Source organism: Lithobates pipiens, unplaced genomic scaffold, assembly GCF_037356315.1.
Source record: "Lithobates pipiens isolate NorthernLeopardFrog02 unplaced genomic scaffold, aLitPip1_a1.2 Scaffold_11, whole genome shotgun sequence".
Classification (NCBI taxonomy): Eukaryota; Metazoa; Chordata; class Amphibia; order Anura; family Ranidae; genus Lithobates; species Lithobates pipiens.
In genome coordinates this window covers 1,474,515-1,526,016 of record NW_027507696.1, presented here as the reverse complement: position 1 = coordinate 1,526,016, position 51,502 = coordinate 1,474,515, and the positions used below count along the sequence as shown (strand labels likewise).

General features: G+C 46.8%; 2 protein-coding genes across 3 annotated transcripts in view; one reads left to right on the top strand and one right to left on the bottom strand.

Moving 5' to 3' along the window:
• UBAC1 (UBA domain containing 1) overlaps window positions 1-4,096 on the bottom strand; it is a 56,654-nt gene extending 52,558 nt beyond the window's left edge. Inside the window, exon 1 of the mRNA XM_077468052.1 lies at window positions 3,881-4,096. Within this exon, the coding sequence (XP_077324178.1) occupies window positions 3,881-4,018 (138 nt within the window). The 5' untranslated portion in view covers window positions 4,019-4,096. The remainder of the gene's footprint in view (window positions 1-3,880) is intronic.
• A 9,833-nt stretch (window positions 4,097-13,929) lies between these two features.
• Window positions 13,930-48,460, top strand: SURF4 (surfeit 4). 2 transcript variants are annotated; one of them, XM_077468035.1, is made up of 6 exons: window positions 13,930-14,075; window positions 33,232-33,418; window positions 37,797-37,873; window positions 42,566-42,609; window positions 46,451-46,637; window positions 47,524-48,460. In XM_077468035.1, exons 1-6 carry the CDS (start codon window positions 14,028-14,030, stop codon window positions 47,788-47,790), a joined length of 810 nt encoding a protein of 269 aa, XP_077324161.1. In that variant the 5' UTR covers window positions 13,930-14,027; the 3' UTR covers window positions 47,791-48,460. The 2 variants fall into 2 exon arrangements, with proteins under 2 accessions (XP_077324161.1, XP_077324168.1); XM_077468042.1 differs by lacking the exon at window positions 13,930-14,075 and adding an exon at window positions 32,573-32,718.
• Window positions 48,461-51,502: the final 3,042 nt, after the last annotated feature.

Genomic DNA, 51,502 nt, shown 5'->3' with positions numbered 1-51,502 from the left:
GACGAAACCAAGCGGGGAGCCCTGTACACGGAAGAGCCATTGGGGAGCCCCGTGCAAGGAAGAGGCTGAAGAGAGCATCGGGGAGCCCCCCCGTACACGGAAGAGCCATCGGGAGCCCCCCCGTACACGGAAGAGCCATCGGGGAGCCCCCCCGTACACGGAAGAGCCATCGGGGAGCCCCCCCGTACACGGAAGAGCCATTGGGGAGCCCCGTACACGGAAGAGCCATTGGGGAGCCCCATACACGGAAGAGCCATTGGGGAGCCCCGTACACGGAAGAGCCATTGGGGAGCCCCGTACACGGAAGAGCCATTGGGGAGCCCCGTACACGGAAGAGCCATTGGGGAGCCCCCGTACACGGAAGAGCCATTGGGGAGCCCCCCGTACACGGAAGAGCCATTGGGGAGCCCCCCGTACACGGAAGAGCCATTTGGGAGCCCCCCGTACACGGAAGAGCCATTGGGGAGCCCCCCGTACACGGAAGAGCCATTGGGGAGCCCCCCGTACACGGAAGAGCCATTGGGGAGCCCTGTACACGGAAGAGCCATTCGGGAGCCCCGTACACGGAAGAGGCATTCGGGAGCCCCGTACACGGAAGAGGCATTGGGGAGCCCCGTACACGGAAGAGGCATTGGGAGCCCCGTACACGGAAGAGGCATTGGGGAGCCCCCGTACACGGAAGAGGCATTGGGGAGCCCTGTACACGGAAGAGGCATTGGGGAGCCCCGTACACGGAAGAGGCATTGGGGAGCCCCGTACACGGAAGAGGCATTGGGGAGCCCCCCGTACACGGAAGAGGCATTGGAGAGCTCTGTACACGGAAGAGGAATTGTAAAGGAATACAACTCCACCGCAGCCAGTAGGATTCCCGGCCTGATATATATGAAGACCTGACAAAGATGGCGTCATCCACCGCAACCAATCATATGCCGCCTTCACCTTCTGGCCAGCTGATAGTTTACATACAGACTGCAGAGCACTATACATATAGAGACACACCCCCCCCACCCTTCACTGTCACATACATGTCTCAGTCCCCCCTCCCCCCATGTCGCATACATGTCTCAGTCCCCCCCTCCCCCCATGTCACATACACGTCTCAGCCCCCCAATGTCACATACAAGTCTCAGCCCCCCCCCCATGTCACATACACGTCTCAGCCCCCCCCCATGTCACATACATGTCTCAGCCCCCCCCCCCATGTCACATACACGTCTCAGCCCCCCCCCCATGTCACATACATGTCTCAGCCCCCCCCCCCCATGTCACATACATGTCTCAGCCCCCCCATGTCACATACACGTCTCAGTCCCCCCCCCATGTCACATACACGTCTCAGTCCCCCCCATGTCACATCCACGTCTCAGTCCCCCCCCCATGTCACATCCACGTCTCAGTCCCCCCCCATGTCACATCCACGTCTCAGTCCCCCCCCCCCCATGTCACATCCACGTCTCAGTCCCCCCCCCATGTCACATCCACGTCTCAGTCCCCCCCCATGTCACATCCACGTCTCAGTCCCCCCCATGTCACATCCACGTCTCAGTCCCCCCCCATGTCACGTCCACGTCTCAGTCCCCCCCCATGTCACATCCACGTCTCAGTCCCCCCCCATGTCACATCCACGTCTCAGTGCCCCCCCATGTCACATCCACGTCTCAGTCCCCCCCCCCCCATGTCACATCACGTCTCAGTCCCCCCCCCCCATGTCACATCCACGTCTCAGTCCCCCCCATGTCACATCCACGTCTCAGTCCCCCCCCCATGTCACATCCACGTCTCAGTCCCCCCCCCCATGTCACATCCACGTCTCAGTCCCCCCCCCCATGTCACATCCACGTCTCAGTCCCCCCCCCATGTCACATCCACGTCTCAGTCCCCCCCCGATGTCACATCCACGTCTCAGTCCCCCCCCCCGATGTCACATCCACGTCTCAGTCCCCCCCCATGTCACATCCACGTCTCAGTCCCCCCCCGATGTCACATCCACGTCTCAGTCCCCCCCCCATGTCACATCCATGTCTTAGTCCCCCCCCATGTCACATCCACGTCTCAGTCCCCCCCATGTCACATACACGTCTCAGTCCCCCCCCCCATGTCACATCCACGTCTCAGTCCCCCCCCATGTCACATCCACGTCTCAGTCCCCCCCCATGTCACATCCACGTCTCAGTCCCCCCATGTCACATCCACGTCTCAGTCCCCCCCCCATGTCACATCCACGTCTCAGTCCCCCCCCATGTCACATCCACGTCTCAGTCCCCCCCCATGTCACATCCATGTCTCAGTCCCCCCCCCATGTCACATCCACGTCTCAGTCCCCCCCCCCATGTCACATCCACGTCTCAGTCCCCCCCCCATGTCACATCCACGTCTCAGTCCCCCCCATGTCACATACATGTCTCAGTCCCCCCCATGTCACACACAATGGTCTCAGTCCCCCCCATGTCACACACATGTCTCAGTGTCACATACATGTCTCAGTCCCCCCCATGTCACATACATGTCTCGGTGTCACATACATGTCACACACATGTCTCGGTGTCACACACATGTCTCGGTGTCACACACATGTCTCGGTCCCCCCATGTCACATACATGTCTCGGTGTCACACACATGTCTCGGTGTCACATACATGTCTCGGTGTCACACACATGTCTCGGTGTCACATACATGTCTCGGTGTCACACACATGTCTCGGTGTCACACACATGTCTCGGTGTCACACACATGTCTCGGTGTCACACACATGTCTCGGTCCCCCCATGTCACATACATGTCTCGGTGTCACACACATGTCTCGGTGTCACATACATGTCTCGGTGTCACACACATGTCTCGGTGTCACATACATGTCTCGGTGTCACACACATGTCTCGGTGTCACACACATGTCTCGGTGTCACACACATGTCTCGGTGTCACATACATGTCTCGGTGTCACACACATGTCTCGGTGTCACACACATGTCTCGGTCCCCCCATGTCACATACATGTCTCGGTGTCACACACATGTCTCGGTGTCACACACATGTCTCGGTGTCACACACATGTCTCGGTGTCACATACATGTCTCGGTGTCACACACATGTCTCGGTGTCACACACATGTCTCGGTGTCACACACATGTCTCGGTGTCACATACATGTCTCGGTGTCACATACATGTCTCGGTGTCACACACATGTCTCGGTGTCACACACATGTCTCGGTGTCACACACATGTCTCGGTGTCACATACATGTCTCGGTGTCACATACATGTCTCGGTGTCACACACATGTCTCGGTGTCACATACATGTCTCGGTGTCACACACGTCTCGGTGTCACATACATGTCTCGGTGTCACACACGTCTCGGTCCCCCCCATGTCACACACATGTCTCGGTGTCACATACATGTCTCGGTGTCACACACATGTCTCGGTGTCACACACATGTCTCGGTCCCCCCATGTCACATACACGTCTCGGTGTCACACACATGTCTCGGTGTCACACACATGTCTCGGTGTCACACACATGTCTCGGTGTCACACACATGTCTCGGTGTCACATACATGTCTCGGTGTCACACACATGTCTCGGTGTCACACACATGTCTCGGTGTCACACACATGTCTCGGTGTCACACACATGTCTCGGTCCCCCCCATGTCACACACATGTCTCGGTGTCACACACATGTCTCGGTGTCACACACATGTCTCGGTGTCACACACATGTCTCGGTGTCACACACATGTCTCGGTGTCACACACATGTCTCGGTGTCACATACATGTCTCGGTGTCACATACATGTCTCGGTGTCACACACATGTCTCGGTCCCCCCCATGTCACATACATGTCTCGGTGTCACACACATGTCTCGGTGTCACATACATGTCTCAGGCATTGCTCCTTCAGCCTCTCCAGGGTCAGCTCCTCGGTCACCTCCTCCAGCCACTCGGCCCCCTCCATGGTGCAGACATGGAGTCTGATCACCCGGCCGGGGAAGATCTTCTCCTCCTGCACGAACATGGAGCGGCCCAAGGACAGGGGAGCAGCAGCCTGTCACAGGATCCCCCTCTCCTCTGTCACCGGAACCCCGCCCGGGGCATGCCGGGAAATACAGCAGCCTACGAGCCACCGGTAGGCGGCGAGACACAAGAGCCATAAGAGTGCGATGCCCGCAGCCGCCGGCAGGTGGCGGACAAGAGCAGCACAAGTGCCTTGTCAAATAGCTTAGCCCTGCAGCAGGTGTTAAACGAGAGCGGCCAGTAGATGGCGAGGGAGAGCAGTATAGTGTAATGGATAGTATGTAATAATATGTAATAGACCAGTATAGACAATGTCAGAATGGAGGGTCCATATGATGTCTAGTGAGGGGCATGCCTACTTCATTCCAGAATATGATTATGGCACATCAGTACTTGGTTTTATAACACAAATTGAATAGTACAGTAATTCATCACAAAAAAGGGACAATACAACATTTCCAGAAGTATTTAGCTGCAAAATGATGTAAGGAAGAGTCATTTACTGACATAAGGCTCAATTATTTTCCCTAACTACGTGGAAGAATTTGTGTGCCTGCACCCCCCCCCCCCCTCCCCAAATATCTCCATGGATGTACACAGGGCATGATCAATACTGCCCCACCTTCTCCCCTGATGTGGTTCCCCGTATCCCTCACACTGCCCAGCAAGTCACTGCTGTCAAAACCAGATATGCCAACAACTACTGTCAAACATTAACCTCCGGACACAGTGTTTATAAACATTGTTCAGGCTAAGGCCATCTTCACACGACTTCTGATCCAACTTTACCCTGCGACTTCGGTTCTGACTTCCATGTGACTTTTATTAACAGGATCCAATTTTTTTCCGACTTAGAGTGTGACTTGTCCTCTGCCCAATCAAAACAATCAAACAATTCATTTGGCTCTAGAATGGATGAAACCTCATGCCAAATTTAAAAAAAATATATGTGCCCCCCCCAATGTGCCCAAAGGGCCTGGTATGGGTCTTAAGTGGGAACCCCACGCTAAAATGTAAACAAAAAAAAAATGGCGTGGGGTCCCCCCCCAAAATCCATACCATACCCTTCTCTGAGCATGCAGCCTGGCAAGTCAGGAAAAGGGGGGGCAAGCAAGTGCTTGCCCCCCCATGTTGAGGGCATGGGGGCGTACTTTGGGAAGGGGGGGGTCTGCCACCTTGCCCCAAAGCACCTTGTCTCCATGTTTCCCCGCAACCCTGGGCTGTAGGGGTCTGCAGGTGGGGGGGTTTATTGTAATCTGGAAGCCACTTAAACAATGGGGCCCCCAGATCTCGCCCCCCCCCATATGAATGAGTATGGGGTACCTCTAACCTTTCACCCAAAAAAATTATTAAATAATAAAAATATGTTTATTTAGCACATTGTTTTTGAGATCACGTAAATATTTGATACATATATATTGTAAAAGGTGTACCACAACTAGTGTGGATTGGTTGGTTTGATTGAGAAGGGGTGTTAAAGTACACTGATTTAGAGTAGAGGTGAGGAATATAATTTTCTTGTAAGGTTGGTGCAGTCCACATAGCCCATAAATAAAAATTGGATGCGGTTTTTGACAAGTCCTTTACTAAAAATGACTAATGTCCACTGTGGTAGCTCCAACGTCAATCGTGATGTCTTCCTCCACCACCGCCGCCCTGCTGCACTCCTCTTCCGAGGCCGGCTCCCGCCATACTGTCAGTGCCGGAGTCTGACAGTTCTTATATAACTTTGGGGTGTGGTCATGCGGTGACATAACTTGGAGCCCCTTGTGATGTCACAGACCCATTCAGCATCACAGAGGTGAGTCTTCTTCTGAGGTGCCTGCAAAACATGCTCCATAAAGCGTTCCTAGAACATAGACCAAGCTATGACCCACAGCTCCAGTCCTCATACTAACAATCAGGAGCTGGGAGGTTTGGCATTGAATCACATGATCACTGTGAAAGCCAACCACATCTCTCCGTGACCCTTTACTCTCCTTCTCCTCTGAATGGAGAAGAACTTGTATCTCTTATGCCGCGTACACAGGACCGGACTTTTCGAGGGACTAGGTCAGGCGGTCTTTCCGACTGACTTTCGGCGGAGTTCCGACGGTCTTTCCGAATGAACGGACTTGACCACACACAATCACACCAAAGTCCGACGGGTTCGAAGGTGATGACGTACGACCGGACTAGAATAAGGAAGTTCATAGCCAGTAGCCAATAGCTGCCCTAGCGTCGGTTTTTGTCCGTCGGACCAGCATACACACGGAACGGATTTCTTGGTCCGGCGGAGTTCCGGTGGAAAAATTTAAAACATGTTCTTTTTCTAAAGTCCGCCGGATTTTTGGCAAGCAAAGGTCCGATGGAACCCACACACGATCGAATTGTCCGACGGACTCGTTCCGTCGGACCTTTGCTGTCAAAAAGTCTGGTTGTGTGTTGCGGGATTACTCCTAGCCAGAGGAGAAAACAAAGTCTGCGTGTTTGACCTAGACTAGGTTTAGGGCCCATGTTAGCATCAAGGCCAGGGTCAAAGGTCAGGGTTAGTTTGTTTTCATTAGGATAAAAAAACAAAAACAAACACTTTCTTTTAAATTGGAGCTCCACCCAAAAGGGGTAAACCTTAGAGATTTTTCACCTTAATGCATTCTATACATTAAGGTGAAAAACCTTTTATAGTGCAACCCCCCCCCCTCCCTTTTACTCACCTGAACCCGGTCTTTCCAGCGCCGAGAACGAGCACACCAGCTCCGGCCGGTGTCTCAGGTCCTGATTGAACAGATTGATAGCAGCGCAGCCATTGGCTCCCACTGCTGTCAATCAAATCCAATAACACGGGAGCCAGGGGCCGAGTCCTGCTGTTTGTGTCAATAGACAAAGCAGCAGCAGGACACGGGAGCGCGTTCGCACGTGTGCCCGAGAGAGATCGCTTCTCCAGGAGTACCGCTGAGGGACTCCAGAAGAGGAGGATCGGGGGCCACTCTGTGCCGGGGGAAAAACCAACTCCACAGAGGAGGTAAGTGTGACTTGTTGTTATTTAAAAAAATAAAATAAAACAAAGGTTTCGTTATCCTGTAAGGCCTCCTCCCCGGGTCTCCTGTTTGGAAAACTGAGCTTTTTTGGGGAGGAGGGGGGAGCAGATACCTGATTTTGAAAGGTACCTGCTCCCACTTCCACTCCGATCACCTGAGACGATCAGAAGCTAAAGTTCTTCTCCCCCCCCCCCCCTCTCTCCCAAAGATTTTTGGGACACATGACGGGTCCTAGAAGACTTTAGGACCAGTCACAGAGCACAGCGCCACTCAAGCATGCGCAGTGAGCACCTGGCTGTGAAGCCGCAAGCTGTCACCGCCAGGTGCCCATAATGAAGATGCCGGCACTGGTGAGGGAGGACACAGAGAACATGACTGGGGTGAGTACACCGCTGGATCCTGGGACAGGTGAGAGCCTGTTTATTAAAATCCAGCAGCTACACTTTTTGGCAAAAGTGCACGGGTTGAGCTCCATTTTTGCTGTCTGCCAACCACCCCCCTTACAGCGGAGTTCCACCCATTTAAAGAAAAAAAAAGTGAAGCTGCTGATTTTTAATAATCAAACACTTACTTGTCCTATGGTCCAACGAAGCGGGTGCAGGAAGCCTCTCTCCTCTCCCCCTCCTCTCTGTGGTGCCAGCATTCTAAATGTGGGCGCCTCGCTGTGGCTTCACAGCCGGGTGCTCACTGCCCACGCGAGAGCCGCGCAGTGCACTGTGAATGACCGAGCAATCTTCTGGGTCCTGTGATGTGTCCCAGAAGATTGCAGAGAGGGAGGGTGGAGAAGTGAACTTCCTTCTTGCCCCACGGCGCCAGGGGAGGAAGTGGGAGCTGGGTCCATGTAAAAAGAGGGTACCCCCCCAAAATTACATGCCAAATGTGGCATGTCAGGGGGTCACCAACACTTAAAGTGGAAGTTCCATTTTTGGGTGAAACTCCGCTTTAAGCTGCAATAGGCAGTGGCAGGGATACTTGTCGCGGCTGCGATGCTTCACCCCTACGGAAAATTTTAACTGACAAGTAGTCTGCCTCCCACTGAACACTACACATTCACATCATTAGGGAAGCACCGCAAACGCCCCACAACTGCATGCAATGCACACAGCTATGGCGCGTTTGTCTGCCAAAATGGGGTTAAAACAGGCAGTGATGAGGCGACGCATTGCTTCCTCACTGCCTACCAGCAGCCTCTGGAGAGCGATCCAAATGCGGTTCAGGCTTCAGAGGCAGGAGAGATTTATCCGTATGTCCAAATCTACCCTTATGCCGCGTACACGCGATCGGAATTTCCGACAATAAATGTTCGATGTGAGCTTGTGGTCGGAAAAATTCCGACCGTGTGTAGGCTCCATCGGACATTTGCTGTCGGAATTTCTGACAACGGATGTTTGAGGACTGGATCTCCAATTTTACGACCACAAAATCCGTTGTCGTAAAATTTCCGACCGCGTGTAGACAATTCCGATGCACAAAATTCCAGGCGCGCTCGGAATCAAGCAGAAGAGCCGCACTGGCTATTGAACTTCATTTTTCTCGGCTCGTATGTGCTGTACCGTCACCGCGTTCTTGATGTTTGGAATTTCCGACAACATTTGTGTGACTGTGTGTATATGGAAGACAAGTTTGAGCCAACATCCGTCGGGAAAAAAATCCACGTTTTGGTTGTCAGAAATTCACCTCAAATTTCAGATGTAGACCAATTTTTATTTTGGCGTTATTTTAAGATAATGACAAGAGATACAAAACCAACGTTTATTTTAATTTTTTTTTCTTGGGCCAGTTTGATACAAAAAAAAAATCAGGAGATTTCTATTAACATCGAGGCATCATTCAAATAGGTGTACTACAGCATACACCCGTGCAAGGGCAGCGTTTGCCCACATGGGGATGCACAGGTGTTCTGTGCATCCCTGTGCAGGCAGTCCCATTCATGTCAATAGGAACGCAGCAGTATGGACACAGCCGCTGCTCCTAATTTGACCCCTCCAGCTCTGACAGGAGGGAGGAGCTGGAGGGGGGGAGAGCACAGTCTGCACCTCCTCCCGGCTCTCTTCCTCTCTGTTGCTGTCACTACTCTTGTGGGGAGTTCACTATCACTACTGCTGTAGTGACAAGCACTTACCATGCCTTCCAATACAGGAGGCAGATCATGGCTGGTGGGAGGAGCCAGCAGGGTCCTGTATACATCCCTGCAAGTACACTTGAAAGTAAAGTCGCTGTAGATCCGAGGGGGACATGCAAGGAAAATAAAAAACAGCATGTTAGCTTCCACATGATTGGATGATAAAATCAGCAGAGCTTCCACTCATTTTAGATCTACCCCTCAGATGTAGAGCGACTGCACTTCCAAGGGTTAGGATTAGGGTTAGGGTTAAGACTTAGGGTTAGGGTTGGGTTAGGGTTTCCCCTAGAAGAAAAAGGTTAGGACTCAGGGATTTGAATAGGAACCTCCCTCAAAGGTCAGGAGGCGTGTTCCCAGAGGTCAAAGGTCAAGTGTCGGGCTGACCCACCCCCACCAAAGTGTTCCGCCTAACCCCAACTAAGTCGGGGCATGAACAAGTCGGGGTAAGCGCTTTGTAAATAACCCCCAATGTGTCACAGAATACATGTAAGTAAATGTGTGGGAGCTTCACAAAGATCGTTTACAAACAGTGATTCCTGTGTAAATGACACTGGCAGTGAAGGGGTTAACCAGTGGGTGGCAGTGTAGGGGTTAAGTGTTCCTAGGGGTGTGTTACTAACTGTGGGGGGGTTGGGCTTTCATTTAGTGAACACTGATCTCTGCTCCAATCACATGGAGCAGAGATCAGCGTCACTAGTTGCTAGGCAGAATGGAGAAATGCTGTTTAGAACGGCATTTCTTCATTTGGCCGCTCCGTGAGACGATCGCGGGGATGCCCGCGACGATCGAGTCATCGGGTCCCGCGACCGGACTCACGGGGATCCCGATGGCACGGCGGCAAATTTAAAGGGACGTACATGTACGCCCATTTGCCTGCCCGTGCCATTCTGTCGACGTACATCAGCGTGCGCTGGTCGGCAAGTGGTTAAACTTCCCTCCTAAACTTGGGGTGCGTGTTATACGCCAATAAATACAGTAATGTATAGAAGGTAGGGCCCAAAAGTGACTCAAGCCCAGGGGCCCCCACCACCCTAAGTCCTGCCCTGTGCACAGCAAACAGGGCCCACTATACACTTGTGGTTCCAATCACATCTTTTTTGGACTAAGACACCACATAGGACAATTCATAAGTTATGATTTTTAGTCCAAAGTGACTTTCCAAATAAGCCGGATATTGTAATGTAACATCACTGCAGCTCATACTTTACATGGATGATCTGAATGTGTGTAGCGGGGACAAGGCTTCTTTACACAGATACCACTTCCTGCCCAAAATGCTGGGCTGCCATTTCATTTTATAGTTTACATCTCCAAGCCTGTTCATATTTTACTCCCCGTACCCTTGTATCTTATGCTGCACCCCCTAGTACCCCCTGTACTCATCCAGTACCCCCTGTACCACCCAGTACCCCCTGTATTCATCCAGTACCCCCTGTACCACCCAGTACCCCCTGTATTCATCCAGTACCCTCTATATTCATCCAGTACCCCCTGTACCACCCAGTACCCCCTGTACTTATCCAGTACCCCCTGTACCACCCAGTACCCCCTGTATTCATCCAGTACCCTCTATATTCATCCAGTACCCCCTGTACCACCCAGTACCCCCTGTACTTATCCAGTACCCCCTGTACCACCCAGTACCCCCTGTATTCATCCAGTACCCTCTATATTCATCCAGTACCCCCTGTACCACCCAGTACCCCCTGTACTTATCCAGTACCCCCTGTACCACCCAGTACCCCCTGTATTCATCCAGTACCCTCTATATTCATCCAGTACCCCCTGTACCACCCAGTACCCCCTGTACTCATCCAGTACCCCCTGTACCACCCAGTACCCCCTGTACTTATCCAGTACCCCCTGTATTCATCCAGTACCCTCTGTATTCATCCAGTACCCCTGTACCACCCAGTACCCCCTGTATTCATCCAGTACCCTCTGTATTCATCCAGTACCCCCTGTACCACCCAGTACCCCCTGTACTTATCCAGTACCCCCTGTATTCATCCAGTACCCTCTGTATTCATCCAGTACCCTCTGTATTCATCCAGTACTCCCTGTACCACCCAGTACCCCCTGTATTCATCCAGTACCCTCTGTATTCATCCAGTACCCCCTGTACCACCCAGTACCCCCTGTACTTATCCAGTACCCCCTGTATTCATCCAGTACCCTCTGTATTCATCCAGTACCCCCTGTACCACCCAGTACCCCCTGTACTCATCCAGTACCCCCTGTATTCATCCAGTACCCTCTGTATTCATCCAGTACCCCTGTACCACCCAGTACCCCCTGTATTCATCCAGTACCCTCTGTATTCATCCAGTACCCCCTGTACCACCCAGTACCCCCTGTACTTATCCAGTACCCCCTGTATTCATCCAGTACCCTCTGTATTCATCCAGTACCCCCTGTATTCATCCAGTACCCCCTGTACCACCCAGTACCCTCTGTATTCATCCAGTACCCCCTGTACCACCCAGTACCCCCTGTATTCATCCAGTACCCTCTGTATTCATCCAGTACCCCCTGTACCACCCAGTACCCTCTGTATTCATCCAGTACCCCCTGTACTTATCCAGTACCCCCTGTATTCATCCAGTACCCTCTGTATTCATCCAGTACCCTCTGTATTCATCCAGTACCCCCTGTACCACCCAGTACCCCCTGTACTTATCCAGTACCCCCTGTATTCATCCAGTACCCTCTGTATTCATCCAGTACCCTCTGTATTCATCCAGTACCCCCTGTACTACCCAGTACCCCCTGTATTCATCCAGTACCCCCTGTACCACCCAGTACCCTCTGTATTCATCCAGTACCCCCTGTACCACCCAGTACCCCCTTTACTTATCCAGTACCCCCTGTATTCATCCAGTACCCTCTGTATTCATCCAGTACCCCCTGTACCACCCAGTACCCCCTGTATTCATCCAGTACCCTCTGTATTCATCCAGTACCCCCTGTACCACCCAGTACCCCCTGTACTTATCCAGTACCCCCTGTATTCATCCAGTACCCTCTGTATTCATCCAGTACCCCCTGTATTCATCCAGTACCCCCTGTACCACCCAGTACCCTCTGTATTCATCCAGTACCCCCTGTACCACCCAGTACCCCCTTTACTTATCCAGTACCCCCTGTATTCATCCAGTACCCTCTGTATTCATCCAGTACCCCCTGTATTCATCCAGTACCCTCTGTATTCATCCAGTACCCCCTGTACCACCCAGTACCCCCTGTACTTATCCAGTACCCCCTGTACTTATCCAGTACCCCCTGTATTCATCCAGTACCCTCTGTATTCATCCAGTACCCCCTGTACCACCCAGTACCCCCTGTACTTATCCAGTACCCCCTGTATTCATCCAGTACCCTCTGTATTCATCCAGTACCCCCTGTACCACCCAGTACCCCCTGTACTTATCCAGTACCCCTTGTATTCATCCAGTACCCTCTGTATTCATCCAGTACCCCCTGTATTCATCCAGTACCCCCTGTACCACCCAGTACCCCCTGTATTCATCCAGTACCCCCTGTACTCATCCAGTACCCCCTGTATTCATCCAGTACCCTCTGTACTCATCCAGTACCCCCTGTACTCATCCAGTACCCCCTGTATTCATCCAGTACCCCCTGTACCACCCAGTACCCCCTGTACTTATCCAGTACCCCCTGTATTTATCCAGTACCCCCTGTATTCATCCAGTACCCCTGTATTCATCCAGTACCCCCTGTACCACCCAGTACCCCCTGTATTCATCCAGTACCCCCTGTACCACCCAGTACCCTCTGTATTCATCCAGTACCCCCTGTACCACCCAGTACCCCCTTTACTTATCCAGTACCCCCTGTATTCATCCAGTACCCTCTGTATTCATCCAGTACCCCTGTACCACCCAGTACCCCCTGTACCACCCAGTACCCCCTGTACTTATCCAGTACCCCCTATATTCATCCAGTACCCTCTGTATTCATCCAGTACCCCCTGTACCACCCAGTACCCCCTGTACTTATCCAGTACCCTCTGTATTCATCCAGTACCCCCTGTATTCATCCAGTACCCCCTGTACCACCCAGTACCCCCTGTATTCATCCAGTACCCCCTGTACTCATCCAGTACCCCCTGTACCACCCAGTACCCCCTGTATTCATCCAGTACCCTCTGTATTCATCCAGTACCCCCTGTACCACCCAGTACCCCCTGTATTCATCCAGTACCCTCTGTATTCATCCAGTACCCCCTGTACCACCCAGTACCCCCTGTATTCATCCAGTACCACCCAGTACCCCCTGTACTTATCCAGTACCCTCTGTATTCATCCAGTACCCCCTGTATTCATCCAGTACCCCCTGTACCACCCAGTACCCCCTGTATTCATCCAGTACCCCCTGTATTCATCCAGTACCCCCTGTATTCATCCAGTACCCCCTGTACCACCCAGTACCCCCTGTACTTATCCAGTACCCCCTGTACCACCCAGTACCCCCTGTATCTTATTCAGTACCCCATCCAATACCCCCTGTCCCTCATCCAATAGCCCCTGTATACTCTCCTCTGTCCTATACAAGGTATATACAGGGTATAAATAACACTTTGTATCCTATGCAAAGTAAGTACTCCTCCCCCTCAGTATATAGTCCCTCCTTTCAGAAGAAAGCCCCTCCCCTCAGTGTACGCCCCTCCTCTCCTATTCTCGTACTATCTCACGAGTAGAGGATCTCATATTCCCGGCCCCGCCCATTATCCATGCTACTCCGCCCCCGCTCCTCCCAGGTCCCGCCCTCGGTGGGTCTGATACGTGGCAGGCGGTGGAGCGGGTCGCTGTGCGGAGGGGGCGGGGCTGTGCCGCCACTCATCTCTCACCATGGGACAGAACGACATGATGGGCGCCGCCGAGGACTTCGCCGACCAGGTGAGACAGAAGGACCCGGGACCCCCCGGGGATCTCCCTACACGGTGCACGTGTCCCCGGCTCCGCCCCACACCCGCCACATCCCCGGGGCATTGATAGGGTGTGCTCCATCTCCAGCACTGTGGCCCCGGGCCCCATTGCATCCACATGCCGTGTATTTATATCTGTACACCGGGGGGCCTCTCACATGTCCTCTGTACACCGGGGGCCCCACTACATTCCGGGGGCCCTCCTGTCCTCTGTACACTGGGGGGGGGCCCCACTACATTCTGGGGGCCCTCCTATCATCTGTACACCGGGGGGCCTCTCACATGTCCTCTGTACACCGGGGGCCCCACTACATTCCGGGGGCCCTCCTGTCCTCTGTACACTGGGGGGGGGGCCCCACTACATTCTGGGGGCCCTCCTATCATCTGTACACCGGGGGGCCTCTCACATGTCCTCTGTACACCGGGAGCCCCACTACATTCCGGGGGCCCTCCTGTCCTCTGTACACCGGGGGGGGGGCCCCACTACATTCTGGGGGCCCTCCTATCATCTGTACACCGGGGGCCCCACTACATTCTGGGGGCCCTCCTATCATCTGTACACGGGGGCCCACTACATTCCAGGGGCCCTCCTATCATCTGTACACCGGGGGCCCCACTACATTCCAGGGGCCCTCCTATCATCTGTACACCGGGGGGCCCCACTACATTCCCTGGGCCCTCCTGTCCTCTGTACACCGGGGGCCCCACTACATTTCGGGGGCCCTCCTATCATCTGTACACCGGGGGCCCCACTACATTTCGGGGGCCCTCCTATCATCTGTACACCGGGGGCCCACTACATTCCGGGGGCCCTCCTGTCCTCTGTACACCGGGGGGGCCCCACTACATTCTGGGGGCCCTCCTATCATCTGTACACCGGGGGGCCCCACTACATTCCCTGGGCCCTCCTATCATCTGTACACTGGGGGGCCCCACTACATTCCCTGGGCCCTCCTATCATCTGTACACCGGGGGGGGCCCACTACATTCCCTGGGCCCTCATCATCTGTACACTGGGGGCCCCACTACATTCCCTGGGCCCTCCTATCATCTGTACACCGGGGGGGCCCCACTACATTCCGGGGGCACTCATCATCTGTACACCGGGGGCCCCACTACATTCCCTGGGCCCTCCTGTCCTCTGTACACTGGGGGCCCCACTGTCATCTGTACACCGGGGTCCCCACTACATTCCCTGGGCCCCACTGTCATCTGTACACCGGGGTCCCCACTACATTCCCTGGGCCCCACTGTCATCTGTACACTGGGGGCCCCACTACATTCCGGGGGCCCTCCTATCATCTGTACACCGGGGGGGCCCCACTACATTCCCTGGGCCCTCCTATCATCTGTACACTAAGACAGTAAAGGGGGTCCTCTTGAATTCCAGGGACCAGGCCTCTCTGTGGCCCCCCACCTCCAAGACATCCCTGTTGGTGAAATATAAATTGGAATGAACATGTGTGTGCAGATGCCAGATCTTTGTGTCGAGACGTGATTGGCTGGGTTCGTGGCATCCCCAGTTCTCCACCAATCCGACAGATCTGCGGTACACAAAGTCCCACTGATTGACATATCACAGAAAAGAGATTACCACAATGACCGCCCTCGTGCCCAGGTGCCGGCGTGGGGCCCTCGTGCCCAGGTGCCGGCGTGGGGCCCTCGTGCCCAGGTGCCGGCGTGGGGCCCTCGTGCCCAGGTGCCGGCGTGGGGCCCTCGGTGTTCTGTGCCATCAGCCCCCTGATAATGTAACTGTCCTGGGCCAGGCCCTCTGCTGTCCTGTCTATGGGGTGTGTGTTGGCAGTATGGGTCCCAGCATGGTGGCAACAACCGTTGTTCAGGGACTATTTGGTGCTGGTCTTTACCCTGGCACTATGGTGCCTCGTAATGCCAATCTGTAGTGATGGACTAATGAAGGAGAAGAGCTGAGTAGTATTGAGGACACTTGGAGGGAAAGTCCAAGTAATGTTCTGGAGAAATGGGTACACCCGGCAAAGGCAGGGTGAGGCTATAGGGTGACAGGCACACTTGAGAATGGCTTGGTGTGGTTAAAGGGTGGTGGGCACACTTGAGAACAGTGGGGTGAGGTTATAGGGTTATGGACACATGAAAACGGCGGGATGAGGTCATAGAAGGACATGCACACATGAGACTGGCTGGGTGACTGTATAGGGTGGTGGGCACACGTGAGACTGAGGGGAGAGTATAAGGGGGTGGGCACACGTGAGACTGAGGGGAGAGTATAAGGGGGTGGGCACACGTGAGACTGAGGGGAGAGTATAAGGGGGTGGGCACACGTGAGACTGAGGGGAGAGTATAAGGGGGTGGGCACACGTGAGACTGAGGGGGAGTATAAGGGGGTGGGCACACGTGAGACTGAGGGGGGAGTATAAGGGGGTGGGCACACGTGAGACTGAGGGGGGAGTATAAGGGGGTGGGCACACGTGAGACTGAGGGGGGAGCATAAGGGGGTGGGCACACGTGAGACTGAGGGGGGAGCATAAGGGGGTGGGCACACGTGAGACTGAGGGGGGAGCATAAGGGGGTGGGCACACGTGAGACTGAGGGGGGAGCATAAGGGGGTGGGCACACGTGAGACTGAGGGGGGAGTAGAAGGGGGGTGGGCACACGTGAGACTGAGGGGGGGAGTAGAAGGGGGGTGGGCACACGTGAGACTGAGGGGGGGAGTAGAAGGGGGTGGGCACACGTGAGACTGAGGGGGGGAGTAGAAGGGGGTGGGCACACGTGAGACTGAGGTGGGGAGAAGAAGGGGGTGGGCACACGTGAGACTGAGGGGGGGAGTAGAAGGGGGTGGGCACACGTGAGACTGAGGGGGGGAGTAGAAGGGGGTGGGCACACGTGAGACTGAGGGGGGGAGTAGAAGGGGGTGGGCACACGTGAGACTGAGGGGGGAGTAGAAGGGGGTGGGCACACGTGAGACTGAGGGGGGGAGTAGAAGGGGGTGGGCACACGTGAGACTGAGGGGGGGAGTAGAAGGGGGTGGGCACACGTGAGACTGAGGGGGGGAGTAGAAGGGGGTGGGCACACGTGAAAATGGATGGGTGAGGGCAAAGGGTGGTGGGCAACTGGGCACACATGAGAATGGCTGGGTGAGGGTATAGGACAGACACATGAAACTGGCTGGGTGAGGGTAAAGGGTGGTGGGCATACAGGAGTATGACTGGGGCAGGGCATAAGGTGGTGGGCACACATGAAACTGACTTGGCGAGGGTATAGGGTGGTTGACACATGAGTATCGCTGGGTGAGGGTATAGGGTGGTTGGCACACGAGTACTGCTGGGTGAGGGTATGGGGTGATGGGCACACGAGTACCGCTGGATGAGGGTATGGGGTGATGGGCACACATAAGTACTACTGGGTGAGGGTATAGGACAGGCACACATGAGAATGTTTAGATAATTTTAAGAAGGAAGGTAAAGTCATTTCGCAGTGGCACAGCACTATGAAGACTGGGCGAGGATAAAGAGTGATTATTATTATACAGGATTTATAGAGCGCCAACCATTTGCACAGTTCTTTCCAAAGTAAAGACACCCAGTACAATAGAAGAGAAATCGGAGGGACCTGCTTGGCAGAGGTTACAACCCTAAGAGGGGGAGGGTCAAGTGATACGATATGGGGGGAGGGGAGAGAATGAGAGGCTCAGAAGTCCTGGAGGCAAACGGGAGGTTTTGTGAGGACTGGCATGTCAATGATGTAGTTGGGGGCAGAGTTGTGGGTGGTTAGTATTTTGAATTGAATTTTTTGGGTGATTGGCAGAGAGGGGTAGCAGACGTGGAACGGTTTGTAAGGTGGGGGAGTCTGGTAGCAGAATTTATGATGGACTGAAGGGGGGGGGGGGGGTAGCCTTTGTAAAGGTAAGCCAATGAGGAAAGTTGCATTTGGGCATCATCCGCATATAAATGGTTATGAAACAAGTGTTGTGTGGCACTATTGTATATGCCACTCTCGGTGATGGTATGAAATGTAAAGTGTTTTTCTCTCGGGGTGGAGTTGCCCCAACGTGCCTGTGCCTGCTGTATGTTCTATGGCTCCTGTGTGAGCTGCTGGCAGAGATGCTGGGATTGATACCAACATAGGCCAATCCCTCTACATGGGTACCCCTATAGCAGCTGATGAGTGCCTCTCTTCAGGCTGCATTCACACTAATGCGTTTTTTGATGCTTTTTTGTCTCTGCGTTTTTGGAAAGGGGGGGGGTTTTGTATGTAATAGACTTCAATGGACCCGCATAATTTTTTATTTTTTTTTACCTTCACTGTATATAGCTGGTTGCTAAGGAGTGGGTCGGAAAGCCAGCCACCGGATCCCTAGCAACAAGTGAGTCATCAGCTGTTAGTGGGCTTCCCTGCTCACAGCAGAATGTAGTAATAAAAAAAAAAGTTGTCGGCTAAAAAAAATTCACAATAATGTCCTTTGGTCTGGTATGGATTTGGAGGGGACACCCCCACGCCAACATTTAAAGACATGAGGGGGCCCCCCATAATCCATGCCAGACCCTTATCCAAGCATGTAGCGTAAGGGAACCCCCCCCCCCCCCGAACCATACCAGACTGCATACCATTCACCAAAAAATAAGTGAAATGTAAAAAAAAGCTGTTTTTTGACAAGTCTTTTATTTTAAAAATAAAAATAAAATAGCCCTGTTTTCTCCCCGAAGCAGTCTTCTCCCGCCGCCGTCCTCTTCTTCGCTGCGGGTCACCCACTAAAAACAAAAGTCCGCTGCTGTCCTGATGCGGTCTTCCTCTGTTGTGATGTCCACCGCTGTCTGACAAGTCTTATGTAGCCATGGGACGTGGCCATTCAATGTCACCTAAAATCCCGCCCCTGACGTCATCCGATACCCATTCACGTGGGGGGGGGGTGGGATCTGGAGGCATCAATATGGGGACAAGGTGCTTTGAGGTGGAGGGCACAGAGCGCCTCCCCCTTCCCATGTTTAGTGCATGCGGTCTGGTATGGTTCACTCATCCCTTTCCTGACCTGCCCGGCTGTATGCTTGGATAATGGTCTGGTAAGGATTTTGGGGGGGGGGGGGGGGGGGGCTTGGGGGACCCACGCCATTTTTTTTTTTCTTTTAATTAACTTTTTATTTTTTTATTTTTACTAATGGTGTAGGGTTGTCCCCTCCAAATCCATAGCAGACTGAAGGGCCTGGTATGGATTGGAGGGGCTGGGGCCCATGCTGTTTGTGTTTTTTTTTTTTTTTTTTTTTTTTTTTTTTTATACATTTATTTTTGCTTTCACTGACAGCTGATGACTAATCTGTTGCTAAGGACGCGGTGTCTGGCTTCCGGACCCGCTCCTTAGCAACCAGCTATATACAGTTAATGTAAAAATACAAAAAAATCAATGTAAAAATGTGGTTGCATAAACACAGACCGCAAAGCAAAAAGCATTGCAGAAATGCTCAAAAGCAACATGCATAGATGGGAATTGAGCCTTTTGTTTCATACAGTGCTGGGAGAATCTGTATACGATGGTGTGGTGCAGCGCTGGAGATCATTCAGGTTGCTAGGACACCTAGAATGTACAGTTGGTATTTTTACTTTACAGTTGCAATAAGTGGCTCCCTACATGAGTATTAAGACTGGGTAAGCGGTCCTACTATCTGGCAACCATGTCCCAAGCCCATAAAGCATTTGAAACTCTCAATGCCTTTTGTAAAGTAGGTCAGAGATCGCTGTTATTTATAATCGAGTACGAAACTCCTAGGCTCCGCTCCGATGTATGTGAATTGGATTTATTTTAAACATCCAATTCACAAAATGTGAACCGGACCGGCTTGCAATGGAGCGGGTTCACACATGTCCAGGACGGCTGCGGTCCATTTTTAAAAGGAGTTCTGTGCGATTTTTAGGTCCAGGTCAGGTGGGAATTCTAGTAAAAATTCACACTCAAACCTGTCAACAAATTTGTTCTGGATTGCAAATTGCAGCCACACACGTGTGAACCGGATCTTGCTGCAAAATGTACACAGGCCATCATTGCTGCTGTCCTAAAATTACATTTTTTTTGGCTGTGTAGTGTTTTTTTTTTTTTTTTTTATTATTGTTATACAGTGACATTGATCATTTCATTATCAAGGCTAGGTTCCTTTTTAATCAGTCGGCCGATTTTTTTCGTTTAATTGATGGATCCTTTCTTTTGCACAATACTTCCTTTGGTTGTTCCTCCTTTTAATCGACCAATCCTTCCTGTGATTCCTGATCCTTTGGGTTTGATACATTGTTGCTCACTGGGAGCTGATATGTAGATCACAGATTCTGACTCGATAGGCATGTCGTCGGTCAGAGAAAGCCAGGCAACTAGAGTTTTCAGGAGGATTTATAAGCTTTCAATAAAGTTTTCCCTCCAATTGTACACAACTCTTGTTTAACTTTCTCCACCCTTAAAGGGCTCATTCACACTTGCTTGGACTTCAACACAAATGAAAGCGCCTACCACTTCAACATGCTTTAATGAAGCTTGGCAGATGCCGTGTGTGTGTGTATATCACATACCAGCAGTTTCTCCAAAACAAAGCTAAAGCTTAATTAAAGCCTTTCAAAAGCTTTAGGTGCTTCAAGCGTGCTTTGTCCTAGACTTCTATGGAGGCTTTGAATCACCACTAAAGCGACCTGGGGTATTTATTATTATTATTATTATTTATATATATATATATATATATATATATATATATATATATATATATATATATATATATATATATATATATATATATATATATATATATATATATATATATTTTTTTTTTTTTTTTTTTTAAACAAAGGCAAGGTGTAAATGGGACTGTAAGCTAACCATTTTATTTAGTGACAGGTCCTTTGGTGTTCAGAGAGCTTTAAAGAGGAAGTAAAGGCAAAAAAAATGCAAGGCAAAGGCAGAATGAGCTAGTATGCATAGCATACTAGCTCATTATGAATAACTTACATCAAAACGAAGCCCCCGAAGCAGTCCTCCATCTTCATCTTGGCCGCTGCCATGTATCCCGGAGTGACTTCCGGGTCTCGCTGCTCCGGTGCTGTGATTCGCCGGAGCCGCGATGACGTCACTCCCGCTCATGGGAGCCGACACGAGCGGCATATCGCAGTGATCTGTGGCCTGCACGCCGCTGTCTACACGCATGCGCCATAGACAGCGGTGACTGTCTTTTTGTAAATATCTCCTAAACCGTGTAGGTTTAGGAGATATTTCTTGGACCTACAGATAAGCCTTAATCTAGGCCTTACCTGTAGGTCAAAGGGGTTTGTGAGGGTTTACAACCACTTTAAAAAAGTGTGGTAGAAGCCATGTTTTGAAGCAAGTGTAAACGAGCCCTTAGTATGTTGATTGGATTTTGTGCTGCATTTGTCTTCCTTGAAGGAGTTTGGAGTCACCGAGTTTCCTCCACCACTACTAGGGAGAGGGGTCAGTTCACTTATGCAGAGTTGGGTATGCAATGCATCCTTTTATGCTTTATCTCCAGGGGTGGAAGGTATGGAGACCTTTAGCCTGACAGTGCAGACGAATGCTCTCTTGAGTTAAGGCAGGGGCCTCCAAACTTTCTAAACAAAGAGCCAGTTTACGGTCCTTTGGACTTTTAGGGGGGCCGCACTGAAAAGGTTCCCATTGTCAGTGGGGGGGAAAAAACAATACCCCAGTGTTGGTGTCAGTGGGAGGACTTGTGCTCCATTATTGGGGTCATTGGGAGGAATTGTGTCCCTCCTTTTGTGTCAGTAGGGGGAATTATGCCCCATAAGTATCAGTGGAAATAATTTCTATATAAAGGCAAGCAAAGGGCCGCAGTTTGGAGACCACTGAGTTAAAGGATGGCTTAAATATTTTGCTACTATTTTTGACCAGAAATTACCACCTTTTTTTAAAAAAAATGCAGTTTGCTTGGTTGTCATGCTGATCCCCTGTACTTAATACACTAAGATAAATTACTGCATGCATTTTTGAGTTAATTTATCTCAAAATAAATAAATTCATTAAAAACGTGCCATTTACTAAATGCAGCAAATGATTGTTTTGTGATATTTATCGCGCATATATATATATAATGTGTGTATGTGTTTTTTTTTTTTTTTTTTTTCTTCGATTAATTGACTCTTCTAATCTTGTGATAATTTTTAAAACGCACCATTCTGAGTCGTGACCAGGAACAGTTATGCAGTGAACGGGTGACATCAGGACTGGACATGATGGTTATTGGAAGACATCTGCATGTTTTTTTTTTTTTTTTTAATTATAAACAAAAAGTATGAGTCCCCACAGACGGGTAACCCCGAGAAAAGTGAGGAACAAAAAGCCACTGGTACATAACTATTTAGAAAATGTAATTCATGAATTGATTGCTCTTCTGGCCAGCTTCTGACTATACCTTTTTTTTTCTTTCGGCTCGAGCCACCGGGGGGGGGGGCAGTTTCGATCCTGGCCCCATATTGCCAAGTGCAGGCTGGTTATTCAGCCGCCTGGCGTATTTTTGGGACCAGTTTCGGATCCCACTGGCATCCAGACGTTTTGTGTGTTTTATGTTCAGTGTAAGCACTGTTTTTTTGTGTGTCTATGTCCCTCCAGGTTAGTCCCTGTTGGGACTGAAGATTGTTCTTCGAATCCCTTTATAGGTTTTTAATGGTGGCCCATCCATATACTTTGTCTAACGTGTCTTGGTGGTACACACATATATGAATTTTAGTAATTAATATAACAGCATTCTTTTAGAATCATTTATGAATTAAATTTTCTAAATGGTTATGTACCAGTGGCTTTTTGTTTGTCAGTGAGAACTTTTCTGGGGGTTACCTGTCTGTGGGAACCCATATTTTTAGTTTTATATACGGTACTAGAGGACAATCCCACTTATTACCCACTACACGTAACCTTAGCAGACCAGTTTTCTTTTTATGTTTTTTAATTAGTTTGAAACGAAATCCTGCTACGTACGATCCACCCGTCCCCTCTGATGCTTAAGCTGGGTACACACTAGAAGGGTTTTTTTTTTTGTTCAAGTAGAATGTACAAGGGGGGGGGGGGAGATTGCTGCACCAACATCACTTGTGTTAGTATGGCAATCTCCCCTGCTGTGCTATTGTATTCTGACAGAGGGACTGTCGACCCGTCAGAACACGCTGCCAGCGCTGATTGGATGTTGGTTTTCCGCAATACCCATTCGACAGAAGCCGGTCATGAGACTGGCCACAGTTTGCATAAAGTCATACCCTTTTGTGTGATTTTCTGACAAATAACCAGCCTTTTTCATCCAGGCGGGTTGCGGGCGCGCTCCTGAGTCCAGCATTTTCGTTCATAGACACAAAATGCCAGACTAGGCCACGCCCCCGGCTCCTGCGTCATTTGATTTGATTAACGGGAGCCAATGGCTGCACTGTTATCAATCTATCCAATCAAGAGCTGGGATCCCGTGGAGAGAGGGACAGAGCGTCCCCACCGATGAGATGAAGGGGCTCGGGTAAGTAAAATGGGGCAGTGACTGCCATGTATTTTTTTTTTTTTTTTTCTTTCACCTTTAAATGCATAGGAGGATTGCTCAGGTCTCCCCGCCGTTCTGCTTTGCCAGCCAGTACCCCCATCCAGCACTCACTAGAGCACTGGGCTGTGGAGGGGGTGGTAGCGGCTGGCTTGGGCTCTCAGGAGCTTGCTGAGCTGGGATGCCAGTCCAGGCTCCTGGGTAGATGGTGACCATATGGTCCCGATCTTTCCCAAGCTTTGGCCGTACTTCTCCTTTAAGCTGACAATACAGCGAACGATTTCCATCCAGTTTGTAATAAATTTGCTGCATTGTGTCCATTTCTCACAGGCAGATCCTATCAGAAAATCAGCAAAGAGCGGCTTTGTAGGGGTTAATTTCCTTATCACTAAATATTTATTTTGTACTTTGCTGACTGTCAGCAGATGTTCCCTATGGCGGTTTCCTGGAAACTGACTCGCTGCGTCTTTATAGGGCACTAATGAGTAGAGGAGAGCTGTTCTTGCTGGTTTTTAAGCAAAAACCAGTTTGATTGTTGAATGTTTTGTAGAGTAGTACCTTCCATTACGAGCGTAATCCATTCCAGAAGAATGCTTGTAATCTAAAGCAAGTTTCCCCATAGGAATCAATGGAACTGGAAACTCAGATAATTGGTTTGTCACAGCTAGTGTGTGTGTGTGTGTGTGTGTGTGTGTGTGTGTGTGTGTGTGTGTGTGTACGGATGGACGACACCGGCGACACTTGGAAAAGCTCGTAGACCACTCTAAGACACTCGGGATCGCATTGTTTCTGAAGGTCTCCGAGCGTCACCGGTGCCCCCGGACCTCTGGCCAAAATGTGGTGGTGGTAATGCATGCCCCAGAGGCTTGAATCCTGCTAGTCTCACGAGACCGCTTGCAAACCTAGTCTGGATTTAAAAAAAAAAAAAAAAAAAAAGCTTGTATTGTGAAACTCAGAAACCACGTTACTTGCAATCTGAGTTTTTAATGTACTTTGTTGGGGAAAAAAAAGTTTCACTTTTTGTTTAGAGATAACAAAGGGGTTAGTACATTATATAGACGCACAAAGAATATTTAAAGGCTTTTGGATGGTGGGGCGGAGTTGAAACATTCATATGCTGTCCCTGGGGGTTCTATTATCTTTGTCTAGATGCCCACTGTCCCTGGGACTGGAAGTGATGGGAAAAAAACAATATTTTGAGTTGTCACCAGAACAAGATGTGAGGGTAAATCTTTCATTGGGAACCCCCTGTTTCAGCAACAATCGGCTTAAAGAGGAAGTAAACCCTAATGAGTTTACTTCCTCTTTGATTCCCTGTAAAGGTAAAGCATAATGGACTACTATGCATCGCATCGCATCGCATCACATAGTAGTCAATTATGTGTCACTTACCTGACACAGGAGCCAGCGAAGTCACCGCTGTCCCCTTGTGTACGGAGTCTCCATCTTCTCGATGGGTCTTGCTGCTCCGCCGCTGTCAATTGACGAAGCCGCGATGACGTCACTCCTGCGCATGCGCCGTAGACAGCGGTGCTTGTGTTTTGGCAAATATCTCCTAAACCATGTAGGTTTAGGAGATATTTCTTGGACCTACAGGTAAGCCTTAATCTAGGCTTACCTGTAGGGCAGGGATATGCAATTAGCGGACCTCCAGCTGTTGCAAAACTACAAGTCCCATCATGCCTCTGCCTCTGGGTGTCATGCTTGTGGCTGTCAGAGTCTCGCTATGCCTCATGGGAATTGTAGTTCTGCAACAGCTGGAGGTCCGCTAATTGCATATCCCTGCTGTAGGTCAAAGTGGTTTGTAAGGGTTTACAACCACTTTAAAGGGAATTTCCCTCACTTCCTATTGTGTGTGTGTGTGTGTGTGGCAGATGTGAAGGAAACTCGCATGTATAGAACAGACAGAGGGAACCCATCCTATAGGCACCCTAGTTCTTGTGACAACTATCCCACACATGGCAGAAATGTGTTCTAACTTCCTGTTGTGTCTTCAGTGGGACCTGCCCAATGTCTGACATTTTACAATTTGGCTCAGGATAATCTGTACTTTTCACAGCTTTATTGCATTTTGATGTTGTGTAAATCTTCCCCATCTGAGACACAGCAATAACAACTTTAATAAAAGGAATTATTGTTTCTGTTAGTGAAATTCCCTTTTACTTTCTGCCTCTGTCACCAGAAAAGGATGTGATGGGGAAACCTTCCCATTGGAGGCTCTAACTCTTCCTCGCTGTCTTCAAAACAAGGAAATGAGTTTTGGGCATTATTATAATAATAATTAGATAAGAGTTATTTGTGATTCTCCGTATTTATTGGTGTCCCAATCAGGGAAAATATAACTTCTGTGTACTGAGACACAACAGGAAGTGATTAGAAATCTCCCAATTGTAGTGTCTGTCACTGGAGCAAATTCCTTCTCTACCGCTCCTTTAGTTTTTCGTGCCCCTTCACTTTCTCCCCAAGTAACGTTTGTTCTTGGAACACAAATACGTCAGTAATAAATCTTTAGGCCCATCTTACACTTGTGCGACTTGTCCTGCGACTGTAAAGTCGTACCCCATGACTTCCGGTGAGTACCGTTCATATCTGTGCAACTTCAAAGTAGTCGCTGCATTACTTTGGTCTGACATTGATGTGACGTGAGGTCCATAAACATCAATATTACCCAGGTACTGCATCAAGTGGTGTCAGTTGTGCTACTCTCAGGTCATACAAGTGGGGAAAAAAGTTTTTGGTTGGCGTTGGAGGTCTATGGGGAGGGAGATCAAATAAGCTTAGCTATAAAATTCTGAAGAAAAGAACTTGTGTAGATCAGACTTCTAAAAGAAATGTTGGAACATGTTTTGTATTATGCAAATTTTTATTTTATTTTTTTCTAGTGGATGTGTGTTTTTTTTTTTTGCTGAAAATGTATACCCCTCCTTTCTATCTTGCAGGCTGCAGCGGTTAGTTACTCAATGTCCTCTGGAGTGCTAAGTATTAGTCTGCTGCATGCTGTGTGTGCTTTCTATTAGACACCAAGTGCACAACGTACACTGCTGATGAAAATAGCTGCGTCCATGACCCCAGAGAGGCCTTGAAGATGATAGTTTGTGCTGTAACAAGAATTTGAGCTGTAATTCTCTTTTGAATCACTAGGGGCGTACCCGTACACATTCAGGCCCTACTTTTTTTTTATATTTATTTTTATTGCTTGAGTATTTCCTAATTCAGTTCAGTTTTGGGTGGTAAAGGAAACCATTGTATTTCATTCCTCAGGCTTTGTGCATGCTGGTGTTCAGTTAAAACATATAGTTTGTAGTAGTTCGGCAGCGTTTCCAGTAGGGCTGAAACAACTAATCGATTATGAAATTAATCGATTACTATTTTCATAATCGATTAATCGGCCAGTAACAAAATAGGGTTAAAGTTAATGAGTCTGATGATATTTACCAGATTGACCCTCTAATAGTATATACAGTATATCTCCACTAATAGTATATACAGTATATCTCTCCGTTAATAGTATATACAGTATATCTCTCCGTTAATAGTATATACAGTATATAGCCTATAATAGTATATACAGTACATCTCTTCTAATAGTACAGTATATCTCTCCTAATAGTATATACAGTATATAGCCTATAATAGTATATATAGTACATCTTCAATAGTATATACAGTATATCTCCGCTAATAGTATATATCCCCTCTAATATATACAGTATATCTCTTCTGTCTGTTATTCTCAGAGTGGATTAGATATTTCGCTCCTTAACCATATAGTTGGTTATTTATATTTACCACTGCATAGAGATATTTAAGAATAAATTGCCTTTTTTTAAAACTTTACATATTAACTAAATTAGACACCACACTTTTTTTTTTTTTTTTAAGATTATTAACCGATTAATCAAAACAATAATTGGCCAACTAATCGATGATGAAAATAATCGTTAGTTGCAGCCCTAGTTTCCAGCCTAGTGCAGTGCTTACTGGAGTTCGCTTCCCTAGAAAGTGTTAATTCAAATGCAGCGATCCTGATCATCACCTGCTCATAACACTGGTAACGGGTACCCATGTCTGTGTGCAAAACTTTTATTTGGAAATTTTAAAAGCGAAATTAAAGCTGGCCTCTGGGGAGCTTACAGAGTGGTCACCCAGTAGGACTCCCCCGCACTGCAAGGGTTACATGACTGTTCAGGAAAGATTTACTGTAGGTGCCGCTGGTGACATCACTGGTGCATGCGCTCTGAAGGAATGGCATGCCCTTCAGAGTCCTGTGCTGTAAACTGAGGCTCCCGCGTGGGAGTGACGTCATCGCAGCTCTGGCCACTCACACAGCCGGAGTCAGCAAACCCGGGTGAAGATGGAAGTGCTTTGTTCTAAGGTAAGTTTCACATAATGTGCATCGTATACTAGCACATTATGACATTGCCTTGTATGTTTAACCAGTTCTGAACCAGCTGGCGCAGTTGTACTGCAACAGGTTGGCTTCCCTGGGGTGAGCCACCGTAACTGTACATTGGCCCTTTAAGGCTGGGTTCACACCGCTGCGGCAGCGAGAACCGGATGTGATTCACACTGCAGTGCAAATCACATGCGATCTCTGTGCGATGCGAGTTCAGCCATACAGATAGTATACAGATAGTATGGCTGAATTCGCATCGCACCCGCCGCAAACTCGCACGGGACCCTTTTTTTGGTCCGCAGCAGAATCGCATCGCATGGGTGTTCACACCATGCAATCCGATTCCTGTCCGAGTTTGCAGATCGCACTGCGATATGCGAACTGATCTGGGGGTGTCATTAACATTTCACTGACACTCCTAGCAGTCCGCATAGGGCAGTGTGAACTGCCGGCGGGAGGCATGCGAAGCGGGAAAACGCAGCGGATTCGCGGCGTTCCTGCATCACTCCGGTGTGAACCCAGCCTAAAGAGGAAGTAAAGGCTATTAAAAAAAAAAAAAAAAAAAAAAAAGCAACCTGCAAGGCAAAGGCATAATGAGCTAGTATGCATAGCATACTAGCTCATTATGAATAACTTACCTGAGAACGAAGCCCCGAAGCGGTCCTCCGGTTTCATCTTCACCGCTGCCATGTATCCCAGAGTGACTCCTGGGTCTCGCTGCTCCGGCGCTGTGTTTTGCCGGAGCCGCGACGACGTCACTCCCGCGCATGCGCACGGGAGCCGACATAAGCGGCATATCGCAGTGATCTGCAGCCGGCTCAGTGCGCCTGCGCGCCGCTGTCTACCGTATAGGTTTAGGAGATATTTCTTGGACCTACAGGTAAGCCTTAAGCTAGGCTTACCTGTAGGTCAAAGTGGTTTGTAAGGGTTTACAACCACTTTAAGATGCTGTAGGAGGCGTGCGTGCCCAGAGCCTATGAGAGCGCCCGGCGGGCGCAGTCACTCGTAACGGAGCGAGAACCGGGATCTGTGTGTAAATACACAAATCCCAATTCTGTCAGGGAAGAGTAGAGAGTTTTTGTGTGTGTTCATACTAAGTATGAACAACGATTTCTCTCCTCTCCTAGTCAGTCCCATTCCCCCCTACAGTTTAGAACACACCTAGAGAAAACGGTTAACCCCTTGATCACCTCCTAGTATTAACTCTGCTAGTGACATTTATACAGTAATCTGTGCATTTTCATAGCGCTGATCACTGTATAATTCTGAATTGTCTCAAAAATGTCAAGTGTCCAATTCGCTGCAATATTGCGGTCCCGATTAAAAATCGCAGATCACCGCCATTACTAGTAAAAAAAATAATAATGCCATAAATCTATCCCCTATTTTGTAGATGCTGTAACTTTTTTGCACAAACCAGTCAATATTGAATTTTTTTTTTTTTTTCTCCCCAAAAATATGTAGAAGAATACATATATCCGCCTAAACTGAGGAGAAAATTTGTTTAAAAAAATAAATAAAAATTGGTATATTTATGATGGTAAAAAGTAAGAGATTGTATTTTTCAAAATTGTCGTTTATTTATAGCGCTAAAAAATAAAAACTGCAGCGGTCACCATAAGAGAGCTCTATTTGTGTGTGTGGGGGGGAGGGGTACAGTGCTGCACGACCGCGCAATTGTCTGTTAAAGCGGCGCAGTGCCGTATCACAAAAAATGGCTTGGTCCTTGAGCAGCCAAATCTTCCAGGGCTGAAGTGGTTAAAAAAAAAAAAAAGCCAGTGGTTTGCTGCCTTTCCATGCTCTCTGAAAGTCGGGGGGGGGGGGTGTTGTGTTCCCCCAACATTCCTCTCCTTTTTAAAGGTGGGATTTTATAGGGGATGCATTTGCATGGTTGTGTGTGTGTTTGTTTTTAAAAAAAAGTGTTGAATGCCCTTGAGCTATTGAAAAGCTTGCTGCATTATGTTTTTGTTTTTCAGTGTTTCAGTAACATCTCCCACTGTGTCAGGGGGAGAAAACGAGCCGTCTTCCGGTTGGAGATGTACTCTCTCGCTAGACTTTCTTTGAAGAGTTTATAGTATCAGTTTCTGCCTTTACTTAGAAAATCATGTCATTCTAGTAACCGCCACAGCCCTGCGATCCTTTAGATCTGGAAGTGGCATGAAGGGGGTTATTTACGAGAGGCAAATCCACTTTGCACTGAAAGTGCACTTGGCAGTGCAGTTGCTGTAATTCTAAGGGGTAGATCTGAAACGAGGGGAAGCTCTGCTGATTTTTATCATCCAACTGTGCAAGCTAAAAATGCTGTTTTTTTATTTTCCTTGCATGTCCCCCTCGGATCTACAGTGACTGCACTTGCAGTGCAAAGTGGATTTTCCTTTTAGTAAATAACTCCCAAAGTAAGGCTTTCACCTTCATGCAGACAGGCTGCAAGAAATGCAGCACAAGCCCTATGCAGACTTCCGGTTCACATTGATGCGACTTCACTTGAAGTAGCGCGAGTTCGAAGTAGCAAGGTCGGTGCGATTTCAGTTGCTAATTGATAGACATCTGTGGGGCTTCATGCACAGATGTCTATTGAAGTTGAACCTGAAATCTGCAAAAGTATTACAGAAACGACTTGCAAATCGGTGAGACGCCACAAAATGGGTGTTGCACTGATTGGAGCCGTGCCATTGCCTCCGGTGGGATGCGACTTGTCATGTGATTTGATCTCTGAAACAATTACAGGAGTAGGAGGTGAAGAATCTAAAAGTCTTCTCTGCAAACCTCTGGGCATCCCTTACAGATTACAAATGGCTTTTTATTGATTTAGTATAGTAAAGTGGCAGCAGGTTTTTATAGCACTCGCTTCCAGGCACCTGATGCATGTTTAGTCATCTTCTACAATTCCCGGGGAATTCCTCACATACAAATTGCTCTGTTATATAAACATGACTTTAAAGTGGTAGTAAAGTTTTTGGCTTTCGCCTTCTTCTCCTTCTTCTTCTCCTCCTCCTTCTCCTCCTTCTCCTCCTTCTCCTCCTCCTTCTTCTCCTCCTTCTCCTCCTCCTTCTCCTCCTCCTTCTCCTCCTCCTTCTCCTCCTCCTTCTCCTCCTCCTCCTCCTCCTCCTTCTCCTCCTCCTTCTCCTCCTCCTTCTCCTCCTCCTTCTCCTCCTCCTTCTCCTCCTCCTTCTCCTCCTCCTTCTCCTCCTCCTTCTCCTCCTCCTTCTCCTCCTCCTTCTCCTCCTCCTTCTCCTCCTCCTTCTCCTCCTCCTTCTCCTCCTCCTTCTCCTCCTTCTTCTCCTCCTCCTTCTCCTCCTTCTTCTCCTCCTTCTTCTCCTTCTTCTCCTTCTTCTCCTTCTTCTCCTTCTTCTCCTTCTTCTCCTTCTTCTCCTTCTTCTCCTTCTTCTCCTTCTTCTCCTTCTTCTCCTTCTTCTCCTTCTTCTCCTTCTTCTCCTTCTTCTCCTTCTTCTCCTTCTCTCTCTGTCATACTTGCTCTTTGCATAGAGCAGCTTCAATCATCCTCTTCTTGGCTCCCCCTTGACCAATGCCCCCAATAGCAAGCTGCTTGCTATGGGGACACTGGTGCGTGCTTGCTCCTAAGTCCCCGCTCTATGCGCCCATAAAACAGAGCCCCCCCCCCCCCCTGCTCCCTCCTCATTGGCTCACCAGCTGTGATTGACAGCAGTGCGTGCCAGTCCCTCGCACTGCTGTCTCAGCTGAGGAGAGGGAGTCCCTGGACAGGCAAGGCTCCCATGCACATTGCTGGATCGAAAGGGGGCTCAAAAGCAAACCATTTTTAGTGTATTGCAGCTTATCATTTTTTAGATGTGATGGCTGCATTTGTTTTTGTTTTGGCTTTTTTTTTATTTTTTTATTTATTTATTTTTTTTTGCTTTCTTCTACATTTCATCTGGTGGTCCAGCCAGCAAGTCTGTTACTTTCTCCTGGAGAGCTTGTTCTTCTGAAAAAAAAGATCAATTCCAGAGATGAGAAAACCGTTTACCACTGACAGTGTTTTTTTTTTATTTATTTTTTATAATAGTTAGGTTTTGTTAATTTTATATAAAACCTTTATCCCTAAGGCTGGGTTCACACTGCTGCGGGGGGAGATCCGGATGTGATTCACACTGCAGTGCAAATCACATCCGATCTCCGTAGCGATGCGAGTTCAGCCATACAGATAGTATACAGATAGTATGGCTGAATTCGCATCGCTCCCGCAGCAAACTCGCACGGGACCCTTTTTTTTTTGGTCCACAACAGAATCGGATCGCATTTGGGTTCACACCATGCGATCCGATTCCTGTGCGAGTCGGCAGATCGCACTGCGATATGCGGACGGATCTGGGGTTGTCATTAACATTTCATTGACACTCCCAGCAGTCCGCATAGGGCAGTGTGAACTGCCGGCGGGAGGTGTGTGATGCGGGAAAACGCCGCAGATTCGCGGCGTTCCCGCATCGCTGTGGTGTGAACCCGGCCTAAAGGGGGGGGGGGAAACTTGTAACTTCTCATAAAGTATTAGCTGGAGTTTGGCTTCAATTTTGTTAGTGTATTTTAAATAAACCAGTACATCTAACACTCCTGTCCCCCCAGACTGACAGTGTTGCTGTCTGCTGTGCCCCTTCATCCAGAGTGGGGCACTGTAATACAGGAAGTGTGTTACTGGCCAGATCACCAGGTGAAAACAGAGGGGGGAAAAAAACCCAAGAAAAGAAAACTGATGCAGCCACCGCATCTAATGATTGGTAAGCTGCAATACCTGTATATTTTATTTTTTATTTATTTTTTGGGGTTAAATACCGCTTTAATAGCAGAGTGATCCTCCTGAAAAGCATGTGAGTGTATCCCAAGAATGGCTGTTAAAAATGATATACCTTTTGGCAGATAAATTGGTAGCCCTATAGGTCTAGTCCCTGAGAATGAGAGATGTAAAGTCCACCTGCCAACCTATTCTACAAAATGACAGCCCCGCTCATGTAGGTGCGGAGAACACTAGGGGCATGAAGATTAGGGGCATGACTGCCCATTGGGTGAAAACTGTGTACCTAACAGTCAGAGACAGTCTCAAATTTTCTTTTCTTTTTGTGTTTTAATCCTATAAAGTAGTGTGACTTGCATGATGGGCGCTCTTTGGGACATGGGACAGCTGCAACTTGCACAAAATCGGCTGTGGGAGGCAGCAATTTGTCTAGATAGCATTACAAGGTCCACTAAACCTGAGCCTAATGTGTTCTGTATCGCTTGCCTTTTTGTTGCAGTTCTTACGGGTTACCAAGCAGTATCTGCCACATGTTGCACGTCTCTGCCTCATCAGCACCTTCCTGGAAGATGGCATCCGCATGTGGTTTCAGTGGAGCGAACAAAGAGATTACATCGAAGCCACCTGGGGCTGTGGCTACTTCCTGGCCACTATTTTCGTCCTTATTAACTTGTTGGGGCAACTGGGTAAGTCTCTGATTTTCTTCACTGTTGTCTGAGCTTAACGTGATATGTAAAGGTAAAAAAAATTCTGCAAACTTCCTCTTGGGTCTCCCGGGGCTCCTGACCCCCCCCTCCCCTCCATCCAGTGCACCAATGGGAAGCTTCCCATGGGGACTCAAGTGTGTGTTCGCTCCCGAGCCATGCGGCTGCGTTTATGGACAGATGGTGGGACTCATCCCTGTTTCGATTGACCGCGCTGGGAGCCAATGCGTCCTGGTGCCTCAGCAAAGGAAGTGAGGAGAGAGAGAAGAGATGGATTGAATGAGGACTCGGGTGAGTAACACAGAGGGTGAGAGTGGGTCCTGAAACCTAAACTTTTTTCACCTTAAAGTGGTTGTATAGTCAATTTTGGGGCTTACCTGTAGGTAAAAAAAAAAATATTCCCATCGCAATGCGCCGCTGACTGCAGCGGCACATGTGCACAGGGTATTCTCGGATAGAAAGTCCGGCAGACGCCTCAGCCTGCTGGAAAGAAATGCGCGCGGGAGTGACGATATCGCGGCACCGGAGCCGCGGTACCCAGAAGAAACGCAGAGGAAACATGTCGGCTCCCTTGGCGTGTAGTAGTAAGAAGGGTCGCTGCTTCAAATCCCAACCACGACACTACCTGCCTGGAGTTTGCATGTTCTCCCTGTGCCTGCGTGGGTTTCCTCCGGGTACTCCGGTTTCCTCCCACACTCAAAAGACATGCAGGTAGGTTAATTGGCTTCTGTCCAAAATTGGCCCTAATATATGATTGGGGACCTTGGATTGTGGGCTCCGTGAGGGGTAGGGACTGATGTGAGTGTGCAATGTACAGGGATAGGGACAATTGTAGACAGTCATTCAGGTTGAACTGGATGGACTGGTGTCTTTATTCAACCTTACTAACTATGAAGAACAGAATTGGCTGTTATCATTGCTGGAGCACCTCATGCATATGGCCTGCAAGGCCAGACCTTCCTTGGCCTGGTGGATTTCCAATCCAGCACTGAAGTCATGGGAAACCCAGGACTCCACCTCAGCCTGTTTTTGATGCCCTCTCAGTGCAATGGGCAATCAAAGAACACTTTGCTTCCCATCATTGTCTTGTAATTTAGTGCATTCATATACTAGGGCCAATTTTTGAGTGCATTTCAGCTGCCCCTCCAGTGCTGGACCTCTCAGCTGCCAGCTCATTGAATTATAATTCAGTAGGACAATGCCACAGCAGTAGCCTACATCAACCCCCAGGAACCAAAAGTCCCACTGCTTAAAGACAAGCAGGCCTGATTTTTTGCCTTGGGCAGAACTGCATGTCCTTGCCCTATTTGCTGTTCACCTCCCGGGCATAGAAAATTGGCAGGTGGATGTTCAGGCCTCTTCCGTTTCGAGTGTAGGGTGCTTTAAGTTGTTCTCTGAACTCTGTGGTGAGCCTTTTTGTGCCACTTTTAACATGTTTTACTTTGTTGAGCATGCTTCATTTGCACTGTTTGGTACATCTCATGGTTGTGTTGAAGGATCCCGTGGTCTGTACTGTAAGATGAAGAAAATTTTAGGATTTTTTTTTTCTTTTCTGAAAATCTTTTTTATTGATATTTCTTTATATGAACACAGGATCTTTGCAAATTGCCATGAGTTATAGGCAGCTACCGTCAGGTGACAGGGCACTGCAGAGACATTCCCTATATAGCCCCTCCCACTTCCAGCAAGTAATGGGGGGGATCATGAAGGACAAAATGAAGGGACCCATGTCCTGTACTGTACTCCAAGAAAAGAACTTTACGGGGAAGTAAAATATAAAATTTTGCAGCATTGACAAGATTTATGTACACAACCAATTAGCAGGACCTGTTCATACAGACTTGTGACACAACGTGCTGCATTTTGGCGCTTCCTGAATTTGCCTTTTCCTGCTGAAATCAGTTGAATGGAGTTACTTAACTTCAATACAGGGCACGTTCCCCCCCCCCCCCCCCCCTGCTGCCCAGGGCAATTTTCTGCTTTCAGCGCTGTCGCATTTTGAAGGACAATTGTGCGGTCATACAACACTGTACCCAAACTAAATTATCATTTTCTTTCCACAAATAGAGCTTTCTTTTGGTGCTATTTGATCACCTCGTGTTTTTATTTATTTTTTGCTAAGCAAACTAAAAAAAGACTGAAGGTTTTTCTTTGTTTCTGTTATAAAATTCTGTTTTCTCCTTCACTGATGGGCACTGATGAGGTGGCACTGATATGTAGAATTGATGGGCACTGATGGATGCCACTGGATGGGCAGCATTGACGAGGAGCTACTGACAGGCATTACTGATTGGCAACTGAAGGGCACTGACAAGTGTTACTGATGGGGCACTGGCACATTTATGGGTACTGATTGGCACTTTGAGCACTGACAGGCGTTCTTGATGGGGCACAGATTGGCAGCTGATAGACACATCTGATGGGGTCTGTGCTAATTATCAGCACAGATCCCCCCCCCCCCCCCCCAAACAGGGAGAGGTGCCAATCGCTCTGTCGGCACGAACCGAGGAAAGCCATTTACCTACACTTCCTGGTTCACACGATCAGCTGTGATTTGATCAAGTAGTAAGGAGCCTCCGTCAGACGCTCCATACCACAATCGGAGATGCAGTGTGTCAGACTGGCACACAGCGCCACCAATCGCCGCACGCTGGCATGTTCTCCTGAAAGACGTCATATGACATCCAGTCTGAATAACAGAACCGCCGCCCGACCGTCAGCAGATCATGAGTGAAATGACAGGATCCTGCAGACTGTCAGCTCTGTCCATACTTCCCATATGGGCAGACAGTTACTGAGCTGCAGAAAGAATCGAACAAAAAAAAGCACCCTCGCGGTTCGCTGAGAGTTACAAGCTATCTGCCGTAGGAGCCGGTGGCACTTGTGATGCATTCATTGAATTCATTGAAGTGAATGAGTGACAGGGCTGTGAGGGACTGTTTTCAAATGTGACAGGGAACGAAGGGAAAAGATCCCCCACCCGATTCTATCTTTTAGCCCCTTCCCGGTCATATACAGCCTCAAGGATTTGGGTTATTGGCGGGGCCGCATAGATGCGCTACTGTGTCTTTGTGCTGAGAGCACGCAGTGTCCTCCCAGCACAAAGACGGAGCTGTCGCCAACAGATTCAGGTCTCGTACTTTATGGTAGCCAAGGGAGGAGGGCAGTTCCCCATCTTGTGATCGTTGTGATAGTCTGTTATTAGCTAGACTTGACTGATCTAGACAGCCGCTAGATGTACAGTATGTGAAACATGGTCATGAAGCTGTGACGTTAAGATGTGAAAGCTGGATCAATAATTACTTTTAGGTGACTGTTAAAGTAGAATTTCAGCTTTCCTGTCTCTTTTAAATAGCTATCTGGGCCAAGCTTGCCAAAACAAATCAGTTCCATTACATGATGCAGCCACTGTGTGCCCTGTAACATACGGTTTTAGCATATAGCTACATACAGTCAGCAGCACCGTGTTCAGGTCGGCCTACGGACAATTTCCTCTCTGCTGTTCGAATTAAAGAGAGTTGAACTAAGTGCTTATCATCCATTCCAGAGACACCTTTTATTGTTTATACAGTATATATCCTTTATTCAGGCCAGTGGTTTCCAAACGGTGGCCCTGGGACCGGATGTGGTCCTTTTTTTGTTTGCCTTTTTTATCTGGCCCTTGAGGCACTGTTCCTTCCACTGACACTGGTGGAGCATAAGGCTGGATTCACACCTATGCAGTTTTAGTGCTTTTTGTATTTTGCAGATTTGCGCTACAGTCCAATTACCATGGTTTTCTATGGAACATGTTCTGTAGTGCAAATCCTGCAAAAAGCACAAAAAATGCCTAGGTGTGAATCCAGCCTAATTCCTTCCACTGGCACCAAAGATGGAGCCTAATTCCTTCCACTGGCACCAAAGATGGAGCCTAATTCCTTCCACTGGCACCAAAGATGGAGCCTAATTCCTTCCACTGGCACCAAAGATGGAGCCTAATTCCTTCCACTGGCACCAAAGATGGAGCCTAATTCCTTCCACTGGCACCAAAGATGGAGCCTAATTCCTTCCACTGGCACCAACGATGGAGCCTAATTCCTTCCACTGGCACCAACGATGGAGCCTAATTCCTTCCTCAAGACACCAACAACCACAATGCACAGAGCGGCAAAATCATTATGAAATGGGAAATGGTTTATTCGGGCCATCTTGTCCCAATTAACTATTTTTAAGTTACTAAGAAAGCTAGAATTGTATTTTAAAGTTGCCCTCACCCAACGGGTTACCTGATACTTTGTCCTTCCCAGATTATAGTAACAAGTGTATATAGTTGTTGGCACGAGGGATGGTCCTTCTCTGATGGCTTCATATTGTTTTGCAGGTGGTTGCATACTGGTCCTTAGTCGGAACTTTGTACAATATGCTTGCTTCGGCTTGTTTGGAATAATAGCGATGCAGGTAAGAATATCTCATTTCCCTTTTTCAGAAAAACAATCGTCCTATATAGCTCATGTATTATTTCTTTCTATTTGGAAAAACATGAAACCATGAGTACAGTTGTTAGTATGCATAGATATTTCATGACTTTACCTCTTGCAATTGGAAGGTTTAGGCAAAAGCAGCTGCTTTCTGAAGGCTCTTCTAACAGCGATCAGGATTAAATAGACCCGAGGATTAGGAAGATCCAATTTAAACACATAACTGACTTGGGAAGGACACACATCTTCCTCTCTAGTCCAGGGGGTCTCAAACTTGTGGCCCTCCAGCTGTTGCAAATTACAACTCCCATGAGGCATTGCAAGGCGGACAGCTACAAGCATGACTACCTCAGGCAAAGGCATGATGGGACTTGTAGTTGTGCAACAGCTGGAGAGCCACCAGTTTGAGACCCCTGCTCTAGTCTGTATGCAGTGTCTCAAGGCATATGCAGCTAGTTTGTCCCATCAAGCTTTGCAAGCACAATGTCATGTATGTATCCCATGTGATATGATTACTCTTTGTTGCCTTTTTTAATAGTTCAACAAAAACCATTGTAGCTTTCCTTTTTATGTGGTTATTAGGAAAAGTAATTGTCTTCTTTAACCACTTCCCACCCGGCCAATGCATATATACGGCCAGGTGGGAGCTGTTTACTCCTGATAGGACATTCAGGAACGTCCTTCAGAAGTAGCGGGATCGCGCGCAGCGGCGTGATCCCGATGTGCTCGTGTCACCCGGACACGGCACATCTCAGATCGGCAGGAGGGCTCTGTGATTGGCCCTCCTGATCACATGACAGCCGTGTCCAATCACGGCCGTCATGTGATGTAAACAAACAGCCGGTTGCTAGGCAATCGGTTCTCCTCTCCTCACACGGAAGTCATTGCTGAGGAGAGCAGAACGCTGCAGCCGGCTGCTGATCAGTGAGTATGGGCTGTTTTTTTACAGCTTTTTACTCACTGATCATCAGTCTAGTGTAAACACACAACACAGTGTAAACACAGTCCCCACACATGTCCCCAAAACACACATGTCCCCAAATAATAAAAACATGTCCCCCACATATGTCCCACTAAAATCACATGTCCCAATGATTATCTGCACACATATGTACGTGATCACCTGCACACATATGTACATGATCATTTGCGTACATATGTCCCTGATCACACAAACCAATTATTATACACTTAACGGAATTTTTTTTTACCAAAAACATGTAGCAGAATACATTTTGGCTTAAATTTATGACAAAATTTGATTTTATTGGATTTCTTTTAAAATAGAAAAAAGAAAATATTGCTTTTTTTCCAAATTTCCGCTTTCTTTGCACTTGCATCGCAAAAAAAAAAAAAAACGGAGTCGTGAATAAATAACACCAAAATAAAGCTCTATTTGTGCGAACAAAATAACAATTTCATTTGGGTACAGTGTAGCATGACCGCGCAATTGTCACTGAAAGCGCTAGAGCGATGAAAGCTGAAAATTGGGCTGGGAAGGAAGGGGGCGAAAGTGCCCGGTATTGAAGTGGTTAAAGATACATTGCTTCCTTTTTTAGAATTTACTGGATTGAGGTTTCACTTTGGCCTAACTGTTGTGGCTAGATGAGCTTTTGTGCTGAGAGAAGGACAAATGTATCGTTGATTTACTTTATACCTCTTTTATTGTCAATGATGGATCATCCGGTTACTAACAGAACTGTGGTCTTATTATTTAACAGCAACATATAATATAGATTTAAAAAAAATATATATATAATATTCAGTGCTCTGAAAATGTATTCATACCCCTTTTGAAATTTTCCACATTTTGTCATATTGCAACCAAAAACATAAATGTATTTTATGTGATAGACCAACACACAGTGGCACAGACATGAAGTGGAAGGAAACTTTATAAATGAGTTTTCTATCTATTATTTTTTATTTTTTTTACAAATATCTGAGCAGTGTGGTGTGCATTTTGTATTCAGCCCCTCTAATGCTGGCCATACACTATATGAAAATTCAGTCATTTAGACCGTTCGTTTTTTTTCTGTCCAGTTAATGGGCACAAAATCGATAATCGTTGAGATGTTTTTGAGCCGAAATAAATGAAGGACAAGTTTGTAATTTTTCTGTCAAACAAATGATAAATTGAAAGGTTAATGTGTTTCCTGTCTGAACTGTTTCCACTAGGTATATGTAAAAAACCATGAACATTTTGTAAAAAAAAAAAAAAAATTGATAAATTTATGTCCATTGAACGATTTATTGGCCATTACATGATGGCACTATCGTTTTTGTTTTTTGAAAAATGGGTTTGGTTGATTTTTTTTTTTTTTTCGCCTAGTGTATGGCCAGCATAAGTCAATATTTGTAGAACAACTTTTTGCTGCAATTACAGCTGCAAGTCTTTTTGGAGAATGTCTCTACCAGCTTTGCACATCTAGTTTTGCCACAAATTCCTAATTGGATTTAGGTTTAGACTGGGCCATTCTAACACATGAATATGCTTTGATCTAAACCATTCCATTGTAGCTCTGGCTGGATGTTTCGGGTCGTTGTCCTCCTGGATGGTGAACCTCCACCCCGGTCTCAAGTCTTTTGCAGACGCTAACAGGTTTTCTTTTAAGATTGTCCTGTATTTGTCTCCATCCATCTTCCCATCAACTCTGACCAGCTTCCCTGTCCCTACTGAAGAAAACCATCCCCACCACATGATGCTGCCACCACCATGTTTCGCGGTGGGGATGGTGTGTTCAGGGTGATGTGCAGTTGTTTCTTCCACACGTAGTGTTTTTACTTTTAGGTCAAAAAGTTTAATTTTGGTTTCATCTGACCAGAGCACCATCTTCCACATGGCTTCTCGCAAACAGGACTTCTTATGACTTTCTTTCAACAATGTCTTTTATCTTGTCACTCTTCCATAAAGGGCAGATTTGTGGAGAGACGACTAATAGTTGTCCTGTGGACAGATTCTCCCACCTGAGCTGTGGATCTCTGCAGCTCCTCCAGAGTTACCATGGACCTCTTGGCTCTTCTCTGATGAATGCTCTCCTTACCCGGCCGGTCAGTGATGGGGGAACCTTGGCACCCCAGATGTTTTGGAACTACATTTCCCATGATGCTCATGCACTCTGCAGTGTAGTTGAGCATCATGGGAAATGTAGTTCCAAAACATCTGGGGTGCCAAGGTTCGCCATCACTGGTTTAGGTGGACGGCCATGTCTTGGTAGGTTTGCAGTTGTGCCCATACTCTTTCGATTATTGGATGATGGATTGATTCAGAGCTCCGTGAGATGTTCAAAGCTTGAGATTTTTTTTTTTTTTTTTTTTTTTTTTTTTTTTTTTTTTAGAATCTAACCCTGCTTTTAACTTCTCCACAACTTTATCCCTGACCTGTCGTGCGTGTTCTTTGTCCTTCATGATGCTGTTTACTAAGGTTCTCACAGAACAGCTGCATTTATACTGAGATTAAATTACACACAGGTGGACTCTGTTTACTAATTAGGCGACTTCTGAAAGCAATTGGTTCCACTAAATTTTAGTTGGGGGGGGGGGGGGGGGTATCGGAGTAAAGGGGGGGGCTGAATACAAATGTACGCCACACTTTTTTCAGATATTTGTAAAAAAAACATTTTTAAACCATTCATCATTTTCCTTTCACTTCACAATTATGTGCCACTTTGTGTTGGTCTATCAAATGAAATACATTTAAATTTTTTGCTTGTAACATAACAAAATGGAAAATTTTAATGGGTGTGAATACTTTTCAAGGCACTGTATACCCAATATATTAACAAAATTGTTGGGATGCCTGCATTTTACACGCACATGCACTTTAGTGTGGAGACATCACTGGGCCTTCTTGTCCACATCAGTACCTGACCTCACAAATTTGCTTCTGGAAGAATGGTCAAACGCTCCCATAGACACCCTCCTAAACCTTGTGTACGGCCTTCCAAGAAGAGTTGAAGCTGTTCTAGCTGCAAAGGGTGGGCCAACAGAATATTGAATCCTATGGACTAATGCCGCGTACACATGACCGGACTTTTTGACAGCAAAGGTCAGACTGAATGAGTCCGTCGGACAATTCGATCTTGTGTGGGCTCCATCGGACCTTTGCTTGCAAAAAATCTGGCTGACTTTAGAAATAGAACCATGTTTTTTACATTTTTCCACCGGAACTCCGCCGGACCAAGAAATCCATCCGACAGAAAAAAATACGCGAGGGCAGCTATTGGCTACTGGCTATGAACTTCCTTATTCTTTCCGGTCGGACTTTGGTGTACTTGTGTGTGGCCAAGTCCGTTCATTCGGAAAGTCTGGAACTTCGCCGATAGTTTGTTGGAAAGACAGTTGGACCTAGTCCCTCAAAGTCCGGTCGTGTGTGCGCGGCATTAGACTCCATTAAAGTTCATGTGCGTGTAAAGGCAGGCGTCCTAATACTTTTTTTGGTAATATTTTGTGTATGTGTGTGTGTGTGTGTGTGTATGTGTGTGTGTGTATATCTATATGTGTGTGTATATTTATATATAATATATTTTTATTTTTTATTATACTTTCTGTTTTTAAGCTATGCACTCACCTCCAGTTTTAGACCTTCCACCAATAGGTCACAGAAATATTATATATAATATTGGTGTTCTATTCAATAATTTGTAATCTGTAATTTTTTGTTTTATTTCAGACTATTGCATACAGTATCCTGTGGGACCTAAAGTTTTTAATGAGGTAAGTTCAAGATTTGGAGAGATTTCCTAAAATATATCCATTTTTCAGACCCTGCACTTCTGCAGATTGAATCACTATTCTGCCTCCTGTCTGTTGTTTGGACTACTAGTGACACCCACACAGCGCTCTCTTGTAAGCCCAACTAAGTACTTCCTCTCCCAGTTTATGGAATAGGCTCACCCACTGCATGGCTGATTTTAGTTGCGATTAGTCTTTTTTAATATAAAGACGTTACTGATTTATACAGGCTTATAAAGGGTTTGTAATTCCTAATAATGGAACCAAGAAAGTGCATTTATATGCTTGTAGTAACTTTTTTGGTTTTATTTATTTATTTATTTTTTGTTCTTTTGGTGTGTGTGTACATTTTTGATAATTGGCATCAAAACGATCATTGATCCTTCCTGCCCCCTTCACTTTTTTTTTTTTTTTTTTGCCTTCTGGCCATGAAGCAATTATACTGGTTGGTTTGCCGCCTCCTGGAGGCAACTCCAGGCCAGCACACCTGTAATCGGCATTGCTGCAACTTATGAAATGCCCTGGTGTGACTTTTCAATTATTGACCTCACATGTACCTAATTTTAAAGCTTCTTACTTTAAAAATGATTGTGGCGGGCTAAATAACGCCTATCTGTAGATGTTCATGACGGAGGTGTTCTTTAAAATAGCTGCTCCCTATCTTAAATTGCACGACGATGTACTCCTCCTCCTCCTCCTCCTCCTCCTGATATTTGAGCTGGATGGCTGTCCCTAAATGATGTGACCTCTGACCCGGGCCACACACTGGTTCTTGTGTACTCTTGTGTGGGTTGGGTGTTCCGACCAATCGGGTTAGAGGGAGTGTATATCGAGGCTGCTATGTAACCTGAACCGCCAAACTATACGACGTGTCCTTTAAGGACACGTCGACCTAAAACAAAAAGTCGCTGTATGGAATTCAGAGCTATGTGTGTAGAAGTCCCCACACCAATACAGGAAAATATTTCACTTTCCTAATAGGGTTTTTTTATTTATTTTTTTTCCCCCCATCGCATTGTCGGTTGCTATTTTTGGCTACAGAAGGCTTTCCTGAGACAGTTGGCAGACTTCTATTATGGGATTACAAATGGGAAGTGAGACGTGTACTGAAACCCACCCCTCCCCCTGCTAGGACTTACAGCTAAGTCTGTGCTAGAGCTATTTCAGGGCTGTTGTTGCTGACCACCTTCTGTAAAAATTTTAATCGATTGAATTTCTTAAATCTTTAATGAAAAAGTGAAAAGTGCGCCTTCAGGAAGATCGGGGTTCACATACTTGTTTCAGGACACTAACGCTAAAGTATAGCCAGAGAAAGCAAGGCTGAGAGCGTTTTAGCATTGTATGTGCTTCTCTTGGTGCAGATGTACAGCAGTGCTTCAAGAGAGGAGAGATGGATGGTAGAAAGAGCAGAGAGTACTCCGGCAGCACCAAATATTTAACCACTTCAAGACCGGGCCTTTTCTGCCACTTTGTTTACATGTAAAAATCTGTATATTTTTTTTTGACTTGAAAATCACTTAGAACTCACAAACAAAATATTTTTTTTTTTAAAGCAGAGGCCCTAGAGAATAATTTGGTGGGTGTTGCAATTTTTTTTTTTTTTTTTTTTTTTTTTTTTTATATGTCAGTGTTTGCAGAACGGTTTTTCAAATGCAGTTTTTCTGTTTTTTTTTTTTTTTTTTAAATGCACAAAAACACACAATAATAAAGTGACCGATCCCCTGCGCTACTATGCGCAGAAACCAAAAACTATAAATCCTTGTGTTTTTTTTTTTTTTTTTTGTCTGCCGCTATGTACCCATGTGTCCCCATGTATACTTGGCTGAGAGTGGAAATGAGAATGGTAACTACCCCTATATGTAATATGCAAAGCAAGTAAACCTACAATACAGCAGTGTGTATACTACTAGTGAGTAGTATTAATCCAAATCCGTAAACAGAAAAATGTGGTCATGACAATTGTGATCAGACTGGGACTACGTACCCAATGATCATAATGTGACTGCTATTTATATAATAAACATGAAAAAGGGGGGGGGGGGACACATATATATATATATATATATATATATATATATATATATATATATATATATATATATATATATATATATATATATAATATAATTATTATTTTTATTTTTTTATTTTTTTAGCTATGCGCTCACCTTCCAGTTTTAATCCTACCACCAATAGGTCACAGAAATCCTGTTCCCCGTGTGCTCATTCCTATATAAGTTGGTCCGTGCAGCAGTACTCAAAGTACAAAGACTAACAGTGTTGAATATTATTTAAAGAAAAAAAAAAAACTTTTTTAATAAAAATATAAAATTTAAAACTCAACTTATTTCTCTGTGCTTATACTAGTTCACCTAGGCAATGGAGTTTACACATTGGGGGTTGTACAGCTTCTTTTAAAAATCACTAGGCTATGGTAAGCCTTGGATCAAAACAGTCAGGGCAGAAACTTGCTGTATGTGCGCGATGACTTCTAGGCCCCGCTCCCGACACGTTTCGTCATAGGTCACATGACTTCCTCAGAGTCTCCTCCTGTGACTAAACTACTGTGACCAAATACAATAGGAGCGGAATATTACATGTAGATTAATGGAGGGTTCACCTCCCTCTTATTCAAAGACTCAGGCTGGAGAGGCGTGACAGCCTGTGATTGACAGAAATCCACCTACATCATGTTGGTTCCACAAAATAATAAAGATTTGATTTAGTTTGATATAATTTATTTTTACTCTGTATTCCAAAGGCTGTTTTGTAAAAGAGGGGGAAAAAGGGCTTTATTGTCTTTAAAACATACACAACAGAGCTGATGACAATTGCATAACGTTCAGACTGTAGACAAGTGGGGAATGCGAACATAACATTGACCTGGTTTCATATAACAAAAAAAAAAGTAAATCAGAATAGTCATAAATAATCAAAATTACACTCCCATCTGAATGGAGTGACATTCACACTGGGGCGGTGCGGCAGCCGGCGCTAAAGTGCCGCTATTTTTAGCTGCGGTCTGCGGCCGCTAGCAGGGTGGTTTTAACCCCCGCTAGCGGCCGAAAAAGGGTTAAAATTGCCCGCACAGTGGCACTTTGTCGGCGGTATAGCCACGCTGTCCCATTGATTTCAATAGGTAGGAGCGGTGAATACACCGCTCCAAAGATGCGACTTTTCTCACCGTCCTGCTAGCGCTCCGCTCCAGTGTGACAGCCCCTCTGGCTTTCACACTGGAGTTAAAGGGCCCGTTTTTTTTTTTTTTTTTTTTTTTTTTTTTTTTTCAGGCGCTACACAGGCGCTTTTTTTATTGCTGTAGCGCCTGAAAACCGCCCCAGTTTGAAAAGGGGCCTAATGGTTAGTTGAAATATCAAGCCAGAGAAATTGCAAATCCACAATGAGAATATCAAAATAAACAAAGAGCTGTGAGCTCAATTACGTCATAACCCGGACACAATTTAGAAGCCTAATGGGTCCAAAGGCTGTTTTTGTATATTGAAGATGTGACCAGCAGCAGAGGACTAGAAGCTCCTCCTGCTTATGTTTCCCTGCAGAGAGGCTGGGAAAGATCTGGGTCATGTGACAGCTGTATATCGATTTATGGAAAATTACCTTTTTCTTTTTAGTAAAATAATTAGTGGCATCATCCACATACAGAAATAAAAGGGACAATGTAAATTAAACTGTGTGTGTTTGTGTGTTTAGTATCACTTTATCAGGAAAGTGGCTTTTACGGGTCTTTTTTTATTTTTATTTTTTTTATGGGTCTTCTTATAGGCAGTGTTGTAACAATTGTGTTTTTTTTTTTCCTTTTTTTTTCTAGGAACTTGGCTCTGGGTGGAGGGTTATTGCTGCTTCTGGCAGAGTCTCGATCGGAAGGGAAAAGCATGTTTGCCGGTGTGCCCACCATGGGGGAAAGCTCTCCTAAGCAGTATATGCAGCTGGGAGGCCGGGTGCTGCTCGTCCTCATGTTCATGACTCTTCTCCACTTTGATGCAAGCTTCTTCTCCGTAAGTGTTTTGTAAACTGCCTTCTTTCCTTTTATACCTTAGAATAAAGATCATAGAAGTGCTCTGTGCTCAACCCCAAAGTATCAGGACATGACGGGTGTTTTACATTTATTTATTTTTTTTTATTTTTTTTTACCTTTTTGAAAAAAGTGATTTCCCCAGACCCTGCACAATTTTAAAAACTGTTAGCAATGCCATCTCCAGTATTTCTACTCTAAAGCCTTGTACACACGGTCGGAGAATCCGTCGGAATGCGTCTTATCGGACCGCGTCGTCGGATAATCCGACTGTGTGTGGTATGTATTGGACTGATTCCGTCCGAATCTCCGTCGGACCCAATTTTCCAACATGTTGGAAATATTTTCCGACCAACTGGTTCAGTCAGACATACTCCGATCATGTGTAGAGAATTTTGATCGGACCAAGTGCCACGCATGCTCAGATCAAATTCCTACATCAAAGCTATTGGCTACTAGCCTGAATGTAATCCCATCGTAACGAAATTACGTCATCACGTTCTGAATGATCGGATTTTTCGAAAACTTAGTCCGACCGTGTGTATGCAACAGTTTCGGACAAGATCCGATGGGCAAAATCCGACGGATTTGGTTGGCAGAATGTCCGACCGTGTGTACAGGGGCTAAGGCTGGATTCACACCTATGGCAGTCCGTTCAACATTGCTTCCTATGGAACACGTTCTGTAGTGCAAATATGCAAAAAGCACTAAAAATGCCAATAGGTGTGAATACAGCCTAACCGCTCCTCTTTATTTTAAAAGGGAGTGGATATAACCTTACATGATTACAAATGCTGGTCTGTGGCATTTTTATGTGTAATAATCAACATTTAACACTACAGTAAACTTATTTATTTTTTACCCTCCAGATCCTACAGAACATTGTTGGTACAGCTCTCATCATCCTGGTGGCCATTGGCTTCAAGACGAAGTTGGCTGCCCTGACCTTGGTGGTGTGGCTCTTCGCCATTAATGTCTACTTCAATGCCTTCTGGAACATCCCCGCCTACAAGCCCATGCACGACTTCCTAAAATATGACTTCTTTCAGACCATGTCGGTCATCGGCGGACTGCTGCTGGTGGTGGCCCTGGGGCCTGGTGGGGTGTCCATGGACGAAAAGAAAAAGGAGTGGTAGTGTTACTGGTGCCTGGAGTCTTAGAATATTCTGGATGAACGCAGAGTCCTGTTTAACATCTCTTCTCCTCCTCCCCCCCCCCCCCCCCCCCCCCCCCCATCTCTTTGGCACAACCACCTCCATCTTGTATCATCGCCACCAGCAGCCAGCTGTATTGCGAACCATCCGTCGCACACCACCAGCTCTTTGAAACTGGCTTTGTGGTCCCGTTACGGGCTGGTTTTAGAAAATGTTACAAGATAGTCTTAAAATTGCAGTATCATGAGTTTTAAGGAGAGATCTCTGCTTCTCTTTAATGTAGTTATTTTTTTTTTTGTTTTTTTTTTTGTTTTTTTGGTTTTATGTGAAATTTTCAGAGTCTGAAATCATTGATTTGCAGCTATGTTTAGCCTCTGGTTCTGAAATGCTTACATAATCCGTCATGTGACAGGCATCTATTTTGTGCAGTACTAAGATGAGAACGTTTATCGTACTTCTACACTTTGGTTGGAGCACAAGTCCCTGGTTAATTTAACCCTTTTGTTTGCCCCCCCCCCCCCAAGAAGATGACACTGTATGTTGTGTCTGTGGACTCTGATCCCTCCCATCTCTCTGTGCATCTGGCCAATCAGAAGAGATTTGTGCTGTGAATTATGTCATTAAATTTAAATCGTACCTCATCTTGAAACAAGCACCCTTTTATTTTTTTTTATTTTTTTTTCTCCCCCAAGAGTAGATGGCCACTTTTTTTTTTTTTTTTTATTATATTTTTTTTTTCCCCCCTTACTGTTTGGCCACTCTACACAATCAGTTGCCAAAACATGAGTTTCTTAGACATTTCTAGAAATTTATTTTGTGTGTTTTTTTTTTTTTTTTTTTTTTTTTTTTTTCTTCCATTTTGTCTTTTAGGCTTATTTTATAGTAAAATGTCAACGGTTTGGCGTAAAATGAAAAATCTTAAATTCTGAGTGTTGCCTTTTTTTCCTCTGTTCACAAATGCATTTGCATCTATGTTCACACCACCCCCTCCCGGATTTCACAACTTTTTGCATACAACCTTATCACTGAGCCCTTGAGTTTTTTATGTCCTTGCCTCTTTTATTTATTGTTGGAGACATGTAGAGTACGGAGTGAGACTTAATCTGTTTACATTTCTATGTCGGGGCTCCTGATCTGCGTTCCGATAACATGACTTCTACTATTAAAGGCCTGGGGTTAGAATGACATCCATTTGACCAGCATTTTCATGAAAGTCTGCAATGCTAGCCTATGTCAGTTTAACGTGACAGCTATTTTATCTGGCAAGAGATTTGCATTTCTGTCCCATTTATTAGGCCAGAGATTTTACAAAATCCTTTTTTTCATACAACTCTTCCAAGATGGCGACACCCCCTACCCTATGCCTGGACATTGAAGAAACACCATTCATCCTTTTTTTGCTCTCTCTTACTGCCAGCTTGCTCCTCATCAGCACATTTTGCCTGCAGCTAGCCTGATTTGCTTCTTGAGCTGCTGCTCCTTCTCCCAGTCTGAGATCTGCTGTACAGGGGATTGCAAGAGACTAATACCAAGCCAAATTCAGGTATTTGCACTAGCTGAAGTGGGGAAAAAAAAAAACATTTTAATTTATGAATAAATACCTAGATTTATTAAATTGTGTCTGCCTATAGTTCAGCCGGCCTAATGTCAGAATCCTGGTATCCTATTTTTTGGTTTTGGTCTAAATCCAGTATGCAAATGTATTTCCTGTCGCATCATGGCGGCATACAGTCTGGCCAGAAAACCTAGTGTGTGCTGCCATGAAGATGCGACAGGAAAGTAAAATTACGGAAAGGTAAGTATACAATTTTCTGGTTTCCCAACATTACTGCAAGTTATGTGTCCCAAACCTCTTGAATATAATCGCATTAAAGCGGGAGTCCGCCGTTTTTTTTGTTTTTTTTTTTTTTTTGTTTTTTAAAGCCAGCAGCTACAAATACTGCAGCTGCTGACTTTTAAAATAACGACACTTACCCGCCCAGCGCGCCCGCGATGTCGGCACCCGAAGCCGATCTCTCGATCGTCTCTCGGGTGCTGCCGCCGCCATCTTGGGTATGGGAATCAGGAAGTGGAGCCTTTCGGCTTCATTTCCCGGTTCCCTACTGCGCATGCGCGAGTCGCGCTGCGCAATAAGGATGGTCCCCGCTGTCTCTGGGATCCGTGTGTTTCCCAGTAGGCAGTGGGGGACCTTCGGAAAGGGACGTACCTTCTGCAGAATCTACGCCGGAAGTGGGTGCAGATACCTGTACTGTACAGGTACCTGCACCCCCCCTCCCCCCTGAAAGGTGCCAATTGTGGCGCCGGAGGGGGGGAGGGTTCCAATGAGCGGAAGGTCCACTTTAGGGTGGACCTCCGCTTTAACTGCTTAGCTCATGCAGAAGCCAAGCAGGGTAAGTTGCCTTTTGATTCATGGAATTTTTGCCCTAGATCAGATTCTGTCCGGCTCTGACACACTGAGGAGGTTATTTTAGTCTCACACAAACAAAAATGTCAATTGAATGCAGGTATAATAGGCACATAGAGGCCAGTGCAAGCTCACTTAACTTTTTTTTTTCTGTTTTTGTTTTTTTTGTTTGTTCGGCCACAGGTTATTTGTGGATCCTACAATACACCAAACAGATTCAGAGGACTGGGTTATAGGCGGGTTCCTTCAGATGATTGGACACTGGCAAATAAAAGCTGCCAAGGCACCCATATTATCACTCTGCTTTGCTAGTGTATTTAAAGTGGAAGTAAACCCATTGATTTAAACATTTTTCCAAAAACTGTTACATTCCCGGCATGCCGGGAATGCTAAGTGCACATTGGCTGTGCTCTCAACCAAACTGTCAAACCATCCAATGGCTGGTCTCATAACGGATCACATGTGCAGCACCATAGCAGTTGAAGATTAAACAGAGGCAAAGATGGCAGCTTCCTTGGCTGAAAATGTTAGGGGAGTTTACTTCCACTTTAAGGAACCCCTAGCAACCTCTGGAGGAACCCTAGTTGAGAATCACTGTACTGGAGCATCCTGGCATTTTCAGCATCAAGCATCTGTTCTGCAAATTTGTAAGACTGCCACCTGGTGTTCACTCATTTATTAACTGCTGAATCTGCCCATGCCCTATAATGTATGGTCAAAAAAATATATATATGGATTTTTGACTTGCCTGTAAAATCCACTTCTTAAAGTACAGGGCATAGGCTGCTCTCAATTGCTCGGAGCAGGAGGTGTTAGATGGAGAAATCATAATAGGTTTTTAAAAAAAACAATGTCCAGTCATCTGAAATTGCTTGGGTCCTGTCCTCCAAGAAGTACATTTTTACAGGTAAGTCAAAAACACCATTATTTTTTCTTTATAACATTTACATGGCAATTTTATATACACATGTAGGGCTTTGTATAGTCCTTCAAATGCAGTCATTTGTCATGTAAAGATTTAGGTAGTAAAATACCACAACAGAGAACTTGTCAAACTGGAGCTGCATAAGTGGACATTGCTAGCGTGTGTATATGAAGGAGAAAACGCCTGCTGTGTTTGTGTTTTCTGTGTCATTTACCTGGAACAGACATGTACTTTCTTCTAGGTCATTCCTTTACTAGCTCTAAGACAAATATGGCCACTTGGCACTTTAAAAACCAAGTCGTGAATGGCAGTATCTGTTAAATAACCAGTACAAAAAAAAATTACCTTCGTATGTGAACTTCCTA

Bases quoted from the DNA above. Each gene is read 5' to 3' on its own strand.
- SURF4 (XM_077468035.1), top strand. From the start codon at position 14,028: ATGGGACAGAACGACATGATGGGCGCCGCCGAGGACTTCGCCGACCAG. The intron at 37,874-42,565 runs GTAAGAATATCT...GTTTTATTTCAG, and splicing joins TTGGAATAATAGCGATGCAG to ACTATTGCATACAGTATCCT. The intron at 42,610-46,450 runs GTAAGTTCAAGA...TTTTTTTTCTAG, and splicing joins GACCTAAAGTTTTTAATGAG to GAACTTGGCTCTGGGTGGAG.